Raw genomic sequence first — 72,089 nt, 5'->3', positions numbered from 1 at the left:
TCTGATGGTAGCCATCTCTGAGGGAGGGAGAAAGGGAAGGAAGGAAAAATGGAAAGAAGTTTACACAATAATTTTGTTACATATTTGAAAGGAATAGCAAGATGTCCAGAGTAGATTTACAGTTTCATGTGCAATCTTCTTTTTTATTGTGCTATGTTATAGAAATGCTTGTTTTATTCCATAAATTAAAAAGAAAATTTAAAAAAAAGAGAAATCAAAAGGAGCAAATATTTAATGTCATCAACCCTGTACAGTTTCTGACTGGACAGGTGGTGAAGGAATATTTCTAGAAGCTCAGTGACAGGGATAGGTACATGGTCCTGGAGTTGGGGGGGCAGCTCTAGATTCTCCTCCTGCCACAGACTCTTAGGGATATTCCTACTTCCTCAGGTCACACTCACCTCCTTCATGATCCCCAGGATCTGACACACCAAAGTGAGCTTTTGCCAACTTGATGTCAGGAATTTCAAGAGGGCCTAGAACCTTAGGAGGGGCATGGGTTCTGAGAACAAAAGAGAAATTGAGATTTGAGGACTAAGGAAGCTCCCAGCCTGGGATCTTAAAATAACTGAGCAGGTGATTCCAAAACACTTTCTTCTCGTCACTCAGAGACAGAAACATAGGCTATGTCTTTGAAGGACCAAGACTAAAGTGAACCAAAGGAATCAGAAACATGAAGTACTTTCTTCAGTCTTGTCTTCATGAAGTTGTTCCCCTTCCCTCGATGAGAGGAAGTTCACTAGCATCCTCAGAATCACAGAATCATGGGATTTCAGAGTAAGAAATTACCTCAGAAGTCAGCTGATCCAACTCATAGGCAACAGAAATTCTCTCCATAACATACCTAGTAAGTGGTCATCCAGTATTTTTCTTAAAGACATCCAGTGAGGGGAAACTGCTACCTCCTGAGGCAGTCCATTTTTCCTTTGGGATGACACTAATTTGAAGGTTTTTCCTTATTGCAAACATAAATTTTCTCCTTTGCACCACCCATACCCATCTCACCTCACCTTCCATGCTCATTTTCTTGCCTCCAGGCCAAATGGAGCAAGTGGTCTTTTCCCAGATGATAAATAGCCCTTAAAAAACCTGAATATGAAGCTTATATTTTAAAAATTCCAAATCATGGCCATTGCTTTATTCCTCTACACCACACATATCACAAGAAGATCTGATCCCATAAGGGAGAATGTCCCACACTTTGGAAAACCCTGAAATAGATACTGACTAAATTCCCTTCCAGATCTAAATTCTATGAAATTACAACCTGCCTCCTATATCACCTCTACTACCACCACTGCACAAAACATCCTATATACACAACCATGACAACAGCCTGGAAACAGAAAGTTTAAGACCCTCTGAGCTTGAAACCCTATGACTTATGACTTAAATGGTCTTCTCCCATGTAAACATTCCCCAGTTCCTTTTCTAATTTGAATCAGAGACTTCTCATTATCATGATGACCCTCCTCTGTCTACTCTCAAGCTTATCATTTGAAGGGCTTTGTGTGATAGTGTAAATATGACTGATAATAAGAGCCATTTACATGTGGACAGTTTTCATAACTTTCTTCCTCTATGATCCTTTTGTCTCCATGTGAGCAGACAGGGCATCTATGGGAGTAGGTAGGGCAGTTTATTTTAAAAGACACTTGATTTACTGTTGACTGCCACCTGTTATCTGGGTAACTGTGAGCAAGTCTGTTTCCCTCTTTTGTCCTTAGTTACTTCATCTGCAAAATCAATTACAAAGTTTGTTTGGTTTTTTTACCCACCAGCCAATGATGCTAACCACTAATCAAATCTTATTCAGTAGGAAAGAGCAGGCTCTGGGCCAGTCCCATTCTTGCTCCAGTAGTTTTGTTGATATTCTAGGCTCTTTTTGTTCTTCAGAGAGTAGACAACCTTCAAAACTCCAGCTTTGCTTCTGTGGCTCTAGCCACAATGACTCATTCATTTATCTAAGGGGTAAATGGAGTTAGTATGGATTTACTTATTCTGAATAAGTTAGGAGCCCCCCATGCTAGTGATAAAATTATCCTTCTTCCCTCAACTTGCTATATTTCTCAGAGCCTTTGTCATCTTTATTATAATGGATTTGCTTCTTCATGGAAAAAGACAGAACATGCTTAAAGTACATGAAGATAATACAGACAATAAAGTTACAAAACGTCTACCATATGCCTGCTTGCCCACAGACTCTCCCAGATTAAGGCAACTGCCTAGATATTATCTAGGCCCCTCTAGGTCATTCAATGAGCCAAAGACTCAGGACCTGTGAACTCCTCCTCTTCTAAAAGGGTATAAATTTGGGATCTGGTGCAAACTGAAATTTATATTATCTTGTGGTTTTCCTTTTTTTTTCCTGAAGCAACTGGGGCTAAGTGATTTGCCCAGGGCCATACAGCTAGTAAGTATCTAAGGTCACATTTGAACTCAGGTCTTCCTAATTCCAGGACTGGTGCTCGAGTCACCTTGTGGCTTTCCTACTGGTGTCCTATAGCTAAACTTCTCACCTCAACCAGCTCATTGTTTGTGAAGAGCCAATCAGGTGAGATGAGGAGAACTCGCTCTGCCATGTTCACCATATTGTTTGCTCTGGTTTCCTGTGTTTCTGAGCTAGATTTGGGAATTATAAAGTTTCTAGTAGTCAGAAAGGAAGTCACATCCCCTTTGACTCTTCTAATCAGCAGTCAAACTTGATTTCTCTCTCCTTCTCCAGTCCTTGTAGTTATGAAGCATGAGAAAGGGGGTAAACTAGAAAGCACACCTGATGTTACTTACTTTATTGGGTTGTAAGAATTGCATGAGATTATAAATGTATGTAAAGTACTTTCCAAACAAGAATAAGTTCAATTTGCTTTTTATGACTCTATATAGTACAGCACCCACTCTTGGCTGTTTCTCTAATTTGCATTCACATTCAAAGATTGGATCCCCAGAGTGTAACTCCTACTTTGAATTCTAAGGATAACATTAAGGATCTACACTTCCAACAAAATAGCTCATGAACCCCCACCAGTGTGCTTTCCATTAACAGTCATGACAGTGGACACAATTACCTCTTAGCAAAGATGTTTACACAGGTAGCATAGCAAGAATAGTTCCTGGAATACATTTTCCCCAAACAACCTTGGGTATACTCTCCAACAAGCACATACCACTTCCAAGGGAAAAGTGGATTCAAATATAGAGTACAATCATAGTGAGGTTAGTATGGGATATAAGACAAAGCCAATTATACTTAGGATGTAAGAGAAAGGCAACTTACAACTTCTGATATTGTAGGACTAAAACACCTTTTCTCTTCTCATAGAGTCCTAACACAGCTCCCCTTAAGGTCCATGTCTCTGCTAGACATGTTACTCAGTAGCTACTCATTTCCACAGATCAACTCTCCACTGCAACAGCTAACTACTTGAAATTGTTTTCTCCTATATTTGTGTCTTTGTGGAGGTTGTATCTCTTCTCCCCAATTAGATATAGCATCTCCTACTTGTCCATTAGGAGCTAGTGGCATATTTGGGAGACTGGAGAAGAAATTCCTTCTTTCCATGCCTTATGGTTTACCTCAACCAGAAGCTTCTTCTCTTTCAAACACACCCAAGGTTTAGCTATGTAAAGTCTCTAGAAGAATGACTAATTTATTCACCAGTCACTGTTGTTCCTTTCTTAATCAGAGGTATTTCTATAGTAAAGGGATCCAAGCAGAGTTGTATATCTTACAATTAGTTTAATACCTCATTAACACCTTGTTAACACCAATATTCTTGGTCTGTGAGCATATCAAGATCACAAAAGTTTTTATTCTCAACCACCCACTCAGGGAAATATTTGCAACTCCAGCAAATCAGTTGAGGTGACCTTTGTCAAGGATCAATTCATACAGTTCACACATAATATGGAAATTAATATTCTTCAACAAGGATAAACACCATACAATGGTGGGCCTGTCTTACAAAGTCATGGTTATACACTTTTAACAAACATTATTTTGTAAAGTTTTTATAGATTGCCACTTGTCTTGGTGCTTCCAAATGTGTGGGAGGGTGACCCCAAAATTCTCATCCAATGGGCAACCAAAGGACATTGAGGCACTCCAAGCGTTTTCAATTTATTAGGGAGTCTGAGGGGGGATCCCTAATTAATTAGGTCCAAGATCTTCCTGACGATTAGGGACCCTCTATCCTTGGGTGCTAGCTACTTTTATGCACTTGGGAGAGCACTAAAAAGAGAATTAGGTAAGTACAATTTTATGATCCGTTAACACAGGGAGGGGGTATTATTCTTGGTTGAGGGACATGTCCATAACCACTTTGTCAGCAGCCTTTTGAGTGATTAACTACAAATTATTCCCAGTAAAGTCACTCCATTTGCTACCTTAGTAGAGGTTTTTACAGGAAATCAAACACATGGTGCTTTGGTCAGGTGCTTTTGTCCTAAGAAACAAAGAAGTTGTGGATGAAAGGAATGGAGTAGTGGCAGTTCTTCCTAGGGGTGAAGGGCGTTGATGCTGCTCTAATAAGCCATTTTATCCTATAATCTACAATGCTATCACTAATATCAATATCACTAATACATAAGAGGTTTCTTGGTCCTAATAGATATAACTTTTATCCTAAAAGCATTAACATACATAACTAATTTAATTTGTATTGCATTCTGTTTAATCCACTAACACAACCACTGATACCCACCAAAACACAATAAACTGAGTAAATGCTGATTAATTTGAGTAGGTATCAAAATCTGGGGAAGGGTGGGAAGGCAGGGAATCAAACTTTCTTCCCCATAAGGAAAGCTCTAGGAAACTTGTTGGTCTGTTTTTTTAGATTGATAGCCTAATCCCTATAGCATTCTTAGAATATTGGGAAGGAAGGAAGGAAGGAAGGAAGGAAGGAAGGAAGGAAGGAAGGAAGGAAGGAAGGAAGGAAGGAAGGGAGGGAGGGAGGGAGGGAGGGAGGGAGGGAGGGAGGAAGGAAGGAAGGGAGGAAGGGAGGGAGGGAGGGAGGGAGGGAGGGAGGAAGGAAGGAAGGAAGGAAGGAAGGAAGGAAGGAAGGAAGGAAGGAAGGAAGGAAGGAAGGAGGGAGGGAGGGAGGAAGGAAGGAGGGAGGAAGGAAGGAAGACAATGAATTTCTTTATGAAAAAACCATATGATGATTTTATAAACTCACCAAATTAACAAATACAACAAAAACAGGGGAGTAGCCTAGTCTTCGAAGCATGTAGCTGTTCAGTGAGCCTTAGGCTTATAAGGTATTACATATGTAATATAGTTTTACTCTACTCAGAGTCATTTCCCCGAAATTTGCTAACAGAAATATTTGTTTAAAATCCAGGCAGATTATCCAGAACTCCTGAGGTTCTTGTGGTCTTCTCCACAGTCTTGCATGGAATTCAGAAAAGAAACCAAGAGTGGCCACAAGAATCAAGACAGATTGAACCGACAGAGGCGCAAATCAGGACGTCCCCAGCACTCCACTCTGTTTCATTCAAGGGTAGATAAGGGTGATGGAGGCAACTGGACGAAGAGCTGATGGAATATGGAACTCATCTGGGTAATAAAGTGAGAGTCATGAGGAACAAGACAGTGACTTGCAGGTCCTGGGTCCAGTAAGGAACATCAGTTCAGCTACATTTTTTTCCTCTTCTCTGACCATCTGGGAAGGAGATATTTTCACCACTTTCCTGTAAATTCCTTCATTTCTGCTTTCATCCCTGAAATTCCTTGCTTGCTGGACTGAGCTACCAGTCCTCCTATGACAGACAAGAGTTTCAGTTTCCCCCATTATTTACTTTCCTATCTATGCTGTTTAAACTATTATAATTTATACTGATAGCCATCGATCTTGAGGCTGCTTGATTATTAACAGAGAACAGACAAGGGATCCTATTTCTTAAATGGGTCAAATACTGTTTTCCTCCCAGCACCACAGAAGGAGAGGGACCCAGAGCCAAAAGCAAAAAGAAAGAATATTTGTTATTTTATTGTTGTGCTTTTCCAGAGTGCATATGCATACAAATTTGAACCCTAGACTTATTTCACATCCCTTTCTATGAAACTGAAAAGACAAAGGAAGAGCTAAGGAAAAGCCTGTATTGTGAATTTTTCACTGAGCTATCTAGGGTGAGGAGGGCATGAAAATGTATTCACATCCAGAAGATTTCTTTCATTCTGGTGCCAGCTTTAACAAAAACATAGATAGTAAGTTGTCAGTGCTTGGAGGTGGAAGGCTCCTGATCTTGCCCATACATTCCCCCTACTGCTTAGAGATATGTTTTTCTTTTCCTTAAATTTTCTTTCTCTACCCTTATCTCCAGATTTACCCATCCTTATCAAAAACAAACTGGTGTGTTTTTCTTTTTATTTTATGGCTTTCAAGCTCCCAGAAGTTTCACATTGCTAATTCAGAAAGGATTAAAAAATATCAGGAAGATGCTGTCTAGACTGATCAATAATGTGAAGTCAAGTCACCTAGGATATCTCTTCTGTTCCTCTCCCACTCTACTCTTTACTAGAGCTAGTGTGTGGTAATGTGTGTGTGTGTGTGTGTCTGTGTGTGTGTCTGTGTGTGTCTGTGTGTTTGTCCATGTATCTGGGTATACCCCAGTCCCTTTACTAGGTCATGCACCCGTGAGGTTAAGAAACATGTCTTATTTTTCTTTGTGTCTTCCTTAGCACTTCACATAGATGCTTGTTGTCCAATCTGTTGTACACTCTGAGCTCCAGAGTGAATTGGGTTTGAGGCTTGATCTTTGAGCAAGAAATGTAGCCAGTAAACCCTGAGGAAAAAAGGCAGCTTTTGTGGGTGGAACAGGGGAGGAGGAGAGCTACTACTCACTCACAGGCTGTGTTTGTCTTTTGTTCTAGAAGAGGCCCATGACATCAAGATGATGACATTACTTGCAGTTGACTTTGTGAGTCAATAAAGTGAGGGAGGGCTGTGCAAGGTCACTGATCTCACTTTCTTCTCATAAGCCATCTGGGTCCAGTGGCCTGATATTCATCAGGATGGCTGGAGATGGTCCAGGATGCAATATGAATAGTAATTGTTTCTCTTTTACCCAGGAACCCTGAGGGTCTTCTCCTCCCAGTTTGATTTTTTTTATTATTAAAGGGGCCATCCTTTGAGCAACTATTTAAAGAAGCCTATTCATTGAATGGCTTAATGGTGTATCTCACTCAAAGTGAAAATGTTATAATACCTTAGCCTGAAAGGGCTAGGGTCTGACATTGCATCCTGGGCCATCTCCAACCATCCTGATGAATATCAGGCCACTGGATCCAGATGGCTCAGGAGAAGAAAGTGAGGTTGGTGACCTTGCACAGTGCTCCCTCACTCAAATCAAAGTCAACTGCAAGTCATGTCATCATCTTGATGTCATGGTCCTCTTTGAGAACGAAGGACAAACACAACAAGATGCTTGATAAATGCTTGTTGAATTAATATTATAATTCTTATTTATTGTAATTATTAATTCATGTTATAATAATACATATTTATGTAGCATCTTAAGGATTACAAAAATACTTTCCCCACTCCAATCCTATGAGGTGGGCAATATGACTACTATTACTATAAGGCATTATAGTAATAGCATATTACTATAAGACATTACCTTCAACTCTTCACTACCCCTTATCTCACATATCTACTCAATTGTCAAATCTTCCTGTTTCGGCATCCACAGTTTCATTCATATCCAACCATTTCTCTCTTTACATAGTCACCACCTTTGTACAGGCCTTCATCACCTCTTGCCAAGATTATTTTTGTAACACCACCTAACTGGTCCCCCTACCTCAAGTCTTTCCTTGTTCTAATCTATCCTATGAACCTAGGACTTGGTTTTCCCTAAGTACAGAAATGACCATGTTAATACACTATTCAATCAACTTCAGTGGCTCCCTATTACCATTAAGATAAAATACAAATCCCTCTATTTAACTTTGCAACCTAATTCCAACCTAACTTTCTAACCTTATTATGTATTAGTCTCCTTCCTCCATTTTTTGATTGAATCAAACTGTCTTCTCTCTACTCTTTATACATGGTACTCCATCTCTGATATCAGTGCTTTTGCACTGGCTGTCCCACATGTCTAGCTTCCACTTCAAAGAATTCCTATATTTCTTCAAGGTACAGATCAAATATCATCTTCTACATGAAGTCTTTCCTTATCCCCCTACCTGTTAGTTCCCTCCCTCTAAAATACCTTGAATTTAACAACTTTAGATTTAATAATATTTATACTTTCATATTTATTCTGTATAAACATGTGGGTATTTGTTTTTCCCTATTCAAATGTATTTTTTTTTGTATATTTCTTTTGCTTCCTAAATTTTCATTTCAAAATGTCTACTCAGTTCTGTTCTGGTCTTTTCCTTAGGAATACTTAGGAATTTTCTATTTCATTAAAGATCCATTTTTCCTTCTGTAGGATTATACTTAAATTTACCGGTAATTCTTGGTTGTAAACCTTTATTTTTTGCCTTTTGGAATATTTTGTTCCATGCTCTCATCTCTTTGAAACTTGAAGTTGCCAAATCTTGTGTGTTTCTTCCTGTAACTCATTGGGATTTGAATTCTTACTTTTAAGTTACTTATAGAATTTTTTCTTTGAGTTGGATTCTTTAGATTTTGGTTATGACATTTCCAGGAGTTTACATTTTAGGATTTCTTTCTGTATGTAACTAACAGATTCCATTTTCAGTTTGCCCACTAGTTCTAATAATTATAGGCAGTCATCATTTATGATTTCTTGAAATATGGGATGGTGAGTGTAATTTGGTCATGATTTTCAAATAGTCTAATAATTCTTAGGTTATCTCTCTTTGACCTATTTTCCACATCATTTTAAAATAATATTTCTTACATTTTCCTCTGTTTTTATTAATTTTGTGGGGTTTCTTCATATTTCCTGTCTTAATATTTAATATTTCTTTTCTCACTGAGTCATTGTTTTTTGTTTGATTCATTTTAAGTTTGCATTCAGTTCTTGGGTGAGGCTTTCCTTCACCAATTCTAAGATGTCAGTTTTCCTTGCCATTCTTTCCTCCCTAGCTAATTTTTTTTTTTTTTTTGTACCTCTTGCAGGTACTCTTAGTACTTGTGGCCAGGATTTTTTTCCTGAAGATTTAATTAGACTTGTTGTGAGGTCTCTCTTTTACTCAAGCTTTATACTCTGAGCATGATGTTTTCAATTCTTAAGCCAGTTTTTAATTCCCGTTTTGTTTCATAGAAAACTATGATTAATCATAAGAGCTTCTGATTCATGTCTGACCATCTAGGTGGCATAGTGGAGACAGGGTTGGTCTTGCAGTTAGAAAGATTACATCTTAATCCTGCCTCTGACCCCTTCTGCCAGTGTGACTCTGGACACCAAATCTCTCTGACTCTAAGTTTCTTACTGTGTGAAATGAGGACAATAATAAAAATCCACCTCATAGGATTGTTGTGAGCAATAAATGAGATAATAGATGTTAAGTGTTTTGCAAACTTTAAAGCCCTCTAAAAATGCTAGCTACTATCATGTACTGAGGAGATTTCAATGGAGAAATTTACCAAACTAAACAGGATAGAGTTTGTTGTCTCAGTTCAAAATGCTGAGGTTTTTGTTTGTTTGTTTTTCCATTCCTTACCTAGAGGTTAAGTTGAATGGAAGAGAATTTTATGGTTCTGATTGGAAATTGAAGGGATGCCCATCAGCTGGGGAATGGCTAAACAAGTTGTGGTATATGAACATAATGGAATACCATTGTGTTAGAAGAAATGATGAACAGGAGGACTTCAGAAAAACGTGGAAAGACTTACATGAACTTATGCATAGTGAAATGAATATAATCAGGAGAACATTGTACACAGTAACAGCAATATTGTTCAGTGAAGAATTTAGCTATTCTCCGCAACATAATGATCGAAGACAACCCCAAAAGGGCTAATCATGAAGCATACTACCTGCTTGTAGAGAAAGAACTGATATTATTTGAATACAGACTGAGCATGACATTTTTCACTTTCTTTGTTTCATTTTTTCCTTTATTTAAGTCTTCTTATACAAAATGACTAATACAGAAATGTTTTACACAATTGTACATGTATAATCTATATGTGATCACTTACTCTCTCAGAGAGTGGGGAGGAGAGGGAGGTAGGAAAAGGTAGAATTTGGAACTCAAAACATCAAATAAAAATGTTAATACAAAAAAAAACTAGGAAAGAGAGTCAATAAAATGTTTTATTTTGGTTCAATACGTTGAAAAGAGCAGAAAGAAGGTCAGAAGGGGACAGAGACAAGCAGGGCAAAGTTGGTGCTATTGTGTTCAATTTAATTTTGTTTTTATTTAGTTATTTTTCATTCATGCTCAACTCTTCGTGATGTCATTTGGATTTTTGTGACTGAGATACTAGAATCATTTGCCATTTCCTTTTCCAGCTCATTTTGCAATGAGAAAGCCAAGGCAAACAGGGTTAAGTCACTTGGCCAGGGTCATAAAGGTGGTAAGCATCTGAGGTCAGGTTTGAACTCAGGAAGATGAGTCTTTCTTATTCTAGGTCCAGCCCTCTATCGACTACACCACCACTTTTAAAGAAAAAGCAGGTTATATGTGATTGAAATTCATACTTTCAAATATAATCCTCTTTTTTTATTCTTTGTATATTGAAACATTTGTATTTGTTAATGTTTGTTGAATTTATAATTAAAATTTAAGGTAGTATTTTTTAAAAAAGAACAACATGGGGTCAGAGGTAGGTATGTCTAGACATTTTATTCATAGCTAAATGGAAGAAATTAAATGGAATAGTGTACTGAGCATCCTATAACCCTGGGGCATGGCCAACTTCATGTACCTACATATAAAATCTTGATGGTTTTGAACTCATACCTAGTGGAGGTGGAGGTCTATATGTGTGTACAAGGATAGGTGGCACACTCTCCTATGTCTCTATGGTTCACTGCCTCCACCCAGAATTTTCACCTAGGAACATTAGCTGGCTTGTATTCCCCTCCTTTGCACACATCAGGGTCCCAAAGACATTTAGCATAGAACATGATGTCTCTGGCTTCACCTGCCAACCTCAGCTCATTCTGAGTTTTAATATCTCTAACATTATTTTTACAGGATCTGGTCAACACTCATATCCTTTTTCTGTTTCCTGACCTTCCTTTCAACTTTAAAAAAAAAAATTGTTAATTTAAGTTAGTTGGTGAATTTGCTGCTCATGCACATAGATCTCTTCAGACAAATCCCATTTTTCTTCCTGACTTGAATTCTCTTTGTAACTTCAGAATTTCATTTTTGAGCACCTGTTCTTGAAGCATTTTACTCCAGGGGATCATTATCTTTCTTCTGAATCCTTTGAAATCTGCTTTTTCAAAATACAACACTCATGCCTTCCACTCACACTCTCTTCCTCTATCTCAAACTCTAAGACTGAGTCATCACTTCTCCCCAAGATTACCATCATTTTCACCCCAGCAACAAGTTCCTCCCTGCTAATGAGAATCAGATCCAGAACAAAATGTCACCCTGTTGTTTCCTTCATCTTTTGAAGGATGAAGCTATTGAACTGCTTGAGGACACAGATTGTATTTTGCCTTTTTTCAAATTCTCAGCACTTAGCACAGTGCCTAGTATATCACAGGCACTTAAATGTTTATGGACAGATCACTGGGGCAAGGAGTTTGAATTAGCTCAGAGTCCAAGTATCTTTGATAGCCAATACATGGCCCTCTATATGAGCGTTTCCTGGCTGCCACAGGGCCCTGGAGCTAGACACCTTTAATCTACCAAATCATCCCTACCATTCACTGGAAGGGGCTCAAGATTTAAGGGGAAAGAAACATAGAATGCTATCTTCTATAACGGTAATGATCAGTTTTAACACAGAAATAACATTTCAACCTTTTTGTAGTCCTGGCCTAAGGGAAGAAATATTCATAAAATAAAATTTAATACCATTATATCTTAGCTTTAGCTTTTATCTCTTTGCAAATAATTCACTCTCCCAGGTGCAATCAGATTCCTATTGATTTAGACACATAGGACGTGATCATGGCAGTTTATCCTATAAAGAAGAAAATGAAACAGGAAATTGGCAAAATATTTTTCCACTCAAACAGAGATAGTCATCATGTCTATGTTTCACTATGGAGGCCATTCTCTGTCCTATATAAGAGGAGAGGGTTGTAGCATGAGTGGACATAGGAGAATTAACAAGGATTATAGTCAATGGGAGATAGAAGAAAACCATATGAAGTTGTTTCATCCCCAAACCAACGGGATACTATTTGATCCTCATGACTGCAAAACTTCAGTTAGAAGCCTCAGCTATTCAGTAGGAAAATTATAGTCTGCGTTTACCAATTGACTCATGAATTCTGAAATAACTCTATCCTGCCAGTATTCAAAGGAATCTGGGAAGTCAAGAAGAAATTCAATTGTAATTTCCCTGGAAGGGTAAGAAACTGTACCAAATGTATAAAGATACAGTATAAGAAGGAAATTAATAAGCTGGAGTTTGTCCAGAAAAGTACATTGATGGGACTGGGATCCATGACATATGAATATTGGTGAAAGGAACTGGGTGGTATTTAGCCAGTAGAAGACAAGACCCAGGAGGAGAGGAAAGTTATCTTTACATATCGGAAGGGCAGTGGCGTGCAAGAGGTATTAAGACTTGCTCTGTCTAGCCTGAAAGAGTGTGTGTTCATCCTTCATTGCTGAAGAAGACCACACCATCAGAGAAATGATGACATGACTTGCACTTGACTTTGTTTTGAGTGAGGGAGAGCTGTGCATGTCACCAGCCTCACTTCTCCTCCAGAGCCACCTGAATCCAGTGACCAGATATTCATCAGGATGACTGGAGATGATCCAGGATGAGCCAATTGGGGTTAAGTGACTTGCCCAAGGTCACACAACTAGTGAGTGCCAAGTATTTGAGGTGAGATTTAAATTCAGGTACTCCTGACTCCTGCAATGGTGCTCTATCCACTGCACCACCTAGCTGCCCCAGCCTGAGAGAGTAGATCCAGGAGCAATAGGCAGACATTTCAAAAATAAGTTTAGGAATTTGCAACAATTACAGCTATCTAGTAAAATGGACTATACCTCCAAAGAAATCAAAGAAAGAGGAAAAAGACCTACATGTACAAAAATATTTATAGCAACTCTTTTTGTAGTGGCAAAGAACTGGAAACTAATCACTATCAACTTAGAGGTGGAATGGACCTTAGATTCCATCTAATCCAGCCCTTTGAAGCTAAATAATTTGCTTGAGGTCATAAAGATTAATAAAAAGTCAGATTCAAACCTAGGTCCTCTGATGCCGCATTCATTGCTTTCCCCCATGTTTTTCTCCCTTGCTTCGTGCTATTTTCTCCCACCAGAATGTAAATTTTTTGAAGGTAGAAACTCTTTGGGATTTGTATTTGTGCCTCTGCACCTGGCACCTAAAATATACTTTATAAATATTTGGTTAGCTGAATGAATATCCTCAGGGCTGGGCTATTATACCCTCCCTTGTGTCATAGTCCATTCCACTTCTGGATACCTCAAATTGTTAGGAGCCTTTGACTTTCTGCCTGACTTTCCTGGGCTTGGCTCCAAAGGTAGAAATCACCAAGGAAGGAGTTAAGCTTCCACATCCTTTTCTGAAGTGCTTATATCCTTAACCAAAGTCATTTTCATTGAGAAGGGAGGCAGGGCCTCCTGAAACTCAGAAATCAGTCAATCAGTCAAAAACAGCTAGTAAGTGCCTACTATGTGCCAGGCATTATGCTAAGTGCTGGGTATACAAAAAAAAGCAAAAAACAGTGCCGGCTCTCAAGGAGTTTATAATCTAATGGAAGAGATTACAATCTAATGGAAACAGAGCAGCAGAGCTGAACTGGCAGGGAAACTGGCATCTGACCACTCAGTCAAGCAGTAGTTGCTACAGAGGCCCTGGAAAGGTGAAGAGAAGAGACTAGGGACCCCTGGTGCAAGAAACTTGGACCCATCTCTGACATATCAACCAAGAGCAAGAGAAAGGAGGCAAGAGGTGGCTGTGGTAAAACTGGGTGGAGCAAAGAACCATCTCCTTCACATCTAACTATGGACAATAATAACCACAAGACCATACCAGGACCTCAGGAAGAATATGTTGGGGGGAAGGAGAGATTGACATTAATTAACTCAAGGTTGGTGCTTTCAGTTCTTGTCTCTCAGTTTTTTTACATAATCTCTTAGCCCAGAAATTCTATTGCCCTACCTCTAAAGAGGGCTGTCTCCTATGCAATGAACAAAGGAAACCTAGACCCTACTGCCCTAATGTGTCTTCAGTTCAGAGTCTTACTTTTAAGCACCCGAGGACCATCTAGTCCAATGGAAGAAACAAGTGCCTTACCAAGAACTCCATGTGGCCATTAATGAATTCAGGAAGATATTTTATTTAATGTTCTTACAAATGGGTAACCTGACCAGCACCCCCTTGTGGTAAAAGGTAACCTGACAGGCATACTTGTTTTAGGCAAATACACAGCTTTTATCCCTATCCTGATTTACGTTTCCTTCCCCAATTCCCCCTCGGCTGCAACTTCTATGCCCCACCCCACGTGGGTCTGTACCCCTGATTATATTTCCCATTCCCACATTTCAGCCCTCCCACCCTCATTTTCTTTATACTTTATTTAGTAAAAGAATGACAACCCATAAATACTTTTAATCTCAGTTCAGGATGTCTTCATCACTCAGATGTTACGATCTCCTTTGCATGAGAAAGGAATTTTCTCCATTGATAAGAGTTGAACCCAAGATGTCTGTGTTTCCCCTACTATTAATATAAGAAAAGTCCCACTATTCAAGAGAGTGTCTTGGCTCAAGGCGCCTTAATCTTAATGGAGAGTTGTGGACACAGGAAAAGGTATTCACTAGCTTTACCCAGGCAACAAAGAAAGGAATGTGTGCTCTTTCACTGAGCTGCATCCGCCCCGCCCCCCCACTACATCTTTTTTATTTAACTAATAAGTGAGAGAATTTCTGACAAGTATGACTCCTTAGGCTTTGCAAATTATATATCATGTGATTTCTGTGGAAACAAAAGTTCAATCATCTCTTCCATCCAATCTCTACCTGAATCATGAGCTCTCATTACAACATCCCTGAGAAGCAATTCTCTAATTTCCATTTGAATTCTCCCGAGGTGTGGGAGCTTAAGGATAAGGGGACAGGGGAAAGAATTTGGGGGCGTATTTAGGTCAGTTGAGGGGAAAGGGTATCATAAAAGAGATAGAACTTCTTTCATAGTGTAATAGTTAAGAATGCTAAATTTTGAGTCAAAGGATGAAGGTTCAAAAAACATTTTTTTACCATTTAACACATGCTTAGACCTTAGACAAATCAATTATTGCCTCTAGGCCTCAGTTTCCTCATCTATAAAATAGGAGTAGCAGTTAGGTTGGATGGAATCTGAGGATCCCTCCAGATCCAAGTCTATGCTATGGTCAAGCTATAAGCATCTAGGCATCGTAGATGAGACAATGATAATGAACAAGAGAAAGAAAGAAGAATTGATCAACTTTAAATATATTTTCCTTTTCCTCTAATAATAGCCCTTACATAGTGCTTTAAGGTTTACAAAATGATTTATAAATATTATCCCATTTATCCTCGCAAAAACTCTGGAAAACCAGTGCTCTTATTAACTCCCTCTTATAGACTGAGGAAACTGAGTCAGGCAGAGGTTAAATGATTCATTCAGAGTCATATAGGTAGTAAATATCAGTCTGGATTTGAACTCGGGGCTTCTTAACTCTAGATCAAGTGTTCTATCCACTGAGCCACCCAGATGTCTCAACAAGAAGAATGGTGGAATGTTAAAACCACAAGCTAATGAACCTAACATTTGATAAATGTTAGCAAAATTCTGGAAGATATTATAAAACTATGGTTAGGGAACACATAGAAAAAGAAGTGGTTATCTCAAAGAGTCAATGTGGCTTTTGAGAAAAGGTTATGTCCAATTACACGCATTTCCTTTTTTCAAGTGGTTTGTAGACTAGTAAATGAAAGAAATACTAAAATGTAGCTTATCTAGATTTTAATGAAGCACTAGATAAAGACTTTTTATTTCTGTGGACAGGATAGAGAGATATGGACTAGACAACAGCAGAGTTAGTTGCATTCAGAAATGGTTGGCTGTCTGAATCCAAAAAAAACATCATTAGTGGTCTGATATCTATTTGGAAGGCAATCCCTAATGGAGCACACCAGGGATCTCTGCTTGACTTTATGGGATTTAAAAATTTTATCAATGACTCAAATAAAGGTGAGGAAGGGTGCTTATCAAAACTGAAGATAATATAGCATGACTTTTTCCTTCTGAAACCTCCAATTAAAAGAGGCAGAGCCAAGATGGCAGAGTAAAGGCAGGAACTTGCCTGAGTTCTCCCCTAAACCTCTCCAAATAACTTTTTTAAATGATTCTAAGAGCATTCTAAAGTGGAAGAACCCACAAAAAGACAGAGTGAAACAAATCTTCAGGCCAAGAGAACTTGGAAGGTTGGCAGGAAAGGTCTATTGCACCAGGGTGAGAGAGGAGCACAGTCTAGCACAGGCCATGCCAGCACAGACCAAACCCTACCACAGATCGGGCTCCAGCAAAGCTGGAGTAGGCTTGGGGCAACTGATTCACTGGCAGCAGTGGTGGTTTGCAGACCTCTCAGCCCACAGACACCAAAGTCAACTTAGAAGGTCAGCAGGAAAGGTTTGCTGCACCAGGGTGAGAGTGGAGTGCAGACCATCCCAGCACAGTCCCATTCCCTGAAAACCAGGAGCTCACCTTGAGAGTGACTGAATCAGCAGCAGCAGCTGTAGAGGCTGTTTCCAGAATTCTCAGCCCACAGATGGTAAGGGTGGCAAACAACTGGTCAGAAGGAGATTATAGGAGTCTTTTTGCTAGCACTGAAGCAGGACTCTGTTACTTTGCTCATACTCGGATCCAGGTCATGGGTGACTGTCCCAAGGTAAGGAGGAGCACTAGCATTGCAGAACTTGTAGCCACAGTGAAGCAGGGACCACCCTCACAGCTCCAGGGTAGAAAAGAGTGCTTATGGTCTCTCATAGACCAGAGTACAGGCCAGGAGACTAATAAACACCTCTCCTTAGATCATACCACCTTGTAAGAATTGAAAACTTGCAGGAGCCTAGAAGCATCTCTGAAAACAGTTGCACAAACCCCTTTAAATTTGGAACAGTGTGCCCTTCACCCTGAAAGCAGAGCCTCCTTTAAAAAAGACTTAAAAGTCAACTAATACTCTGGGGAAATAATTAAACAATGGAAAAAACCTCTGACTATTGAAAGTTAATATGGTAACTTGATCAAAACAAAAATCAAAACACAAACTCAGAAGACAACAAAGACAAAGTTCCTACATCCAAAACCTCCAAGAAAAATATGAATTGATCTCAGGCCATGGAAGAGCTCAAAAAGGATTTTGAAAATCAAGTAAGAGAGGCAGAGGAAAAATGGGAAAAGAAACCAGTGTGAGGCAAGAAAATCATGAAAAAAGAATCAACAGCTTGTTAAAGGAGACACAAAAAAATCCTGAAGAAGATAATACCTTAAAAAATAGACTAGGACAAATGGTAAAAGAGGTTCAAAAAGTCAATGAGGAGAAGAATGCCTTAAAAAGCAGAATTGGTGAAATGAAAAAAACAGGCACAAAAATTTGCTGAAGGAAAAAAAAAAAACCTTAAAAAGTAGAATTGGACAAATGGAAAAGGAGGTACAAAAAGCTCACTGAAGAAAATAATTCTTTGAAAATTAGAATGGAAGCTAATGACTCTATGAGAAATCAAGAAATGATCAAACAAAACCAAAGGAATGAAAAAATAGCAGACAAAGTGAAATATCTCATTGGGAAAACAACTGACCTGGAAAATAGATCCAGGAGAGACAATTTAAAAATTATTGAACTACCTGAAAGCTATGATCAAAAAAAGAGTTTAGACATCCTCTTTCAAGAAATTATCAAGGAAAACTGCCTTGATATTTTAGAATCTGAGAGTAAAATAGATATTGAAAGAATTCACTGATCACCTCCTGAAAGAGAACCCAAAAGAAAAACTCTTAGGGATATTGTACCAAATTCCAGAGCTCCTAGGTCAAGGAGAAAATATTACAAGAAACCAGAAAGAAACAATTCAAATACTGTGGAGCCACAGTCAGGATAACAAATTATTTAGCAGCTTCTACACTGAAGGACAGGAAGGCTTGGAATATTATATTCCAGAAGGCAAAAGAGCTAGAATTACAACCAAGAATCCCCTACCCAGCAAAACTGAGTACAATACTTCGGGGGAAAAATGGACATTCAATGAGATAGAGGATTTTCAAGCATTCTTGATAAAAAGATCAGAGTTTTATAGAAAATTTGACTTTCAAATACAAGACTCAAGAGAAGCATGAAAAGGGAAACAAGAAAGGGAAATCTTAAGGAACTTAATAAGTTTAAATTGCTTATATTCCTAAATGAGAGGATGATATTTGTAATTCATAAGACTTCTCTCGTTATTACAGTAGTTAGAAGGAACATATATAGACAGAGGGCACAGGTGTGAGTTGAATATGAAGGGATGATATCTAAAAAAATAAAATTAAGGGTTGAGAGAGGAATGTATTGGAAGAGAAAGGGAGAAACAAAATGGGGTAAATTTTCTCACATAAAAGCTTTTGCAATAGAGTGGAAGAGGGGGGAGGCAAGGGGGAGTAAATGAACCTTACTCTCATCAGAATTGACTCAGAGAGGGAATAACATACACACTCAATTGGGTATAGAACTCTTACTCTACAGTACAGTAGCAGGGGAAGTGGATAAGAAAAGAATGGGGGCAGTGATAGGAGGGCAGATTGGGGGAGGAGTAGTCAGAAGCAAAACACTTTTGAGGGGGGACAGGGTGGAAAGAGAGAGAGAATAGAATAAATGGGGGGATAGGATTAGCAATAGTAAAGGTCTCATTTCTCAAACATATAGAGAACTGAGTTAAATTTATAAAAATAAGAGCCATTCCCCAATTGAAAAATGATCAAAAGATATAATCAGTTTTCAGATGAAGTAATCAGAACTCTCTATAGTCATATGAAAAAATACTCTAACTCACTATTGCTTGGAGAAATCCAAATTAAAGCAATTCTAAGGCACTACCTATTAAATTGGCTAATAGGACAGAAAAAGTAAATGATAAATGTTGGAGGAAACATGAGAAAACCTCCAGTTAAAAGGGATGCCCAGGTCAGCCATGTCTTGTTCCTTTCCAGGCTATATTCAGGACTTTCTGTACCCTATCCTATACTGGGCACCTCCTCAATTTCCAGCTTCCACGTATGTCTTCTCTCATTAGACTGTAAGGTCCTTGAAAGCAAGAACAACTTTTCTATTTGTATTTATACTCCCAGTACTTAGAACAATTCATGCTAACACATGGCAAATTCTTAATAAATTCAACTGACTGATTAGGAGGAATAGGAAAGACTGAGGAACAGAGTCAGAATCCATAAATAACTTTCCACATTAGAATACTGGAGTGAATCTAATAAAAGTAAAAGTCTTACTCTTGAGTTCAAGAAATCAATTTAACAAATTCACAGTGGGAGAGACATGTCTAATCAGTAATATGAAAAAGATGTGAGAGTTTTAATAGCATCAGTGTGATACGACTGCCCAAGAGAATCTCAATGCAATCTGATAATCATTTAAGATCATTTGAACCTCAATAAAAGCCAGAGCCTGAACTAATCAACCAGAAGAAGGTCTCAGTCTAACCAATTTCCCTTCTTTGTTCTCTGAGGTTACCCAGAATGCCCCTTTCTGTGTCAACAACTACAAGAGCCAGATGAAGCTAAGAGCATTCCTCTATTTATGGCCATTATGGATGGGGCCCTGTGTTGCCAAGGCAATATTCACAGCGCTGGTGGTTCTCATTGCAAAGAATGACAAAGTCTCCATATAGAAGGCAGAAGAAAAACATTTATTCAGATACCAAAAAGCCAAATCCCCAAATCAGAAGACCAAGTCAGTCTTGGTAATCAAGAAGTCAATACACACTAGCATTGTAGGGGACAAAGGCATTTCCAAGCCTTCCCCCCACCTCCCCTTGCTGGGGCCTTCCCACAAACAAACACACAGGAGCCTAGCTGTCTGCTTGCCTGTGTCCCTCCCAGCTCTGACTAGCCTGACCAACTTCCTCTGCTGCTCTGCTGCATACTTTCTGTTCTACCAATTCAGCAAGCTCCTCCTACCACATGTGACTTAGGTTTCCACATGGTTTAAGCAGGTCGCATGGACCTATTAATGAATGGAAAGATCTTCCCATTTAAATTACCATTACAGGCTCCTAACCCAAGACACTATCTTGAATAATGGGATTTTTCTTATCTTAATATTTTATGGACATATATTATGTTACGTCATGTTAATGGTAAAGGAAATCCTGGGTTGTAATTTCAATTGATACTTTGTCAACTCCCTTATCTTATTGTATTTACAACCTATTCAATTAAGAAAATTCCTTTCTCATACTATGGTTAAACAAATATGCAGCTCATAAATTTTAGTGGCACAGACACTCTGAGTTGGGACTGTTCTAAAATGTATTTAAGGCTTCTCATTCTTTTTATCAGACAGTCAGAATTTAAGTTCTGGTTCTGTGCATGTATTCTGCTAGCTTTAAGGGAACAAACATTATGAATTTATATATCACCTAGCCTATTTGCCTCTTTTAACCAAACTTTCAGGTTGACAAATCTTATGTGGCATTAAGAAAGGTATAGTGTCTGAGACTAGGAAGGCAATAATTCTATTTAACTCTGCCACAGTCACACCCCACCTGGAGTGCCAAGGATAGTTGTGAGAGCCACATTTTAGAAAGTATACTGATAAACAGAAGGCAACCAAAATGGTGTCATCCTGAAATGAAATAAGACTACCAAAGTAGTAAGAACAAATGGCCTTTTCACTGAGGCAAGGTCATTGCAATCCCAGGCCCCCTGGAGTATGCAACCGAAGCAGGGTTAAAAATATTTCAACAGGGAGGGGCATGGCCTCAAGAAGTTTTTAAGCAAGTTGTTTTGTTAACAACTGAAAGTCCATAGAGAAGGCCTGGGAGGTTCAGGAGTGGTAACATCTAGTCTGAACTGGGCTCTTCTTTTTTTTCCTCTTTTCTTTTTATAACTGCTTTAGATAGTCCCCTTTTAATTGGTTTCGATTGGCCTCAGATAGTTCATAGCTCTGGGATAAGGCAAAATCACCTCATAGTCTGCAGCCTTCAACAATGGTAAAGTCTTCTAAGTAATGCCATATGCTAATTGGTCAAAGGAAGTAGGAATGTTTAGGAAGCTAGGTGGCACAGAGGATAGATAATCCTGATTAAAGTCAGGATGCATCTGAGTTCAAATACTTACTAGTTGTTTTCCTCTGGGCAATCCACTTAACCTTTGCTTGCCTCAGTTTCCTCTTCCATAAAATGAAAATAATAAGCCTTACTTTCAAAGGTTGTGTGAGGACTAAATGAAATAATATTTGTAATCCACTTAGCACAGTGCCTGGCACATTGTAAGCACTATATAAATGTTAGCTATTATTATTGAGCCTGGAGAAAAGTCTTAAGGGGGGCATGAGGGCTGTCTTCAAGTACTCAAATGACTATTATGTGAACAAGACTTCTCTGTCCTCCAGAAAATAGAAGAAGGAACAATGACTACAAGCTGTAAAGAGAAGGATTTAAACTTAGTGCAAGGAAAATCTTCTCAAAAGTCAGAGATATCCAAAAGAGGAAGGGGCTAACTCCTTCGTGAGAGGATTTCAGAGAATGGGTAAACATTTGTACAACACGCTTCAGTAGTGATTCTTGTTCAGATAGTTTGGACTAGAAGATGTCTGAGGTTCCTTTCAACTCGGAGATTCTGCAATTCTTTGAACTCTGGTGTCTCATGAGACAGCTGAAAAGCAGCTGCTGCAGAGAAGCTCACTAGAGGGGAGGTCGGTTGGGAACTCAGGGTGCTTTAGCCTTAGCCCCATTTCTGACGCATTAAGCAGAAGCAAGAAATGAGAGATGGTGGAGGTTGTGGTGGGGTGGGAGAGCAGGATTGTCCATCACCCTTGCCCTAGCCTCTGAACAAAAATGACCAAAAACCACAGCACTGACTATTAAGGTTTCAGGCAGCTTGGGTCTGGGGGATGGAAAATCAAGTTTCCTCAAGATTGAGACCTTTAGTTTTTGCCTCTCAAATTTTAAAATTTAGTGCTTACACTGGAAGAAAACATGAGTAGTCATATTGTCTCTTGCCCTGCTTCCAAAATAGGTTTATCCCCTTCCATTGCAGACCAATAGACTAAAGGAATCCCACCCCTGTGCACCTCCACTTTATGGTGTCTGAGAGTGAGAAGGGACTCCAGAAATCATCTTGCCCATTCCTTACCATTACTGTCAAGTCACGAAGTAAATCAAAACCATGAGTGGAGGAATAAAGTATCTATAATTGAGATAACAATAATTGAGATAGCAGACCTGCCACCCTGGAGGATATCTAATGTATTTTCCAACCAAAGAGACCCAAGGAAACATTTTTATAGTTTTAGGAGAAGAGGGAAAAGAGATAGTGAGATAGCAAAGCTTGGTCATCAGACTTCAGTGGCTCTTGGCAATCCCAACAAGAGAAGTGACTTTATCCTGGCTGTTTTACCCTTCCAGCTGTGAATCCTGATGGAAATGATGGAGACCCAGACCCCAAAAGCATAACCTTGTTCCTGAATCTTCCCACATATGCCCACCTCAATCCTCAATAATCCTTTCAACTGTCTTTTCCTTGTGGTCCCCCACCCAACCCTTCATTCTCTGCTACCTCTGACCCAGCCCAGCTCTTCTTTATCTGTTACCTCCAGACTACCCCAGGCCTTCCACCTTTATTTCCACCCTTAATCTTATCTAGACCCCTATTCTGTTACCTGCAGGTGACTCCAGGCTATTGACCACTCCTTGATCACATAAAGATCTTCCCACAGTCTTTCTCTACAGAAGTATCCATCTTGCCACTATTAAATTGCGCTGATTCTTAAAATCTGGTCCACTTGTTTTGGTGTCACAAGTGCACAGATTCTTAAAATCCCCCCCCACTTCTATTGGTCACATATTAAACTTTATCTCTGACTGAAAGAAGGTTTGAGTCAAATTCTTTTGAGGCACACCTGCACCTTTTGCCCTTGAGTTTCAGGGTCCCCTGCAACAGAAGGGGGACAACAACACTGTAAGATCCAACTTGAGCTGGGCTCTCCACAAGGAAATATCCCTGGGTGGGGGACCTAGGGTGCAGTTCAGCTCAACTTAATCGAGAGTAAATTTTTTAAGAGTAGAAATATAAAGACATTACTAAAATTCTGAGTTTACCAGGACAATTTAAGGAAGTGGCAAGTAATATTACATTTGATATTAATCATTTCTGTCCTTTTATTAACAATTATGTTAACAATTTTGTCAAACCCTGATTATAATATCTATAAGACATAGTTAACTAACCTCTGCCTAAAGACTTCAGTAGCTGAAAACTCACAGGTTCTCATAAAGTTCCTCCTTATAAAGATCCTAAATCCTTTCATTTTCACCATAAATCCTGGTTCTGCTCTCTAGCTCTACACAGAATGAACTTAATCCACCTTTTACATGAGAGTCCTTCAAATATTTGAAGACAACTATTGGGTTCCCTTCTAAGTTTTTTTTCTTCAATGTAAAAGTTGCCAATTCCTTCATCCAGTCTTCAAAGTAGCACATTCAACTTATTAACTTATTATTCTAGTCAATCAATTTATTGTCCTAGTCATCCTTCTCTGATGCAAAACAGTTTATTAAAATTCTTTCTAATGTAACCAGTGGCTCAAGTCCATTTTCATAAGACTGCCATTGTGGAAAATGATTATTCAATGATATGGTTCTTTAAAGAGGAAATGCTCTTTAAAAGAGCAAGTGCTTGGGACTAAACAGATCTTGCTTTTCTGGCTTCCACTAGATTTTCTTCAGGGAGAGGTCCCTCAATGGAGAAAGAATCTGGGAAGAAGTCATGTCATAAATAAGCCACTTAACCACTCTTTGACTCAGTTTCCTCATTTGTAAAATGGGGATAAATGAGATGAAGAGATTGTGAAGACTTTTTATAATTAAAAAAATGAGGAATATCATATTTTCTAAATAAAATTTCTTTTCCATAAGACCTCTGTCCTTAGATACTTGAGTTTCAGGTATCCAGGGCCTTTGGACAGTCAGATGCCCCCCACCTTCTTTCTTTGATAGTGCTGTGAACTGTAGCCAAAACTTGGAAGTTACTCAGATCTCCCCTTTGTTTGTTATACTGTTGCCACATCAACACTACCAGCTCCTCCTTCTCCCCCTTCCCTCCTTATAGAAAAGCCACATCAGCAGTTAAGTTAGGTAATAGAGGAGGAAGCGTGTTGGTATAGGTCAAAATTTCCTGGTGTTTGTCTAGTTTTTTACACTTAGATTGTAAGCCCGCCTCCCAGCCAATGGAGAGGTGGGATAGTGGGGAGGTGGGATTCTCAGCATTAGGGTATAAGATTGTGCTCCGATTTCTGTAAGTGACCTCCTTCCATCAGATTAGCCCTGTCCTGGTAGAGGGATGCCCCTTTCTCACGAGAATTGTAATAAATCATTTTCTGTTCTTATTGAGAAGCCTCTTCATTTATTTAAAATTTTGAGTAAGGGTCTTTTATCCCATACAGGGACAATAATCTCATCTACTTCCCAGGATTGTTGTAAAGATAAGAGTAGATAATACTTGTAAAATGTTTCGCAAACCTTAAAACATGATATAAATGCTAGATATTGTTGCTGATGCTACCATTACCTGGACTGAGTAAGGGTGCTAAGGCCAGTCTATTAGATTTTAGCAAAGTTTAATTTCCTTCTTAGTTTTATTATAAAAATAAACATAAGCGACATTCTAATATTTTCTTGCCACACCGCAGTGGATGGTTTTGCACACACCCTTAGTTTTGGCTACATCTAAGATCTCCTTGCTAGGATATAGTCACTAGAACAGCTCCCAATTAGGGAATGCTGACGGCTCTTTAGTTATAGTCATCCTATCCAGCAACCAGAAGTTAGGCAATGTCTTTAGGGTAAGATTTTTCTTTTTAATCCCTGTGGTTGGGCAAAAAGGCAAAGCCCCTCTTTTGTTAATAACTATCTACCCCTAGATTAGATAGTTGCCAGATACTCTTTGATTTAGTACGCAAATTAATTTGAATCAGAATCAAAAGTAGGCTATGAAAGCAAGGTCGTTGTTTTTCATCCACTTTAACCCTTATTATACATATCTGTCTATATCAAAACTAGCTTATTTTGGTGCTCTATTTTTGGTCAGCAAAAAAAAAATAGACCTGCTGTGTTCTCATGATTGCATCAAATGTAATTTTCTTAAATTACAGGGTAGAATAGAGTGTTTATACATGTAAGTGTTTATAAAAATCCATGTAAGACAGATAAACATAGCCCACAGGAAGGCTGCTAAGTACAGGTTCACTCTTGATCTGGCCTGACAGGAAAGATACTAAGGCTTCGAAGGGGTTAATAATCTTACTTTATTCTTGTCTAGTCTTCTCACAAGAGAATTGCTGATAATGGGAGCACAACTCCTACAGCATTCCCTTATCACCTTTCTTGCAGGAGCTGGAGAGAAGTGAGGACAACTACTCCTATGTCTAGATGGGCTCAATCAAGACAAGCACAGCTTGTGCATTCCCCTAAATCCTCTCAAGCCTCAAAGGGGGCTGGTTTAGGCAAACACAAATTCCCCCCAAGACTCGATGAGGGCCAGTTAAGGCACACACAGCATTCCAGCTTGTGCAATTCAACCCTAAGTGTTCCCCCCATTCACTGACCATGCCCACATGCTTTATAGGACATCAAAGAAGGCATATTGCCAGCAATAGCCTTACAAGTTTACATCACCTCATCCCTGTATCTTACCGTGCAGTTGCAGTGGATGTTTACAATTTAAGCACAAATGTTCATGTTATTTATCATTATGTAATGTTTCACAAGTGTGGTGATGTTTTGAACCATAATCATGAGAACTGGAAACAAGAGATTGCTATAGCTATGAATCCTGAGAAACTGAACTCTAAGAAATAATAATAAAAATCCACCTTACACACACTAAAATCCATCTTACTTAACAATCCTAAATGGTATTTCCTGAATATAAATACTCAGCTGTTATGGTCACTGGGCTTTTAAAATCTTCCATGACTCTGGGCTGATCTAACAATTGCCTTTGAGGACTTAATCAGTCATCTCAATACAAAGCACATAATACAGAAGCAAACTGGGTCCAGTTGAGCCCACAATGACACCAGGTCACAACCATATTCTAACCTCAAGCCAAGAGAAAGAGAAAAAATTCTTGGCCACTCTTACGCCCACCAGAAGAAGAAGAGGAAAAATTCTGCTCTGCTATATTTTGGGAAGAAGGAAATAACTACAATCTGTATTTGCAAGAGATAAAAGAAAAAAGAACCTTATATGTACAACAATACTTATAGGAACTCTTTTAGTGGTGGCAAAGAACTGGAAATTGAAGGGATGCCCATCAATTGAGGAATAATTGAATGTATTATGGTATATGATTGTGATGAAATATTATTGTTCTATAAGAAATGATGTGCAGGATGGCCTCAGAAAAACCTAGGAAAACTTATATGAACTGATGCAGAATGAAGTTAGTAAAACCAGAACATCATTGTACACAGTAACACAGCAATATTGTAATGATGATCAACTGTGAAAGACTTAGCTACTCTGATCAAAACAATGATGAACCAAGACAACTCCAAAAGACTCGTGATGAAAAATTCCATCTACCTCTAGAGAAAGAACTGATGAACTGAGTGCCAATTGAAGAATATGTTTTTTGCTTTCTTTTTCTTGCTTTTTTTGCAACATGTCTAAAATGAAAATGTTTTGCATAATTTCACATGAGTATTTGATATCAAATTGCTTGCCTTCTTTAGGAGTGAGGGAAGAGCTGGAAGGTGGGAAAGAATTTGGAGCTCAAAAAAACTTTTGAAGGTTAAAATAAATTACTTTTTTTTAACAAAAAAAAAAAGGAAATGCTTTCCTGACAACACGATGAGACTGGTAGTGCAATTACTAAAGAATCCATCAGTAGATAAAGAAATGGAGGTTTAGGTTAGTTAAGTGACAAAGTCAACTAGATGCCATGTGTTATAGTCAGATATGAATCCAGTCTTTTACCTTCAAGTGCAGTGATCTGTCCATTATACTGTGAGACTACCACAGGAAGCTTCCCTCCAGGATAACCATGAACCATGGGGGAGCTGGAGGTTATCAGCTTCAAGCAAAAAATTTATCATGTGCCTATCATTTCTCAAAGATGGAAAACTGATATCTAAACAGCTTACCATCTAATGGAATGGGGTGGCATCATACACACACATATGCACACGCACGCACACACACACATACATACACACACACACACACACACACACACACACACAGAGTATCCCTAAGGGGAACTGCTTGCAGTATTTTTTTTTATTTGATCTAGAAATTCTTTGGCAGAGTTCAGGACAAAACCAAATGGATAACAAAAGTCAACCTGAACTCATTCCTCAGTGATTAGCCAACTTCCCCCGAATCATACCCTCCCCATCCCAGTGATTCTGAACACACACACACACACACACACACACACACACACATACGTACATGCACATGCACACAATTATCACACAACTCAGAATTTTCAGAAAACAATTTTTAAAAATAATTTTCTCAGTTCATACTTTATTCAAATAAAATTAATAATTCATTATAATTCAATAATGATGCACAAGCAAATCAATCATATAATAACACAAATATGGGTGTTACTGGAATCATTTATTATCTTCATATGCATAACTTGTGTTAAAAATAACAAAGAGTAAGAATAGGAACTAGACCTATAATTTCATTGGTTCAAGAAACTCATGGATGAAGAAACTTCCTTTACTAATGCATTCTGACAACCACTATGCAATTTGGTCTTAGAGAGTTGGCTAGGGCATTGAGAGTTTAAATGATTTGACCAAGTTTACACAGCTGATATGGATTAGACACAGAATGTGAATGGAGGTCTCACTAACTCTTCTTGTTGTTTAGTTGTATCTAACTCTTTGTGACCCTATTTGGGGTTTTCTTGGCAGAGACACTATAGTGATTTGCCATTTTCTTCTGCAGCTCATTTTACAGATGAGAAAACTGAGGTCAACAGGGTTAAGTGACTTGCCCAGGGTCACACAGCTAGTATGTGTCTGAAGCCAGATTTGAACTCATGAAGATGAATTCTTCTGTCTCCAGACCCAGTACTCTATCCACTACGTCGCCTAGCTTTCTCTAGATGACTCAATATTCAAAATATTCCTGGATGAGCAGGCTTGTTTTTTTGTCACAAAGTTTCTCAAAACATAGCATTGTTGGTAATATTGCTATTTGTAATTATTTTTCAACCACTAATCAAGATTAATATTCTATCTCTGAATAGCTGCAGCAGAAAACCCTGTTTAATACAAATGCAATACTAATAACAGTAACATTTACACCAAACAGGAGACTTATTAAACATTTACTATGTTACAAGAATGGTTGTAAGCACTGAAAACATAAATACAAAGAAAGAAGAAAAACAGTTCTTCTATTCTCAAGGAATTTAGGTTCTAAGAAGGAAAGAACATATTAAAGAAAGCTGAGGTATACCCATTAGTTGGAGAATAACTGAATAAGTTGTGGCATATGAATGTAATGGAATACTGTTGTTCTAAAAGAAATGATGAGCAGACGGATTTCAGAAAGACCTTGAAAGACTTAGATGAACTGATGCTGAATGAAGTAAGCAGAACCAGGAGGATAACTACACAGTAACAGCAACATTTTGTGATGACCAACTTTGAGAGACTTAGCTCTTGTCAACAATACAATGATCCAAGACAATTCCAAAAGACTCATGATGGAAAATGCTTATCCACATCCAGAGAAAGAACTGATGGAATCTGAATGCAAATCAAAGCAGACTATTTTCATTTTTGTATTTTTTTTTCATGTTTTTCCCTTCTGTTCTGATTCTTCTTTCATAATATAACTGGTTTGGAAATAGTGATATGATTAATATTAATAATTAATAGAATAATAAGTATAATCTATATTGAGGAGGTGGGAAGGGAGGGAAAAAAATTTGGAACTCAAAAAGTGAATGTTGAAAACTATCTTTACATGTAATTGGAAAAAAATACTATTAAGTGTGAGAATAAAAGAGAGCTGAAAAGGAAATCCTGTGGGAGAGTGGATACATTGTAAATGTCGGGAGCCTCTAGAACCTTGTAAGAAGTAAAGGATTGTTCATGGTTGACTTGGGTACTTTCTCAAATGGAGGTTCCAAGAAGGAATTCACCAATTTAAAGAGGGGGCTGGTAAGTAGAGAGATCTTCCAGAGGGAGAAGACTACTTTTCATAGAAGAGAAGTCCAGAGAGTCGAAAACAGAGCCAGGAGAGTAGTAAAGGAGCGTAATCAATATGGCCAACTTAATTCACCTATAGCCAAGAAATAATGAGATTTTCAGGTTTAAATGTTCGTTCCAACATATTATCAATCCATCAATCAGTACTTGTTCCTTGAACAGCTATTTGCCAGGTACTGAGTACAAAATACATATACAAACAATTAAACAACCTTTGCTTCTAACGAGCTTACATTCTAATGGGGGAGATAACATACACATGTACAATCGTACACAATATAAATGCAAAGTTAACACAAATATAGACAAGGTAGTTAAATAGAATGTAGACTGAAAAACCTTCAGTTGAGAAGACACGTCCTAAGAGCAGAGCCAAGATGGTGGAGTAAAAGCAGGGACTTGCTTGAGTCCTCAAACCCTACCACAAATATCTGTAAAAAAATGTCTTTAAACAAATTCTGGAGCTCCAGAACCCACAGCCCAAAACAGCCTGGAAGGTCAACAGGAAGCATCTATCCCATCAGGCTAGGAGAACAGCTCAGTCCACTGTGGGTTACATCAGCACAGACAGAGCCTGAGAAAGCCTGGTGGGGTAGAGGGGAGAGAGAGACACTGAATCACTGGCAGCGGTGGCAGTTTCCATACTTTTCAACCCCAAAATGCCAAGGACAGTCCAGAAGGTCAGTGCAAAAAGGCTGTTGGACCTGTATGAGAAAGGAGAGCAGTCAGGCCCCAGCCCTAGGACAGCAGAGGGGATTGAGGAGCTCACAGCAGCAGCAACACCTGTTTCTGGAGTTCTAGGCCCACAGATTGAGGAGGGATCCAGCAACTGACATTATACTTACACACACACACACACACACACACACACACACACACACACACACACACACTAGAAACAGAGAACTACCTTGACAAGGAGCTCGAAAGTCAAGTAAATGACTGGGAAAATGAGCAAATGCGAGGGAAAAAATCAGACTATACTTTGATGACAAGGAAAATCAAAACATACAACGAAAAGAAGATAACAAAGTCAAAGCTCCTCCATCCAAAGCCTCCAAGAAAAACATGAATTGATCTCAGGACATAGAAGAGCTCAAAAAAGATTTTGAAAATTAAGTAAGAGAAGTAGAGGAAAAATTGGGAAGAGAAATGAGAGCAATGCAAGAAAATCATGAATAATGTTTGCTAAAGGGGACCCAAAAAATGCTGAAGAAAATTGCACCTTAAAAAATAGACTAACCCAAATGGCAAAAAAAAAGAAGTCCAAAATGCCAATGCGAAAAAGAATGCCTTAAAACAAAACAGAATGGACCAAATGGAAAAGGAGGTCCAAAAGTTCACTGAAGAAAATAAATTCTTAAAAATTAGAATGGAGCAGATGGAAGCTAATGACTTTATGAAAAATCAAGAAATTACAAAACAAAAGCAAAAGAATGAAAAAATAGAAGACAATGTAATTTTGCTGTCCCCAATTCTTAGCATAGTGCCTAGAACATATTAAGTGCTTAATAACTGTTTACTTAATTTGACTTGGCATTTAGTGTTTAGGAACATATAGGCCCCTCTACAGTCCTCCTTCCCACTTGCATACATGCATACATATGTATACATATTTTTATATACTTCTTTGCTCATATATGCAGCCTAGAAAGAGAAAAATGGCATATATGATCAATGATGGCATTTTGTCCAGTTGCTTTTCAGTTGTGTCTGACTCTTCATGACCCAATTTGAGGTTTTCTTGGCAAAGATATTGGAGTGGTTTGCCATTTCCTTTTCCAGCTCATTTTACAGATGAGGAAACAGAAAAACAGAGTTAAGTGACTTGCCCAGGGTGTCAAGCAGCTAGCAAGCATCTGAGACTATACTTGACCTCAGAAAGATGAGTCTTCTTGACCCAGGTCCAGCACTGTGCCACTTACCTACCCAAAGACAGCATAGGCAAGCATTGTCCCCAGTGGGGAAAATGATGGAACTTTTGGGTTAATGCATATGTAACCCTTGACTCAAATAGTCAATTGTATTAGACTGTCTCCTCGTTGGTGGAGAATGATTATTGAATGCCCCCTGACTGTGTGAGGGGCAGATGGAATTAGTGAGAGTGGAAGAGAAAAGAGATCTGGGTTCTTCTAGTTTCCATATGAGATAGAACATATGCAATTCCAACCTCTCTTCAGGTTGCTAAAGGGAGAGAAAGTTTTTTCTCTCGGAAGAAACTGACATGTAAAGAATCCAATGGTCATTGTCACATCCCTATTCCTCATATGCTACATTAGAGACTTTGGAAAATTTCTTCTTGGATGAGATCTGAGAGCCTCTCTTGGTTGAACTAAATTATCTTTCTCCCAATGGAAGAGTTCATTCTTTCCTATACTTCTTATGTCCTTTCTCTGATTTCTGTTTGGATAAATGGGTTTCTTTGCTATTTACTATGTGTGTTCCCTGTGGAACTGGCACGTGGTGGCAAGGGAGGCTGTCAAGCCTTATATAGAGAGCTTGGGATACTCTTTCCCCATTAAGGAATAGCAATCAGGAATTGATCTTGAACCTAAAAATTTCCTCTAGTCATATTTAAAGAAGCACATAGATATATTTCTAGCCCAGTAATCCTCTCTCTGAGGAGGGCAGAGTAGCTAACCTCTAACCTCAACCTCCTGCTTCCTTTCCTGGCAGGAATCATCCTTTAGAGAAGGGTGAGGGGAGGAGATAATAAAGATTCTATTCTTTCCTCCCTGCAAGCCAGCTCTAGACAGACCAAGGTGGACATATAAACCTAACATGGGGATCTCTGCTGGAGCTGGGGAGGGGGAATTAGGATACTACTTCTTAAATACACACGCACGCACACACACACACACATATCCTTTACGTGTGTAGATTGATTCATGCCTAAGAGGTACATTTATACAATAGAATCTGAACTAAAGTGATTCTGTATCCTGAAGGATTGTTACAAAGTGACTCATGCTATACCTCCAATTAGAGCACAAAACTCTTAACAATAGGCTGAGGGTTGCATTCCTAGCCCTATGCTAGAAAAGATTCTTCTCTCCTAATGACCCCTATTGCACACTCAAGCCACAATCAAAGGGGAACCCAAAAATATAAAGTTAGAGTCGACCATAAGTCTATATGAGAAATAATATTAAATCTGGTAAATGTATTCTTTAACAGAATAAATTTAAGAAAAACCTAAAAGGAAGTAAGACTGGAACAGGGAAAAAAATCAGACTATAGAAGTCTGATGTTTCTCTCTGTGATCCTACTATTGGGGCAAGCTTCCCCAATAAAGCACACATGCATCTTCTAGCTTAACTATTTAAATGAAGGTCACCTCTCATGGTCTTCAAGAAAGGAATTACAGACATGCCAGTGAGTGCGTAGCTACTGCCAAGTTCATTCACACCATTATGTGAGGCAATCTCTGTCTCTCCCTTTATCCCTCCTCATTCTCTTCAAGAGCACCCCCCAAAAACTCCCAGTGTAACTGTGCCTAAAAAAATCCATACCCTCCCCCATACAAGGGCTGATCTCAAGTTATTTTCCTCTCTTCCCAAATTAAGAAGAATTGCAAATACCAGATGTTCTGCGGCTGGCCCACCTCTCATCAGGGGTAGTTACATGTGAATGAGAAGATCTTAGGGAGACAGACAGGTAAGGGAAATGCTTTCAAATACATTGACATGTTGGGAGAGGGGCTAAAGACTTGCATGCTGGGACCCTGATCTCCCTTTTTATATCCTACATCAGCTTAAATGTCTAGAATCTCCCCAATTATATCCTCATTACCTGAATATTATCAGGGTACTTTCTGGATCTCACTGTAAATAGTAGCTGGAAGCTTCCTCCCTGGTGGCTGCTGCTCACAAACTTCTTGGCACTAGAAGATAAGTAAGATATTGGGACTTGGGTGGTAGTGGGGGAATAAAATTGGAGATTTAGGGAGGGACACAGAGCCAGGTCTCTAGCAGAGACTGGAGAAACACAAGGTGGTTTATATTTATTTTGTGTCCTTGCAGTACCTAGCATAGAGCCATCTATATCAGAGATCATAGGATGGTCACAGAATGTGATTGACTTTGGGGAAAATTTGGGCCCAAAGAGGAGCACAGTGACTTGCCCCAAAATCATACAACTAGAATTGAATCAAAGTCTCCTGGCTCCCAGGCCAATACTCTTTCCACTACAGCATCCTGACTTACCTTTTGAGTCAGTTAAGTGGAAGAGGACAGGAGGGACAGGAGGTGTGATACCTGTTCCAGTAAAGAACTAAAAGGCTTGAGGGAGCTGTTAGGTGTTCCCAACCCTCAGTCACCTGGTTCTGGACTTCAGGAGGTCCGTCTTGATTTATCACTGCATATTGGATGCTGATTTCACTATCTCTCCGATTCTTTGAAGAATCCATAGCTGAATCAATAAATAGAGAAGACAGAGGTCTGATTCTCCCCCACCCCATTCTTAAGAAGTAGCATCCTAATTCTCCCTCCCCAGCTCCAGCAGAGATCCAGGGCTCCCTGCCCCAATTTCCTCTAGCTGCATGACATGTCCCCTCCTTTAAGGGTAAATGCCACACCTATCACCCTTTAGGCATCACCCCTGTTCAAAACTAGCAGATGAGGGACCCTAATTAAGAAGGGAAAGGAGAGGATCCTTGCTTTCAACCAATACCTTCTTTCTTCTTTTGGTTTCTTCTGTAGATACACAGTCCAATCCCCAGGATCCCCAACAATATGAGTAGAAGGAGAAGTCCGCTCAGCCAGTGGTGCCTTGAGAGATCTGATGTGAGCCGGCCTTTAAAGAACAGGAGATACAAGAACAGGAAGGAAATGGGAGAGACACCAATTTAAGGAGAAAAGAGATAGAGAGAGAGACAACTGACAGAATGGTGATAAATGTCTGAGAGAGCAGAGGGCAGAGAAGTAAAGTTTTGACCTAATTTATTTCATTTCACCAAAAATTAAGTAGCTGACTGTGGTACCCTCAACAGAAATACATAATTGGAGGCTAGAGAAATGGAGAGGGTAAATGACCAGTCCTCTGCTCCTTTTCCCAAGGTCCCCCAACTTATCTAGCTATTCTCCTCCTCCTTTATTCCTTCCACACCATCAGCTCCACCCTACATCCTCCCCCCTCCCCTACCCAAGAAGGCCACACTCGAATTCTTACAGGCATCACGAAGGTTTAACGTGGAGCTTTTCTGCTCCGCAGGGTTCTTGGCTCTGCAGGTGAGAGAGGAATCCTGGACACTCCGTGGCAGGGACAGATTTAGTATACTAGAGTTAGATAACAGCCCTAGATTCTCCTCTTGTGGTAGCAGGTTAGGGATATCTCCACTTTTCCAGGATACTATCACGTCCTTAGTGTCTCCCATGACCTCGCATGCTAAGGTGAAGTGGCACCAGTCTGACGTCAGGAAACTTGAAAGTATCTTGATCTTGGGGAAGATGGGCTCTGAGAACAAAACAGACACTAAGATTCAAATATAATAAGGGACTGGCCAAACCCAGCCCTCATAACCATGAGCAGCTCCTTTGGCCTATATAATCCCCATGGCAAAGAGATAGATTTTTAATTTGCTGTGGAGCCAGAACTGGGTGTGCATTGAAAAGTCAAAAGTGTCCAGCTTTTTTTCCCTGGCTGACTGAGGAAGACATACTGTGAGTTCTGTGTGGGAAGGGGATAAATAGCCTCCTCAGCAGATGTGTCATGTGGTCTGTGAATATGGGCCTCCATTCTTTTTCTCATTGCATTTCTTCTTTTCCTGATTTTAGGTGAAGAAGTATTGGAGATAGCTATGACTTTGTGAGCTTCTGAAGGTTGGGGAAGTGAGCCGTCCCAAGTCCAGTGACAGCAGTCTAGACCAGAGTTTGCTGACTGGTAGCAAGTAAAACTCCAAGGAATGAGAGCCAAATCTAGGGATCCCTAAGACACTAACTGCTCCATTGCTTATGATGAATGTAGAAATGAATTTGGAGCAGTGAATGTTCATAGAAGCTATGAACTCAGACTTCTTAGTCTGAGTCCACTCTCCCCCAAAACTTAAGAAATCTAAGAAACAGTATACCCCCTGGTTATGGGGGTGGGTGTTTGTACATCTTTTCTTTTCATAAAATAATCCCTTGTAAAGGCTAACTGGTGAAAATTGGCTAAATGACACTGGGGAAACTATTTATTGGCAGTTATCCTTCAGGAAAACACTGGAGTGGGAGCTTGAGTCAATAGTATTAGAAAACACCCCACCCCAGTGTCTCTGGATTCCTCTAGAGCCCTGAGGACATGTAGCACCTTCCACTGGCTCTTAACTCACCAGGGTGAGGAGAGTTGGAATGAGAAACCCCAGAGCTTTATAAAAGCTACACATGGATCAAAGAAGCTCCCAAAGCACTTTCTCCTCATTTTTTAAAGATGGAAACAGAAGCCATGGAAAGGACTAAGGCCCCAGGGAATCAGAGGCAGACTGTCCTCTCTTCCCTTGCCAGCTTGGTGGTGTTCCTCAAGGGCAGTTTGGCCACTCTTTCAGAGGCACAAGGGAAAGGGGAATAAGCATTTACTCAGTGCCTACTATCTGCTAAGTAGGCACTGTGCTAAGCATTTTACAACTAGTATATTATTTATCCTCACAACAGCCCTGTAATTGAGGTGCTACTATTATCCCCATTTTACAGTTAAGAAAACTGAGTCAGATAACACTTAAGTGACTTGGCTAGAGTTAACCAGCTGCTAAATGTCTGGGGCCAGATTTGAACTTCAGGCTTGGGCTTCTATCCATAACACTACCTACCTCTGAGGAAAGAATGTCAGAGATCAACTAGTGCCACCAGTTTCTCTTCAAAAATCTCCTCTACACAGTGCTTCTTAACCAATGGGTCATGACCCCATATGGAGTCACAAAAAATTTGGCAACAGTAGAAGTTTTCTGAACACACAAGGACCAAAAATTAATTCAAAATCAAACATATAATGAATCTAGGTGTTTCTGGCAGCTCATGCCCATGTGGCATCACAAAACTTCATAGCAGCCTTGGTTCTGAACACAAGGCATGCACACTTTGCACTGTGCATGCCCTCATGCCACACAGAGCCAAGCAATACTGCCAAAACATGTAAAGGGGTCTTGAGTGGAGAAAGTTTAAGTCCTGCTCTACAACATACCTGATAAGAGGTCATCCTCTTGAAGCTTTTTCTTGAGGAACTCTAATGAGGGGGAAAGAAATGCCTCTTAAAGGCAATCTATTCCTACTTTTGGATGATTCTAATTATTTCAAAGTTTATTTCTTGCTGCAAGTTTTGTTATCGTTCACTCATTTTCCAGTTATGTCCAATTTTTCATGACCGCATTTCAGGTGTTCTTGGCAAAGATACTGGAGTGGTTTGCCATTTCCTTCTCCATCTCATTTTACAAATAAGAAAACTGAGGCAAAAAGGGTTAAGTGACTTGCCCAGGGTCACACAGCTACTAAATGTCTGAGACTGGATTTGAACTCACAAAGATGAGTCTTCCTAACTCTAGGCCTGGTGTTCTATCCACCAGACCACTTAGCTGTCCCACATCCTACAAGTTTACATTTGTCCATTTGAAGAACAAAAGGTCAAGAATGTCAAGGGAATTAATGAAAACATGTAAAGGAAGGCGGTCTATTTGTACCAGATTTAAAACTATATTGTAAAATGGCAATCAGCAAAACTACTTTGTACTGGCTAAGAAATAGTGATGGATCAGTGGAATAGGTTAGATACATAAGACAGTAGTAAATTTACAGTAGTAAATGACAATAGTAATCTATTGTTTGATAAACCCAAAGGCTCAAGCTTCTGGGATAAAAATTCACTATTTGACAAAAACTGCTGGGACAACTGGAAAAGAGTATGGCAGAAACCGGGCATAGAAACATCTCACATAAGGTCAAAATGGGTACGTTATTTAGACATAAATGGTGATACCATAAGCAAATTTAGAGGGCAAGGAAGAGTTTACTTGTCAGATCTATGGAGAAGGGAAGAATTTACGACCAAATAAGAGAGAATATTATGAAATGTAAAATGGATAATTTTGATTACATTTTTGCACAAATAAAACCAATGCAACCAAGATTAGAAGGAAAGCAAAAAACTGGGAAACAATTTTTACAGCCAGTGTTCCTGATAAAGGACTCACTTCTCAAATATATAGAGAACTGAATCAAATTTATAGGAACATAAGTCATTTACCAGTTGATAAATGATCAAAGGATATCAACAGGCAGTTTTCAGATGAAGAAATCAAAGCTATCTATAGTCATATAAAAATTCTCTAAATCATCACTTATTAGAGAAATGCAAATTAAATCAACCCTGAGGAAGTACCTCATACCTATCAGATTAGTGAATATGACAAAAACGGAAAATGATAAATGTTGGAGAAGATGTGGGAAAATTTGAACACTAATGCATTGTTGGTGGAGTTGTGAACTGATCCAACCATTCTAGAGAGCAGTTTGGAACTATATCCAAAGGACTATAAAATGCATCTCTCTGATCCAGCAACACCTCTTCTAGGTCTGTATCCCAAAGAGATCATGAAAAAAGGGAAAGGACCCACATGTACAAACATATTTATAGCAGCTTTTTATGGTGGCCAGAATTGGATATTGAGGGAATGCCCATCAATTGGGGAATGGATGAACAAGTTGATGGAATATGAATGTAATAGAATGCTATTGTTCCATAAGAAACGATGAGTAGGTGAACTTCAGAAAATCCTGGAAAGACTTCAGTGAACTGATGCTGAGTGAAGTAAGCAGAACCAGGAGAACATCACACACAGTGACTGCAACATTGCAAGATGATCAACTATGATACACTTAGCTCTTCTCAGCAGTACAAAGATCCAAGACAAATCCAAAAGACTTATGTTGGAAAATGCTAACCACATCCAGAGAAAGAACTATGGATTCTGAATGCAGATTGAAGCATACTATTTTCACTTTTTTTGTTTCTTTATTTTTTCTTTCTCATGGTTTTTCCATTTTGTTCTGATTCTTCTTTTACAGTATAACTATTGTGGAAATATGTTTAATGTAAATGTACATATATAACATCAGATTGCTTATTGTCTGGGGAATAGGGAGGGAGGAGAAGGAGGGAGAAAAATTTGGAACTCAAAATCTTGCAAAAATGAATGTTGAAAACTATCTTTACATTCAATTGGAAAAAATAAAATACCATTAAGTGCAAAAAAAAAATAAATTTGTCCATTTGCAACTTCTATCCATTGCTCCTTTTCTGCTCATGGTGTCAAACAAGTATTTTTCCTCTTCGAAATTATTTCCTACTCAATATAATTTCCTATTCAATGATAGCTCTTCAAAAACTTGAAGACTAGGAAAGTTGTGCTTGAAAATATATAATTTTGGCCATTGCTTCATTCTCTGATCCTACTCCCCTTTCCAAGGTCTCACATGCCCCAGAGGAGCATGCCCCATAATTTGGAAAACTCTGAACTATATAAACTCTAAGGGCCTTTTCAGCTCTAAATCCTATGAAACTATGACACAATTATCCAACCCTACCACACACACACACACACACACACACACACACACATACCATATACAGCCATGATGACATTCTAGTAGAAAAGAACTAGAAATCCTATGATTTAGAAGGCTAGGCTACAATGAGGATTGAGAAAAAGTCATTAGATTTGATCGTTGTAAGAGATGACTGAATTTTGTTTCCACAGAAGTCATGTGATACGTGATTCATGAAACCTAAGAAGTCATACTTGCAGAAAGTTTAAACAAACTGCTTGAAAACGCGAGGGATGTAGCTCAGAGGTTGCAAGCAGACATCCCCTTCTTTTGCTCTCTGAGAATTGTCTCTCCTGTGTCAACAACCTCAAGGGCCTGATAAGGCTTCGTTGGGGATGGGGTACCTTCGGCTACAACACTATCTTGAATAGTGGGACTTTTCCTATGTTAATGGCAGGGAAAACACAGATAAACTGCGTTCAACTCTCTTATCAATTAAGAAAATTGCCTTCTCATGCTATGAAGATCACAAAATCTGAGTAATGCAGGTATCCTGAGTTAGGATTAAAAGTATTTATGACTTGCCATTCTTTTACTAAATAAAGGATCTAGAAAATGAAGATGAGGGGGTGGGTACTGAAACATAAAAATGGGAACAGGGGCAGAGACCCACATGGGGCCAAGTATAGGTAGGTGTACATGGGGAAGGGGGGAGGGGGAGTGTGAAGGGTCAGGAATTCAAATCTGGATAGGGATAAAAGCTGTATATTTGCCCAAACAAGTGTGCCTGTCAGATTACCCATTCACAAGAATATTAAGTAAAAAATCTGTTTTCCTGAATTCATTAACGACCATGTGAAGTTCTTGGTAAGATGATTAAGAAATCATTGACAACTTTGGAAAGAGTAGTCTCAGTTGAATGATGAGGTTAGAAATCAAATTGTAAGGGGTTAAGTAGAAAAACTGTAAGGGGTTAAGTGTAGAAACGAGGGGAAGAAGAGATTTAGGATGATAGTTAGCTAGAATAGAAGGATCAAGTGAAGGGTTTTTTTGGACTGGAGGAGACATGGACATGATTGTAGGCAGCAGGGAAGCAGCAAGTGGACAGGGAGAGATTGAAAGTGACAGTGGAAATAACAGAGGGGACAATTTGCTGAAGGAGATGGGATGGAATGGGATCATGAGTCCCACACTCACCCTGATAATTTTACGTTTCACCTCATAGGGTGAAAGGACTCATGATAGTTGTAAGATCTCTGCCCCTGTTCCCATCTTACAACTATCCCATGAGAGCTGTGCTCAGAGTAAATAACTTCTACCTCCCCTTAGCTCTGCCTCTGTCTCTGTGTGTTCACTCTGACTCATTGGTCTAAGAGTATAGATGATGTGAATATTGTCCATTAGAATAGTCTCTAAGCCCTATTCTACAGGCAAAAGCCTACTACTTTTCTGAACTTGTTATTCTTCACAGATCCCTAGTGACAGGACTGTGGTATAATGGATTTTTCTGATTATCATCACCTTACATTAGGAGAAGAAATCTTTGATTACACCAGAGGAATGTGCTGCTACTTTGACATTCTCAGCGCTCCTCTGATTCAGAATCGCACTTTGCATTAGGAGACCCACTGTTGAACCTCAAAGATGTGGCATCACTTGAGTGCAACGAGAAGAACCAGAACAATTGTACAGTCATAGTTATATCGTTTGATGAGCAACTATGACTGACAATATGTAAGGATGTAAGTACAGCAACACAATGATTTAAGAAAATTCCAAAAACCTCATGATGGAAAATGCTATCCACATCCAGAGAAAGAACTGGGGAGTCTGAATGCAGATGGAAACAGACTATTTTCACTTTTTCTGTGGGTTTTTGATTCCTTTTGTTTCGTTTCTTCTTTCACAACATGACTAATATGGAAATGTTTTATATGATTGGATATGTATAACCTGTATCAGATTGCTTGCCATCTTGGGGAGAAAAAGGGGAGGGAAGAAGAGAAAAATTTGGAACTCAAAATCCTCCAGAAATGAATGTTAAAAAAGTATCTTTACACGTAACTGGAAAAAATAAAATACTATTAATTTAAAAATAAAATAAATAAAAAGATGTGGCATCGCCTATCACACAGACCAGACTGTGAGCCTTTGAGACTTAGTCTTTCTGAAAAAAAGGAAGAAAGGTTTAGAATTTCTGACTTTTGCGTTCCTCCACATTTTTTTGTTTTGTTTTTGTCTTGCTTATTTTTTTTCCCCTTAATACTGCTCATGTTAAGGGGATTCTCCAGCCAAAGACTTGAGGCTTGGTCTTTCTGAAAAGGGGGAGGAAAGGTCTAGAATTTCTAGGGTTTGTTCTCCATGTTTTGTTTTTGCCTTTGCTTTCTTCTTTTCCCCTATTCACCCTGCCTTAGTACTACCTCTGACAAGAGAACTACACCATCATGTAAATGGTTGAAGTTCCTCCAGAAGATTCTAAAGACTTTGCCACCAAGAGGTGTGTAATAGGACCCATGTTTTCCAGATGCAGCTTCCTGGACTGGGGACATAAAAGAGGTCCCTACCACATGAGTCAGGGCTAATGAGACTTAGTGGGTGCCTGAGACCACACAAGTCACCATATTATGATGACCTACTGACCAGATGAATTTCCACATGGAGATAAGGGGGGGCCACATTCAGAGAAACTAAGTGCTACTATATCCTTGTTGCATATTTTTTCATGTGCAAGGGCAAAGTAAATCTCCTCCTTTATTAAATGTTTAGTGACTTGCCAGTACCTCATATCATCCCAACATCATCACGCATTTCCCATCAACTACTCCATTTGGTTTTAACTCCATGAACACCAAGCCTCCCCCAAGATGAGCTCAATCACCTGAAATCTTCACAGAGACTGATTCACCTTTGATACTCAGCATCCTCAGTTGTCTCTCCCCCTCTCATTAGAGGATAGAATGATAAACTCCTCCCCAAACTTCACTTTACAAAGGGTTCAGAATTTCCAGCTAATTTAATTTTCCATCAATTGCTCAGCTTAGTCTGGACTCCACAGACACGTGCCCTCAGGCAGGTATCCCCCTGGAAGACCTCCATCACCCCTCCCCTTTCATCTTCCTTTTCTGTATTATCTTCTCTCACTCTATTATAAGCTCTTTGAGGGCTGAGATTGTCTTTTTTTTCTTATTTGTATCCCCAGTACTTACTTAGCACAGTACCTGGCACATAGTAGGTGCTTAATAATGTTTACTGACTATTGACATCAAACCCAGAACTAAGAGAACACTAGTGTTACAGTTGCACCTCCAGCATCCAGGTCACAGCCACAGCTACAGAAAAGAACCAACATCACGTAGGGTATTTGCAACAGAAAAAGAGTTTGAGCAGATGATCAGATGTTATAACATCACATGGACTACAAACATTATTTCAGGTTCCCTGAATGTGATCATTCAAAAAACATCTCTGATTTGGAGGGCTTAGGTTGAATTATTTCAGGCTGCCTCTGCTCTTGACATCCTCTACAGTCTATCCTTTTCTGGAATCTTCCATATTTGAGAATTTCAAACAGCCAGATTCACTAGTCAATCTCCAGAGTCTCCCTTCCTCTGACATCAGAGATGGAAATCAGTCAGTCATCTAGCTGCCTCTTAGGGATAGTTACACAAATGCTTGAAAATCAGTTGAACTGCATCTGGTATTTCTATTTTCATTCAAATTCATGCTTGCCTTCTTTGGATTCTAGAGACAGGGAGCACAAATTTTGGGGGGGCGGGATTTGACACATATGTATATTCCCTTCAAATAATGGGGAAGGAAATCCTTCTTCCTATTCCTGTCAAAGAAACTTGGAAGGGTGGGATTGAGGCAGCAACGGGAGAGGACAGTTGGTAGGAGTGTGACCATTAGGGAGCTCAAGTTAGAGCTGGTCTGTGGTGAGGAGCCATGACTACCTCTCAGAAACACCAGGACTTTGTCGCTGAGCCCTTGGGGGAGAAGCCCATGGGGAGCCTGGTGGGCATCAGAGAAGTTCTGGGCAAGAAGCAGGAGGACAAGGGCTTCAACAAGGCCTATGCAGTTCTGGGCCAGTTCCTGGTGCTGAAAGAAAACCTCTTCTGGAAGTGGCTCAAAGACACCTGTGGGGCTAATGCCAAGCTGTCTTGGGATTGCTTTGGCTACCTTCAAGAATGGTGTGAGATCTTCTTGTGAGCCCCATGCCTGGAGGCCAGCACTCCTTTCCTCCTCTGATGGGTCTTCACAGTTAGCACCCCTCAAGTGGGAAATCTTGTCCCTCCCTCCCTTCTCACCTCGCAAGAGGTCCACCTTTCCCTCTCCACCATCATTTTGACTCAAGCCTCCCTCAGGCACGCCTCCTGTGCTGTAAATTCCAGGGACAATAGTTATTAGCTTTCCTGGGTGGTTCTCTGGAGGGGCTTCCCTAAGCCCCCAATTTCGGTGTCTTTTATGCCATTTGAATAACTTTGGCAGAAGGGCATTCACCGCCATAGTAAAGAGTTTTTTTTAAACCAATAAAATCAGAAGCCTTAAAAAAAAAATTTAAAAAAAGAACAAAAGAAACCGGAAGAAGAGGAAAGACTGAGTTTGAAGCTCCTGGGGAAAAAGGCTATGTGTTAAGAAGGGGCATAAACTCTCTCAAGGTGACGCATGAACTGTCTCAGGGGCTGGTCTCGGGGTTCTCCATATATTATCCTCACTTACCATTAACAGAGAGAAAGAAGCTTTGATCATGGAGTTTTCCTTTAGAATATCGAATTCGAGCTCTATAGCACCCATGATCTGCAAAGGTGAGATTCTCAATACTCAGGGATGTCATGTTACACATCATACGGACTTTCAGCTCATCTCTGTTCTCGAATTTCTCCCACACTAGAGATTCATTCTTAGTAATGAAGTCGAACAGAATATGATGATTTTCTTTAAATTCAAAACTCCATGTGATCTTTTCGATCTTTTCTCCTGAACTCATATTCAAGCGAAACAGGATGGAACCTCCTTTGACCCCATACAAAGAAGTCTGAATTCCAGAACTCTGAGCTCCAGAGGTCCAGGCACCTGGGATGATGGGGAAACAGAGAACAGGAATCAGTACTATTTACTTAGCTAGAGTAGATCACAGCATCTCAGACTCTCTCAGTCCAAAGAAACCTGGTCATCTAGTTCATCCCTCTATATCAAGACAAGCCTTGTCCTAAACAAGCCCGACTTTAGGAAAGGAGTGCAGAAATAGAAGATCTCTTCCCCAAGAGGCAGCACAGGCCAACACTAGAACTGGACATAGAATTCACTTACAGCCAGCAACTGTCATAAAGCATGAGCTCCCACCATGTGTTACAGAGGAAAGAGACTGGACCAGGATTCAGAAGACCTAAATTTGAGGACCAGCTTCACCACTTACATGTTGTTGTGTTCATCCTTCATTTTCTAAGAGGACCATGACATCAGAGAAATGATGACATGACTTTGTTTTGAGTGAGGGAGGACTATGCAAGGTCACCAACCTCAGTTTCTCCTCCTGAGCCATCTGGATCCAGTGACCAGATATTCATCAGGATGAGAACTTGACCAAATCACTGAACCTCAATAATCCTTCCACAAGTAACTTGGCCAGGTTATTTTAAGGATCAAATGAGATCATGTATGTAAAGTGTTTTACTAATATACACACATGTATTATTATTATCAGGAAGGTGTTTGCATGGTAGTTCTTGCCGTATTCTTCCTCGTACAACATAAGCATACTCTGTCTTTAGTAGAGATAGGTAAGAGTTCATCACTCCCTTTTAAACCCTTCAGGGATTTAAGAAATATTATTCAATATCCACCTACCCCGTCCCCAGCCTTCTAACATTCATTCATTCATTTGTCCTGCATTTACTGAGTACAGATGACCTGAGAGGTAATCTCATCCAACCCCCTCCTTTTACAAGTGAGAAAACTGAAGCTCAAAATGGGTAAGAGATTGTCAGAAGGTCACATAGGATATACATGGCAGAGTTGAGATCAGAATTTCATTTCCCTGCTTCCAAATCTGGCACTCTTTTCATTGCACCGGGTTGCATCTCATATATCCATTTCCTCACATTATTTTGTCTTCTTCATATACAATGTTGTTGTATAGCCTTTTTATCTATTCTGTCCTAGGCACTGTACCTAATAACGGAAAGTTCATATAAGTACATAAAAATAACGGTCATTCTTGAATATATAAATGGCCAAAGGATATGAACAAGCAGTTCTCAAAATGAAAAACGAAAGCCATCAACAGCCATGTGAAAAAAATGTTCCAGATCACTAAGAGAAATGCAGATTAAAACAACTTTTGTGGCTCTGCTTCACACCCATCTGTAGGATTAATGGAATATAAGATCTTCCCTGTCCTTTAACACGTCTACATGACTACATATATCCCCTTTTCTTTTGGAATAAAAGCCGTGCTACCAGGTCTAAAGATACACAGGTATTTCAATCATGGATGTCTTGCTGTTTTGAACTTTGGCTCAGTTCACAGCTGTGAAATATTCTAAGTTACACCAAGCCCTGGCAGGTGCTGAGCCAATTAGGCACTAAGCACAGTGGGCTTTCAAGCTTTTCAACCAATCAGGGCCCCAACTCTTTGTTACATATTCTGGAAGGTTGGTATTTTGCTTTGGGGCTCACTCATGGGAAGAATGTTCTTTTCAGTTTCCAGACCACACTCTGGGTAGCTATTGTTAAGGAGGTCCCAGCTTTGAGAAGTCAGATGTTGGTGCTCCCTGGTCCAGTGATATAAATCATTTACTTTGGTTAGACAGTTGGAGCCCTGTCTATTGGATTCTTTCTTGGATACTCACTTTTATATCTTTATCTTTCTACATTATTTAATTAAAGTAAGATTATTAACCTCTTTGAAGCTGTCTTTCCTTCAGAAAAGCAGATCAAGAACCTGTGTTAGCAGCCTTCCTTTGTGCTGGTGTTATTGGTCTTGCACCTCCACAACAGCTGCTAGTAGCATTACCAATACACCACCAAATTGGCAGAGATGACAAAAGAGCAAATGACAATTATTGGAGGAGACATGGGAGGACAGACACATAAATGCACTATTGGTGAAGCTGTGAATTGTTCCAACAATACCCCAAAAAACTAAACCCATTAAAACTATGCAAACTATTTGACCCATTAATAACACTAATGTACCTACATCCCAAGGAGGCAAAGGACCCAAAGGCTCAAAAATATTTCTGGTCACACATTTAATTATAGCAAAGGATTAGAAACAAAGTGTCCATCAATTGGAGAATAATTCAACATATTAAAGTATATTAATATAATGCTCTGCAAAAAAAAATGATGAAAAGGATATAATGAGATAAACCTGGAAAAACTTGTATAAACTCATGGAGAACAAAATGGGCAGACCAAGATTACAGTACTGTAAAAGAAAAAACTTTGAAATACTTAAGAATTCTGAACGTTGCAATAACTAATGGCCACTCCCAAAGACTAATAATGAATCCCATATGCTTTCCAAATCTTGACAGGGAGATAATAGATTAAAGGCAAAGAATGAGACATTATCAGACAGTCAACACGTATATTTGTCCTGTTTCATTTGACTATATTTGTTATAAGGGAGGGTTTCTATTTTTTGCGTGCGAGGGAAAATTATGGAAAGAAAAGCAATCCATAGAAATAACAATGTCAAAAAAGAAAAGAGCAATAATAAAATCTTTAAAAATACACAAAAGAAAGCAGAAGGAAGTTCAGAAAGGGATATAAACAAGCAGTGGTAAGTTTATAAAGAGCAGTGGTAAGTTTAATATATTCTCAAAAATAAGCTCTATGTAATAAAAACTTAGAGTTTCATACACAATTTTTTTTCTGTATTCTTTGTATATGAAAGCGTTCATGTCTGTTGATGTTTGTCCAGACCATGGTTTCTTTTTTTAAAGAAACTAAAAAAAAAAAAATGACATCAGTGGCCCCGCAGCATTGGAGGCATGAGTTGCTCCTTCATACGTTTGCCTCTCAGTGCCTTCCCTATGTGTCTATCCTCCCCAAAGATGGTGTGTGCACTTAGGGGAGAGCATACCCCTGGGCTTATGGGTAGAAATGTCTTATTGCTACTCTTCTTTCTCTACTGTTTCATTTTCTTTGTTCTGAAATAATTGTATCCTCCCTGGTCATCTGATGCTATGGCACCTAACTCTACTCTCTGCCTCTTATCTTGAACCCAGATCAAACACTCCAGCCTCCTCTCCAGACTCCAGTTTTCTTATAGGTAAGAGGTTTCCATATCAAGATCATCCCAGACCCAGCACATTGCTGACTTACAGTCTTCATGCTATGCCCCTCATGTGCCACCCTCTACCTCTACATGGAATCTAGAATGCCAGCTCTCACCCAGGGTTTCTGATTAATATCAGAGCATATTGAGCCCTATCCAGATGCAGTAAACTGGTCTCTCTTCTTTTCCTCCCCCCTCATCTCTTCCTCCTTTATCTCAACACCATCAATTGATATCAACGCCATGACTCAACTGCCCCATGGCTCCACTACCATCTCAGTGATTTCCTGGACCATCACTGCCCTATATATGGGGCAGCTAGGTGGTTCAGTGGATAGAGCACCAGTGCTGGAGTCAGGAGGACCTGAGTTCAAATCTCACCTCAGACACTTGACACTCACTAGCTATGTAACCTTGAGCAAGTCACTTAACCCCAATTGTCTCATCCTGGGTCATCTCCAGTCATCCTGAGGAACATCTGGTCACTGGATTCAGATAGCCCTGGAGGAAAAGTGAGGCTGGTGACCTGCATAGCTCTGCCTCACTCAAAACAAAGTCAAATGCAAGTCATGTCATTATTTCTATGATGGCATGGTCTTCTTCGGCAACAAAGGACAAACACACTGCCCTATATATGTTGCTTCTACTATTAGAATGTGAATGCCTTGCAGGCAGAAACCATCTCTCTTTCTGCATTTGTATCCCTAGATTTAGTAGAGTGTCTAGTGCATAATATGTACTTGATAAGTACTTTCCATTCATTCTTTTCTTCTGGATGACTAGGAAAAAAAACGCATTGGTAAGGGTTCATGAGTTATGGTTCTGAGTAAATGCAGTAATTACCTTCACCTGGTAATTTAATAAGCCTGGTATATGCCTAATCTAGACCCTGTATCTTGATTTCATGAAGGGAAGAAACTGCATACTCTTGCTGTATCCAATTCTTTGTCAAGCACTTTTGTTCCTTTTTTTCCCCACTTCAATGATCATTCTCATTAGAATAGAAAACCAAAGCAAAATAATAGGATCTTCTTTCTGTTGCCTAGTATCAGTGTTCCATCCCTAAACATAACTAGGATGGGACTTTATCCTAGAGCAAGCAAATGACCATGAATGGGGAAACCTGCCTCAAAGAAGGAGAACTAAAAGGACACTGACAAGTGATTGTCTTTATCTAAGGATGAAGACAGAGCAGGGTCTGGTGTTAGAGCAGGGATGGAGCTATGACCTGCTAGGGCTGGTGACAGAATGGTGACAGTGGAGGTGAGTGAAGGTTTCCCCCTGGAAAGCAGTTGATCAGGTCCTTGAGAAGAAGACAAGGCTAGCAGGACCCAAACTTACCCCAGATAGGAGGGGAAAGGGACAGCTAGGTGGCACAGTGGATAGAGCACTGGAGTCAGGAAGACCTAAGTTCAAACCCACCCTCAGATTCTTATGAGCTGTGTGACCTTGGTGAGTCATTTAATCCAGTTTGCCTCAGTTTCCTCATCAGTAAAATGAGCTAGAGAGGGAAATAGCAAACAACTCCAGTATCTTTGCCAAGAAAACTCCAAATGAAAAGTTGGACATGACTGAAAACAGAAAACAAAGGAGTGGAAAGAAGGGCTAGCTTATGGAGTCATCAATTCATCCCCTCTAAGTCAGCCAAGATGGTGGACATCAGCCACCTCAAAGCATATATCAAGACTTAGACTACATAAAGCCTAATGTCTGGTCCAACTCTAACGTAATATTTTGAAGGATCAAAGGGTGAGGCATGAGAATTGGCTTCAAGATATCTTTCAATCCCTTTTCTAAAAGCATTGTCTGGAAAGGTTACCACTCTATCCCCATCCCCCAAAAATCAGGCTTTTTGGATGCCAAGCGTGAAGAAACAAGCGACTTTAGCTATCAAGAATAATTACCTTAAACGGTAAGCTGCTACATGGGACAATGGGAGGTGAGGGAAGGTAGGGGGTGGGGGGACTGGAAATTCTTTGTAGCAGCATCCTCATAGTATCTTGTCTTCCCCCAAGGAATGCTGAACACTCTTCCCTAACCAATCCCCCCCCGCCAAACTCAAGATGCCTTTCCAAGTGTGGTAGGCCCAGGTATTTAGTTCCATATTTCCTGGTTCAAACCCCCCAAGCAGCAGAATTTTCTTACTTTGAACTTCTCCTACCATAAGGGGAAAAACAAACAACAGTGCTTTACATTGTGTTCAGTTTATCATGTTTAGACATTCCTAATTTTATTCTTATAGGGCCATGGTATTGTTCTTTTCAGACAGCCCCCCTTTCCTTCCTTATTGAAAATGTTTCCATTTTTATGTTCTAAGAATCTTTTTGCAAATCTTGAACGGGATGCCTTATAAGGAGCCTAAGTAACTAAAGACCCAATGAGTCTTATTTCTTCCCAACTTGGAAAGAAGAAATAATCTCAAGAGCCAGACTGAAACGGGGAATTTTCTGCTAAGAAGTTAGGGGTTTGTTGAGGTTGGGGGTAGGGGGAAAGGGACGTGTTGTTGAAGAGAGAAGGAAGAAATCAAACTATCTGAATTTTTAGCAACTTATATTCCTTCATAAAGGTATCCAGTACATGTCTTGTCAGAAGGACTGTTAAAACATACAGAATTTTATTGCTGAGAGTTTCCCATCTTTCTCGGACTGAATGCTCCTGGAGAATTTAAGGGCCTAGGATCCTACTTCTCCTTCTTCTGAATTCTTTGAAATCCTTTCACCCTTAATCTAGGATATATGTGAAAATATGTCTGACCTTATCTTTACCAGGAATTCTACGACAGAATGGTGTTCTTTCCCCCAAAAGTTTCCATTATTTAGACTCCAGCAATCAGCTCCTCTTTGGTTAGAATCAGGACTGAAATGATCACTAAGGAAAAGTGGGAATTTTTGAGTCTCGCTGACTTTGAGAAGACTCCAGGAAGTATCTACAGAACTAAAGTCACCAGTTAGATTGACTCAGGTTGGCTTCCTGGAGAAGGGGACAATATAAACTGCTTCATCTCCAAACTACATCATCTCATTCTTTTACATTTCCATCACAGGTCATATTTTCCAAACCTTCTGTTCTCTCTGAGTTACAGAAGTACCCCTAACATCCAATAGGAAATTTCTTTTCAGCTTTTCTGAGTCCTTAGCATCTTCATCACTTCTTGTGAAAACAACTGAATTCTTCTAATAGCCTCCTAATTGCTCACCCTGCCTCAAGTGTCTCCCCAATCAAATCCATTTTCCACATAGCTGGCAAGGTAATTTTCCTAAAACATCTCCTCTCTCCCATCTCAGTAAACTTGAATGGTTTTCTATTACTTCTAGTACCAAATATTAACTACAAGAGAGTCCCAAGCTTGGATCACCATTTCATGAGGACATCCAACCATGCTCACTTCACTTCCAGATCAACTCTTTCTGCGGATTTCTTTACCTCCTCAATAGTAGCCTAATTCCCCCTTGGTTTTTAGCTCCTCTTTGCGTTGGCTTTCTTCCCCCATGCCAATCGCATGGCACCAACCGCTCCTTGAGGGTAGGGACTTTCTGGTTAGCTTGTATTTGTAGTCCCCACTCTTAGCACAGTGCTTGGCATACAGTAAGCCCTTAATAAATGCCCAATCTTTCTATATACCCCTAACCCTAGGCCTCCTTTTCCCTTAAACTATGAAGGGCAGGAGGTATTCATTCTGAAAAGCACTCCCTAGGCTTCACCAGACTCACAAAAGGGTCCACAATGGGGAATGAAAGGGTTAAGAACCACTGCTCTTATACAGGGGAACAGCTGCTCAGAAGTATTTGGCAGATGTATCTGTAAATACAGAAGGCCCTACATGGAGCCATAGCAGCTACAGTAAACAAAGTCATTTCCTGGTAATCGTGGTTCCTTGAGTACAGATAACATATGCTGCTAGGCAATGTGACTCCAAATGTCTCTTCCCTTGACTGCTCAGGCCCCTTGGCTCTTTCTCCCCAGCCCACAGCTGGCTATTTCCAAGCTCTCCCTTCTATGACCTTCCCTTGCCCTCAACATTTAGCCCCTCTATTCCAAACGGCTTTCAATCTGCCACAGGGGCTTTTTGACATTATTCACCCATACAGAATATTGACCTCAGATGAAAGCCGTATCCACATGTACTAATCCCAGAGCTGACCCTGAGGTGGCCACCACCTGTACTTGGCCTGTGATTATATCCCCCAGTGACCATATTTTAGCCCTTGCTCCTCCAGAAAATATTCTCAGATTTCTGAAGAGGAGATTATTCAATCGAAGTCCTGACATCTCTAAGTAAGCCACTCCAGTATATTCCGCATATCTCCAAATATTTATTCTTGCTCTGAGTACAATAGATTAAAAAAAAAACACTTTTTCAATCTATTCACAAGCAATACATTTTCCCAACATCTTCATTTTGTTCCCTTCTCTTCTCCCTTAATTTTTTTTTATTCTGGATTTAAACTCTCCCCCCAAAAAAGAGCATTTCTATGCATATAGCAGAACACAAAAAGAGGATTCTATATGAAATCATGAATCTCAATTTTACACACCTTGCTTTTTTTTCACACCTTGCTTTTTAATGAAAAGTATATAGTAAATTCTATATGCTGCATTCAAAATTGTCCTCCTTATCTGCTCTTCTTTCTGAATTTCCTTCTGTTCTCTCCTCTCTTTTTTTAGCATCACTGTTGCAACAATAGCACCTCACCACCTCACCTCCAGTCAACTGACTGAGCAAAAAGAAGGAAGAAAAACTCTTGTAGCCAATAATCAGTGTTAAGCAAAACAAATCCACCTAGTGGACATGTCCAGAAATGTATATCTGCAATAATATTCCATTGCATTTATGTACAACAATTTGTTTAACTGTTCCCCAATGCGGGCTGGGAGGTAGAAGGGTTAAAGACAAGCAGGACAACTTTAAAAGTAACAAAAGTGGGAAGAACGAAAGAGAAAGAGCCTGCTACATGAGGATGAACTGAGACAAATAGATTTCCCTTCCTGATAATATTTGACACAATATACTTTTAAAGTGGATGAGGGTTCAATGAGCTGGATCAGGCTGGGCTGCTGGGGAAGAAGTCAGTCTAGGAATGAACATTTGCCCCAGATGATCACCATCTCTTTGGTCCCTTCCACTTTTTGAGAAGAAGGCATGTTCAGGTACCAGTCCGAAGACATGGAGAAGGAAATGATATACTTTTTAAACTGACAGGAAAGAAGGGGAAATTCAAATATACAGAGGGACAGAAGAAGCAAAATGACAAATGGTGCAGAGTGGGGTCATACTCTATGCATGTCTGGTCTGTGCTAGCCTATGTCCCACATTCCATTAAAGTTGAACAAGCCAAAAAACGAAATTTGCTTAGACTATGCCTATTTGTTACAGGGGTCTTGTTTTTGTTTTTTTGGATTTTCTATTTGACCCTAGAAGCGATAGGGAGTCCCTGAAGCTTATTACATTGGGGAAAGAGGAGGTCAATGACATGGTTAGACCTAGACTTTAGGAAAATTACTTTGACAGCTGAGTGAGAATGGACTGAAATGGGGAGAAACTTGGGGAGGCTGACCAACAAGCAGATTGTGGCAATAGCCGAGGCAGTAGGTGATGCGGGACTAGACCATTTGCTGTGGTGACATCCAAAAAGAAAAGAGGGCATATACAACAGATGCTATGGAGGGAAAAATCAACAACCCATAGCAACAGATTGGATATGGGGAGTCAAGGATGTTTGCAAGCCTGGATGACTTGGGAGGATGGTGGTACCTTCAACAGCAATAAGGAAGTTGGGAAGGCAAGAGGATTTGGGAGGAAAAATCATGAGTTCAGTTTTGAACATGTTGAATGTAAGACATGTCTATGGCCTTTGCGGCCAGAGTTATCTTTATCATAGCTTAAACACAGACAGGTATTGGACAGGTACACAGCTTTGAGACCAAATTCAGCTTTGTTACACAAGTATAAACAATGGTTCTTACAGTTATCCCATGAAGCAAGTCAAAACTCCGTTCATTTGAACCTACCTCTGTATATGGCAGATCAGAGCACCTGGACTCTAGGGCCCAGTTCCTCTTGCAGAGCTACTTAAAGGGAGGATCCATGTCTTTTCTGCCCTTTTGCCTTCCTGCCATGCTTCATACCAAACTCTATACAGTAGGGACTCCCAGGAGGAAACTGTTAACCTCCTTAGAGGTGGCTAACCTGATTGTAGCTCACGTGATGGAAAAAATCACATTTATGTTTTATTTTATATTTTACAAAGAGTTTTCCTTACAAGACCTCAGGGTGGTAAGTAGTACAAGCATTATTATCTTCACTTTACAGCTGCCCAACATCTGGTAATTTGTAGAGCCATAAACTTGTATCCAGGTTTCCTGAATTCCAGTCTGCTGCACCAAAGATACCTGGAATATTTTTTTGTGTGTGTGCACCAGAAAATAGCAGCCCAGAATGAGATGTACCAAGTGAGATTCTGGGAGAAAATAGAATATCCAGGAAATGCAGATGTGTCTATTTTTGGATTCAAAAAATAAACTTCACAAGCATAAGATGGAAGAGACATGGTTAGATAGTAATTTGTCTGAAAAAAATCTGTAGGATTTAGGTGTCTACAAGATCCACGGGAGTAAACAGAATCTCATTGGCAGGCAAAGAGAAAAATAACATTCACGATATGAAAGGGGATAGTCCTGCTGTACTCTGCCTTGGTTAGAACCCATGTGGGGCAGTGTGTTCAGCTATGGGTGCCACATTTTAGGAAGGATATTGACAAGTGGGAGTGAACACATGTTGAGGAGGTTTTTTAGGTCAACTGGAAATATTAAGAAATAAATTTCTCCATCTGTAAAGTTCTTTCCAAACCTATCTGAAGGAAGAAAAGTTAATTAGAGCTTAATCAGCTTCAGAAGAAATAATGCCCTGAACTAAAGACCTTTTTTAACTTTTTCTTAGCCTTAACATCTTTCTCTTAAGAGAGTGTATGAAAAAGTCAAGAATGAAAGCTAAGATTCCAGGAAATAGTCAAGGGTATAAGATTACTTAAAAGAAGAATGATCTCATGTCTAATTAAGATTATTGCTTTCCCCCATTCACCAAAGGGATTGTGGGGGTGGGGAACGGACAGCCTCATGGCCACATGTGGCCCTCTAGGTCCTCAAGTGTGGCCCTTTGACTAAATCCAAATTTCTCGAAACAAATCCCCTTAATAAAAGGATATGTTCTATAAAACTAGGACTCAGTCAAAAGGCTGCACCCAAGGACCCAGAAGGTCACAAGTATCCTCAAGGTTGCAGGTTCCTCTATTCTGGATCAGAGTATTGACCCACCCAAGAATAGCACCGTTTCCCCATTTTTTGAAGGCATTAGTGTATTGAAAAGAGGAAAAAGTGCCCTTTGGTTACTTCAGATCAACTTTTTTATCACCATGTGGGAAGAAAGGGATTCTTTGAGGGAGGAGTCAAATAGAGATAAGTGGGTTTAGGGAGATGATTCAAAAAAAAAATTATTCATTGTATTGAATTATTAGATAAAGTGGAATGTTAACTGTTAACTGTGTAATATTTTTATTGCATTGTGAAATTTGCTTTAGGATGCCTATGTTAAAAAAAAATTTTTTAAAGATGCCTATGTTACTTCAAAATGACTTACATTAGAGACGTGACCAAGGACATGAGGAGGCTAAACTGCCTGTTTGGGCATTTCCCTCCAAAGCAAGAATGTGCTTGAATATAGAGCAAAGATTCTTAACCTTTACGAGTGATAGGTCAAAGCAGTCTGGCAAAGCCTCTGAAACCTTTCTCAGAAAATGTTTTTAAATATATGAAGTAAAATAGAAAAGCTTACAAAAGAAAGCAATTATATGGAAATAAAAATGTATTTTTCACCTATTCAAATTCAAGGACTCCTGACATCTATTCAAACACTTCCTGCAGGGTCTATGGACCTCAGGTTAAAAATCCCTGATTTAAAGTAATGTTAAATTAATAAAAAAATATTTCTGGGAGATTTGTTCCTAGAACACAGTGTACAGTATTAAATTTTATTTTTTTAAACACTGGTGAGCATCTAGAGGACAGAAACCAGGATGACAAAGTCCTGAAACTATATAACATGAGAAGGAGTTGAAGGAACTTGGTCATATTTATCCCTAGAAAACACAATAGCTATTTAAAGGGTGATCAAATGAAGAGGGCATTAGAAGAACCAAAAAGTGAAGGTGGAAGAAAGGACAATTGAGGTTTAATGTAAAGACACAGCAAGGAGGGGGTGGATGTGAAAGACTTTTGTAACTAAATCCCAGAGTAACACCACTCACACAATATACACAGATACATATGCTACATGAATGTAGTTTTGTCACCAAATTCAACTTTGCTCTACAAATTTAAGGGCCTTGAGGAATAAGATTATTTTAATCTTTAAAATCTTTATAGTATTTTCCATATTGTAGACACAATAAATATTGGTAGAATTGAATTTAAAAAAAAATTCTCATTTCCTCTTTTTTTGTTGTTCAGTCATTTCAGTAGATGAAGAAACTGAGGCAAAGAGGGTTAAGTGACTTGCCCAAGGTCTCACAACTAGTAAGTGTCTGAGGCCAAATCTGAATGTAGGCCTGGCACTCCATCCATTGTACCACCTAGATGCCTTCATTTCCTCTTACTAGGCTCCCAAATAAAATTAGAGGCAGCTAGGTGATACATCAGATAGAATGCAAGGCCTGGAGTCTGGAGGACCTGAGTACAAATGCAGTCTCATTCACTTACTGGCTGTATGACCCTGAATAAATCATTTAACCTCTGTTTGCCTCAATTTCCTCAACTATAAAATGGGGGACATAATAGCATTTACCTGGCGAGGTAGTCATAAGGATCAAATGAGATAATATTTGTAAAGTGCCCCTACCTTGTGTGTGTTCGTTCTTCGCTGCCAAAGAAGACCATACCATCAGAGAAATGATGATATGATTTGCACTGGACTTTGTTTTGAGTGAGGGATGGCCTCACTTCTCCTCCAAAGCCATCTGAATCCAGGGACCAGATATTCATCAGGATGATTGGAGATGACCCAGGATGAGGCAATTGTGGTTAAGTGACTTGCCCAAGGTCACACAGCTAGTGAGTGTCAAGTGTCTAAGGTAAGATTTCAGCTCAGGTCCTCCTGACTCCTGCATTGGTGCTCTATCCACTGCACCACCTACCTGCCCCTCTGACACCTTGTAGATGCAGTATAAATCATTATTCCCTTCCCTTTAAATACATCCACCAAGCAATCACTGTTACATATTCTGTATTTCCTCTTCATTACTGTGCAATATCCCATTCACTGTAAACAGCATTTATCTCCATTCTTTAATCTTCTTGCCTTGCCCTCTCAACCCCACCCCACAAAATCATTTTGTTTGTCACAGAATCATAGAATGCTGGAATCTGAAGGGACCTCATTAGCCATCTAGTCCAAGCCAGACTCAAAGGAAGCGTCCATTGCAATATACCCAACAAAGGGGTACCTGCCCTCTACTTAAAGACCTACAAGGTAGGAAAATCCAAACACCTTCCAAGGCAGCCCATTTCACTTTTTAAAAGCTCTAATTTTTAAGAAGTTTTTCCTGACATCAAGCCTAAATTTACTTCCACTCATTGCTGCTGATTCCGGCCCCTTGGGCCAAACAGAATAAATCTAATTGCTCCTCCAGATGAAAACCTATCATATAATTTAAAGAGAGTTGTTGTATTCCCACCCCACCCCCACCTTCTCTACCTAGTTCCCTCAATCAAGCTTTATTCGATGTGGTCTAAGGGCTCATCACCATCCTGGCTACCCTCCAACTCATCAACATCCTTCCTGAGATGTAGAACTCAGAACAAAGCACAGTATTCCAGATGGGAAACCCTCACTTCCTTAATCTTAAACACTATAAATCTCTTAATGCAGCCTGAGATCACATTTTTTTAAGCTACCATATCACACTGAAAATTCAGTCCACTAAAATCCCTAAGTATTTTTAGATGCTGTCTAGGTAGGACTCTGCCATCCTGTACTTGTTATGGCCTCAGAGACAAGAAGGCATGGGTTCAAGTCCCACCTTTGTCTTATACTGGCTGTTTCACCTTCTTCGTGTCTGTGAGAGACTCCCAAAGAAACACAGAGAAGGGAAAGCACCAATCTACATTAATGTAAGTAGCTCCTCATTGGGAGCTCTCTGGAGCAAAGAAATCACAAGTCTGGTTAAAAAAAAATTGACCCAATAGTCTAACCTGCCAAGATCTTTTTGGATCCCAATCCTATTATCCAACCTATTAACTATCCTTACCACTATGTATCTGCACTGCAGATTGATCAAGCATGCCTTCTATATCTTTCTGAAGTCATTGATTAAAATGTCAAATAGAAGAGGCCCAAGCATAGATACACTATATAGATATACCTAATACATTCCCCTGAATACCTCCTTTCTAGTTGACATTGAATCATTAATTAAGAATTAAGATTCTTTGGAGTCTGGTACCTACTGAATAGCCCACAAAAGGAATTCTATCTTGTTGAAAAGAACACAACTTTTATCAAATGCTTTGTGAAAATCGAAGTAAACTCTGGTGCTAGCATTATCCTGATCTATCAGTCTAATAACCCCGTCCAAGATGAAAATGAGATGAACCTGGCATGATCTGCTCTTGAAGGAGCTGTACTAGCCCTTGATAATCATCACTTTCTTTTCCAGATATTCACTAACCAAGAATAGCAATTCAATTCACTGATCTAATTTGTATAATACCCTCTCTTCACTTTTGAACTTTGGTATAGTGACTACCCTTCTCCAGATCTGGCAAGAGAAGCATTATGGAGAACTGGGAAAAGCTTCTTTCAGAAAGTGGCAAGTAAATAGAGATCAAAGGAAGCCAGAGAAGTTGGAGGTGAAGATGAGAAGGGATATGCTGTGACATAACCAATGAAAATGCCTGGAGTCAGGAGATGGAGTGTCTTGTTCATAGAGGCCAATGTTACTGTATCACACAGTATGGGGGTTAGGGGAGGCAGTGAGTAACATGTAAAAAGACTGGAAAGGAAAGAGAGGGGGTATCTTAGGAAGAGTATTAAAAACCGAAATGGGGTTTTACATTTGAACCTTTTCACAGACAGGAGAGCTGAGACCCAGAACATGAGAAGTATAAGGGTAGGAACAAGTCTGATACAGATGGGGGCAGTTCAGAAAAACACTCGTAGAAAAATTATTAGTGATATATTGGGGATGGGGTCGAGCATTATCATCTTCTAAAATAATACATAGCAAGCAAAGTCAGCTGCTGTAAATTTCAGCTCTAAAAGTAGAATATGGAGACCTTTTGAGAGGAGACAGAAACTTTAGGAAAGATAATAGCTATCTCAATAAATTTTGGTGGGTCTGAGATGTGCTTTGTGACCCAGAGATAGAGGATGCATCTTAAAAGAGAAACTATTGTCTTTCAGGCTTAGGGGCTTCATCCCAGGCATAAAAAAACTACTCTGAATCAATATTCAGACCAGCCTCCTCAAGTGGGGTGGTGGGGAGAGAATGAGGTCCCTGGAAGTCATCTACATAAAAATGCCCCTTTCTCCTTACTTCTATACAGAAAGGGTCAATCCTAGTAGCACTGACCCCACCCCCACCTCTCAGCCTCAGTTCTATGAGCTTCCATTCGGTCACTTTTGTTTTTCCCCCTTAATAAATTTCAACTTTCCCCTCCAACCAAATCAGTCTGGGGAGCCAAGAATTAAAAAGAGTTCCCTTCACCATTGCCCACCAAAGGCTGGCCAAGCATCTCTCAGAGCCCAGAGCTTAGGCTGGAGAGTTTGATGAGATCCCATTCTACCCAAATCATGGGCTCAAGCGAACACAAGTAAAGACAGCAAGACTTACCCAGGAGACAGACAAGGGCACCCAGGACTCTGGGGAGCTGGAGGCATACAAGCGTATTGGCAAATAGCACTTTCATTGAAGATCTGCCCATCTGTACACTGGGCTGAGAAAATTAGTTCTTCTTCACAAATGAGAAACAGATGGCCCCTCCTCTCCCTCCCACTCTGCAACTCTGAGGTGTGGCACTCAAGCCAGTATAAGCAGAGAGAAGTCTAGGACTAAGAAGTTAGACATCATTTTTATCGTCCCTATAATGAGGAAGCCCAGACTGCACTTTTGAGGTCCCTCCCCTCCACAGACCTATCTATCCCACTTCTCCCATTAGTGGAGAAGGCACCAAGATTCCTAGATTATAAACAGAAATTCCTAGATTGCAAATGGAGAGAAGAGACAGCTGTTGCCTTACAGATAGTAGCCAGGGAGTGGGGAGTAGGTCTGTAAACGTAGAAGTTTAACAACAGGGAAGGGGGGGGGGCGGGGGACGGGGAGGGAAGAAGGACTGCAGAGAGGAGGAAGAGGGAAGTAATATGTATAGCACATTTTTAAATTTAATCTGTATTAGCAAATTTTCTCCATCCTTCTCAAGTATAAGTAATCAACAAAACAATAAATCAAGCTCTAATTTGCAGAGTTTACAGATATCCAAAGCGTTAATGATCACAATGAAAACTTAACTATCCACCATCTCAATTTAAGATAGTTCCAGCATCGTTCCTTGCTGCAGTTTTCTCTCAAGCCTCCCTTCTTTGATCTGAACCAGAAAGAGAAGCTGAGCAAAGGCACGGCTTTTTCTTATTTACCTCAGTCAATCAGTCAATAAGTATATATTAAGCACCTACTGTATGCCAAGCACAGTGGCCTGGGGCTACAAAAAGAAGCAAAAAGCAGTTCTTGCCCTCAAGGAATTTATAATCTAATGGAGGAGACAATCGCAAAACAAATAGCTACAAACAAGGTAAATATAGGATAAATAGGAAGTAAAGAAGAGAGGGAAAGTGCTAGAGTTAGGAGAGGTTGGGAAAGACTTTCTAGAAGATGAATTTTTAGTTGGCACTTAGAGGAATCCAGGGAGGCCAACAGAGAGCAGGAGAGAGAGAGAGAGCATTCCAGGCACGGGAGATAGTCACAGAAAATGTCCAGAGCTAAGAGATGGAGTGTCTTGTTCACATGAACCAGGAGGCGAGGGTCACAGGCAATGGGGAATAAAGTGTAAGAAGACTGGAAAGGAATAAGGAGGCTGTTGTGAATGCCAGACAGAGTGTTTTGTAATTGCTCCTGAAGGTTAAGGGAGCCACTGGAGTTTATCAGTAGAGGGCTGACATGGTCAGACCTGTACTTTAGGAAAATCACTTTAGTAACTAAATGGGGGATGGATTAGAGGTGAAACATGAGGCAGGCCAACCCAGCAACAGGCTATTACAATAGTCCAGGTGTGAGTTTATGAGGGCCTGCACCAGAGTGGTGGCAGCGACAAATGAAAAAAGGGAAAGGGGGAAGCTTATTCAAGAGAGATTGCAAAGGTGAAATTAATAGTCCTCGGCAACAAATTGGATATGGGAGACGAGAGATAGTGAGGAGTTCAGGTTGATTCCTAGATTGTGAATCCTCAGGTTCTGAGGACTCAGACTGAGAGGATGTGTTGTCTTCTACAGTAATCAGGAACATAAGGGAAGAGAAGATTTTAGGGACAACAGTTAGTGAATTCAGCTTTAGACAGACATATTGCATTTAAGATATCTACTGGGCATCTAGTTTGTGGTGTCTGAAAGGCAGTTGGACGTGAAAAGGGGAGGTTAGCAGAAAGTTTGGGGCAAGGATGGGTAGATTTGAGAATTATCCACTTAGAGACAGTAATTAAATCCATGGGAACTGATGAGATTATCAAGTGAAGTAGTATAGAGGAAGAAGAGTCCAGGACAGAAGTCTGAGTGACACTGTAATGTTAATTAGAGTTAAAGATCTTCCCCACCCTTTAATAGACCTCCTAGGAGCTCTTTTAGGGAAGTTGATTAGGAGAGGCTTGTTCTGTAAAAAGGCCCACACCTTTTGTTAATTGTTAATCAGGCGCTGAGTCAAGAGGGTAGTGATGTCCTCTGGCTCTGAAAAGTGTATATGTGTGTGTGTGTGTGTGTGTGTGTGTGTGTGTGTGTGTGTGTGTGTGTGTGTACATATATGTGTGTATATATATACACTCTGAGGTGAGGTTTTGTTGGGGGCTTCTTTGGAAGAAGGTTCATGTGCCAGATGAGAATCTGGGAAACCATCCTCCCCACCCCCAATCACCACTTTGAAAACCCAGATGTTGGTGCTTCTCTCTCTGGTGACTATGAATGTATGTAATGGTCAGACAGTTGGAAGCCCTGTCTGTTGGTCTTTATTTCTCTGCTTGTATTTTCTCTGTTGGTGAACGTAATTAAAGAAGTTTGTTGATTCCTCAAAAGTTGCTTTCCTTTAGAAAAGCAGATCTAAGAACCTGTACAACAGGCCTTCCTGTGTATGCTGGAGTGCTTGCTGCTACAGATACCCACAATTAGAGAATGTAATCTGGAAAAGAAGCCTGAAAAGGAGTGGTCATATAGACAGGAAGAGAGCCAGGAGACAGTGGTGGCCTGAAAACTTAGAAAGAAGAGAATATCAAGGAGAAGAGGGTGATCAACAGTGTCAAAGGCTGCAGAGGACTGAGAGAAGACCATTGGATCTGGTAATTTAAGAGATTATTGGTAACTTGGGAAAGAACAGTTTCCCTGGAATGAGAAAAGGGAAGTCAGATTGTAAAGGGTTTAAGAAGAGAGTGAGAGTAGAGAAAGTGGAGACACCTCACATAGATGGCCTTTTCAAAGAGTTTAACCACAAAGGGCAGAAGAGCTACAGGGCTATAGTTAGCTGCAATTGAAGGGTCAAGTGAGAGTTTTTTGAGGATGAGGAGAAATGGAGGCTGTTGTTGATTTACTTTTGTGAAGGGATCTCCAAGCTCTAAGGTCACCATGAAAGTCCACCCTGGAGTCTAACAGAGAACAAGTGAGAAGCCCAAACTAAACATCTGGAAAGCGTTCACTTCCAGCTCCTACACATCCTTTTAGCATCTGAAAATGCAAATATCTTTATCACATAATAAACAATGAGAACAGCCGGTTAATAAAAGCATTGACCAGGAAAAGAGGAGAGTTAGACTAATATAAACACAAAATACAAGGTAATGTATTAACGAAGAGGTACAGCTATCCTTCAGAAGCACAAATTGCCTATGAGGTTTTTTTTTGTAGAATCACAATATTAGGAGGGACCTCTAAGATCATCCGTTGCAAATGTTATCCCAGTCGGAATCCCCAGACATTACTTACAGCTGTCCCTTCAAAGAGAATTTGCTACCTCCTGAACCAAACAAATTCACTTTTAGACAGCTATAGTGACTAGGGAGTCACTACTATTCAACAAGTCTTTATTGGGCCACCTACCAAGTTCTCTGTAAAGCACTGAAGAATGAAAGATCAAAGCAAACAAGTCCCTGTTCTTAAATGGGCAAGGAGAGTTAAACATAGAAAAAGAAAGAGATAAATGTAAAGTCTTACATTTGGATTTTAAAAAATTAACTTCACAATTATAAAATGGGGGCAGAATGGATAGAGAGCAGTAGTTCTGTAAAAAATGTGAAGATTTTAATGGACACCAAGCTCAGCATGAGTCAGCACTTGATGTACCACCAAAATAATCTAAAGCCATCTTGGGCTTCATTAAGAAGGTTTTAGCTTCCAGGAATCAGGAGATTTTATTATTCCCTAGGGGCAGCTGCTGTCACAAAGGATAGAGAACACTGGACCTGGAGTCAGGAAGACCTAAGTGCAAATCTGGCCCCGTGACCCTGGGAAAGTCAATGAAATATCTGTTTGCGTCAGTTTCCCCAACTATAAAATGGGGATAATAATAATACCTATCTTGCAGGGTTGTTGTGAGGATCAAATGATATAATATTTATAAAAGGCACTTAGATTGCCTGGCAGACATTGGGCACTCTATAAATGGTCGCTCCCTCGCTCCCCTTCCTTGTGAGACTTCATCTCGAGTATTATGTTACATTTGGGGCATGGTAATTTAGGAAGGACATTGACAAATTGGAGAATGTACAGAAGAGAGCAACTGGGATCATAAAAGGCCTTGAATCCATGTCACAGGAGGATAGGAGAATCAGTTGAAAGAACTGGGAGGGTTTGGCCCTAGAAAACAAAACCAGGAAGAACCAGTAGAAGTTACAAAAAGGAAAATTTAGTCTTGATTCCAGGAAAAACTTGGTAACAATTAGAGCTTTCCCAAAGACAGAATGGGCAGCCTCAAGATCCTTGAAGATCTTCAAGCACAGGTTAGATGACCATTTGTTGGGTATGTTGTAGTAGGGATCTTTTCATGGATGAGTTATACTAGATGGCTGCTGAGGTCCCTTCTGACTCCTCAATTCTGTGATAGTTTTACAGATGAGGAAACTGAAATAAAAAGTTAAGGAGGTCAGAGAAAAGATTTGAACCTGTACCTTCGGATTCTAAAACAAGCACATACTACACTAATTTTACTGTGTACTACAGAGCAGTTCAGGTACTACATGTACTACACTGCCTCATTTTACTGAAGAGAATACTGAGGGTCAGAGGGTGGAGCCAAGATGGCAGTGAAAGCAAATACTCACCTAAGCTATATGACAAACTCCTTCAGACACCTCTAAAAAGAGAATCAGAACAAATTTTAGAATGGCATAATCCACTCGGAGACAAAGTATGGCAGATTTCCAGCCCAGGACAGCCTGGAAGGTTGACAGGAAGGATCTGTTGCACAGGACTGGAGGAGCACAGAGCACACAGGCTGTACCAGTGCAGACCCCACCATAGTAAAGTCAAGCAGGAAGTGCTAGACAGTCTGAAGCAGAGGCAACAATGTGGATTCTGAGGCGTATCAGCCCAGAGCAGGAATCCAGTGGAACTGAATGAGAGAGAAGCATAGAACCCCAGGTAACAGCAGCAACCTCTCCTGAGACTATCACCTAGTTGAACATCTGGGAGGTGGAGTGATCTGTAAATGCTCTCCCTATCCCCTATTGACCTTGAAAAACCCAGAGAATATTTCCCCAGGAAAAATCCTGGAATAGTGGGATCAGCCAAAGGGGTAAACAGTCTCTTAGCTTGAGAGACTAGGAAAATCACAAAAGGAGGTCCCTCTTGCTGTGGCTGAAGGGGACCAGTGCAGGACTGGAGTTGTCCCAGACAGCCCCACCTCAGCAAACCAGGAGGAGATCCTGAGACCCAGGGAGGTAGAGCCATCATGTGCCAGCACCAGGGACCTCAGGCGTGTCCTAACACAACCAGGGGAATTGGGAAGACACTAACTCAGACAGGGTTCACCAACCACTGAGCCTGTCTGTGCTCTAGCTCAGGAGAGGAGACCTCCTGTGACCAGACCACCCGTCCCCTACACCTCACACAGCAAGCTCCAGGGTAACTCCAGGGAAATTCAGAAAGACTTCACCTGACCTCTGCTTTGGCACACCAGCCAGCTCAGCACCAGGTAAGCTTCAACACTCTAGCTTCTAGATGAAAGAATCAGAGGCCATAATACACAAAGCTTCAAGTTCTAAGCACAAGAACCATGGGACAGAGCCCCCTGTGCCCCAGAAGCAGAGATCCACTTGAAAAGCCAGGGGAAAAGGCAATCATCATGAGCAGGAAGCAAACCAAAAAAGAAAAGATCATAGAATCTTACTATGGGGAAAAGGACCAAAACACAAATACCAAAGAGGTCAACACTGAGACTGTACTCCCATCTGAAACCTCAGAAGGGAGTTGAACTGGTCTCAAGTCCAAAAAGCATTCTTGGAAGAGCTCAAGAAGGATTTTAAAAGTCAAATTAGAGAAATGGAAGAAAAATTGGCCAATGATTTTAAAAATACAAAAAAAGAAATCACGGAAGAATTTAAAAGAAAAATTGGGCAAATAGAAAAGGAAGTACAAAACCTAAATGGAGAAAATAACTCCTTAAAAAGAACAATTGGCGAATGGAAAAGGAGATGCAAAAATTAACTAAAGAAAACAATCTATTAAAAATTAGAATTGGTCAAGTAGAAACTAATGACTCTATGAAACATCAAGAATCAGTCAAACAGAATCTAAAGAATGAAAAAATAGAAGAAAATATAAAATATCTCATTGGAAAAACAACTAACCTGTCAAATAGATCCGGGAGAGAAAAATCTAAGAATTATTGGTCTACCGGAAAACCATGATGAAATAAACAACCTGGACAATATCTTCCAAGAAATCATCAAGGGGAACTGCCCTGAGGTCCTAGATCCAGAAGGCAAAATAGTCATTGAAAGAATCCACTGATCACCTCCTGAAACACATCCCAAATTGAAAACATCAAGGAATATTACTATCAAGTAAAGGAGAAATTACTACAAGCAGCCAGAAAGAAAGAATTCAAATATCAAGGAACTGCAGTCAGGATCACACAGGACCTTGCAGCTTCTACATTAAGAGAATAATGGTGCTTCAAGAGGTGGGGTGACTTATCCTAGGTCACACAGGTAGTAGGAACCAAAGGCAGAATTCAAACCCAGAGCCAATGACTGCATATCCTGTGCACTTTCTTCTATACCTTCAATAGAAAGATTAGAATTTAAGGAGTCCTTGAAGGACCAAGCTGTGTCAATTGACACAGTATGCTCTTTCATCCATGAGGCAAAGGAAATAGGGATAGGATGCAAATTTTTATTTCAAAGTAAAATTATAATAAAATTTTTCAGTCAGTTTGTACACCTGGTCTTTCTAGTATTAAAACTCTAAAAGACAGCTAACTGCCCTACCCCACCAAGTCTTCTTCAGGCCAAACATCCCAAGTTCCTTTAAATGATCTTTATATAACATAGTATTCAATGCTTTTATCATACAACTGGGTGCCCTCCTGCTTATTCTTATAGGCCTACAGTGAAGGGGAAGATCCCCAAGAAAAGATGTCAGTGTGCCTAATGGACCTAAAGGTAAAGAACTGGGTTTCTCTAGGAAGCTAATGATCCAATGAAAGAACATTGGACCTGGAGTCAGGAAGACCTGAAGTCAAATCCAACCTCAGATACTTTCTAGCTGTGTTATCCTGGATAAATCACCTAACCTTTGCCTGCCTCAGTTTCTTCTATTGTAAAATGAAGATAATAATGATACCTGTGAGGATCAATCTATGAGATATCTATGAAATAACATCTATAAAAAGTACTTAGCACAGTGCCTGGCATATAGTTGTTGTTGTATGTCCTTCATTCCTGAAGAGGACCAATGACATCAGAAGGGTGATGTCTTGACTTGCAAGTGAATTGGATTTAAGAGAGGCAGAACTGAGCAAAATTATCAGCAAACACTATGATCAGAGATTCTTACCCCTGTTGGGTTGCAGACACTCATTCTGGTTTTCAGTAGGAGTGTACTAGTAGAGGTCTAATAAATGACTCTACAGAAAAAGAAAAAAAAAGAAATTCAGCTTATTCTATACTGTTAATCTTATCACCATTGCTTTTGTAAATTAAGACAATGGATAAAACAATTCTACCTACTATGTGCCAGGCACTGCTCCATCTTTATCAAATCTCTCTACCCAACTGTAGACAATTTATTTGCCTACTTGGTCTCTCAAAAATGCAAAAAGTTAAAGAAAATACAAAAAGTAGGTACATTGAAGATCTGAGCCTGAACCAGGAGCTTTCCTCTGTGAACATGTGATCACAGTGCTACTATAATCAATCTTTTTTCCTCCATTTAAAATTATCCATAGTGCTTTATTGAGTAGAATAAACTGGCCACTTTCACCACGGTTTCTCACTAGTGGGAAACAGTTACACAAAGCTGAGGCCAACAGACCACCTGCTCTTCTTTATGGGCTCATAACAGACTGTCTAAAATGTGAAGCTTCGGGAATGCCTTGTTCTGATTATTTAAATGATACCCACAAACCTTGTTTTCAGTGCAATGCATCTAAAACTGTTGACCCTTGGAGGGCAGGGACTCTCTCTTTCTTATTTGTATCCCCAATGTTTAGCACAGTGCCTGGCACATAGTAGGTAGAATTGTTTTATCATTTTTTTCTGTAGAGTCATTTATTAAACAGTTACTAGTATACACTCTTACTGAAAACCAGAATGAGTGTCTGCAACCCAACAGGGGTAAGAATCTCTGATCATAGTGTTTGCTGATAATTTTGCACAGGTCTGCCTGTCTTAAATCCAGTTCACTTGCAAGTCAAGACATCAACCTCCTAATGTCATTGGTACTCTTCAGGAATGAAGGACATACAACAACTACATGCCAGGCACTGTGCTAAGTACTTTTTATAAGTATTATCTCATTTGATCCTCACAATAATAGAATCATGGGGTTTGGAATCAAAGGAGTTTTACAGATTCAGGGTCTCCAAACTTTGGGCTGAGGCCAATACCTGTTTTTGTACAACCAAAGAGCTACATTTTTTAAATACAATACAACTTCAGTTAAAAATGTAAACTCTATTCTTAGCTCTTCCATCTTCTCTCAAGCTGCCTTACTTCCATCTTACAGCAGATTATGGTCCCTCAACTAGCCATGAAGCGTCTGCCTAGGGACCTGTGTTATGCCAGATACCCTGGCCTGGACCCACAGATGATGACCAAAGGAATCAGCCAGCGAAAGAAGCTTATAGTTGGCCACCCAAACTAGCACATCCCCATCTACCTTATCAAACCCAACCCCAGCTCTTCCTTCATCACTATTCTCCTCTGCCCAATATAGTAGAAAGAATACTGGACATAACAGAGAACTTGGATTCAAATCCTGATTCTGTCATATACTACCTGTGTGACCTTGGACAAATAATTTTGCATCTCTTGACCTCAGCTTCTTTTCTTTTTTAATTTTTAAATTTTGAATTCTGAATTCTTACCTTCTCTTCCTTCCCTCCTCTCTCCTTGAGAAGGCAAATAATATAATACCCATTATACATGTGAAATTGTGTAAGCAAAATATATTTCCATAGTAACTATGTCACAAAAAAGCAAGAAAAATAAAGTAAGAAAATTACATTTCAATTCACACTCAAAAGTTCATCAGTTCTTCCCCTTCAGGTAGATAGCAATTTTCATCATGAGTCCTTCAGAATTTTTTTGGATCATTGTTTTGATCAGCATAACTAAGTCTTTCACAATTGATCATTATTACATTATTGCTGTTAGTGTGTACAATGATGTCCTGGTTCTGCTCACCTCACTTTGCATCAGTTCATATAAGTCTTCCCAGGTTTTTCTGAGAGCATCCTGCTCATCATTTCTTATAGCACAATAGTACTCCATCACAATCATATACCACAATTAGTTTAGCCACTCCCCAACTGATGAGCATCCCCTCAGTTTCTAATTCTTTGCCACCACAAAGAGAACTGCTATAAATATTTTTGTACATATAGATCCTTTTTCTTTCTCTTTGATCACTTTGGGATACTGTCCCGGCCTAATTGCCGTGGGCTGCCTGGGTCATCTTACCTATCTCCAGGTCTTCGGTGGCCAGCCAGATAAATGTATCGAGAGAAGAGACTTCCAGAGTCAAACAGAAGTTGTAGGCTTTATTCAGGATCTTAGTTACATGTCAGCATGCAGGGCAAGTTCTTCCTGAGGAGAAAGGAACCTCCCCTCCCCAGGCTTTCCTGTCCCCATTTAAGCTCTCCCCACTGCATAGTTCACTCGTGGACATGGTGCATGCTCTCAGCCCCTTAGCCAATTAACAACAGGTGTGCTCAGACCACGGACCAATCTCAAGGGTGGGATGCTCTCCCCAGCAAGTTTCCACTGAGAAGAGGTGGAAAAACAAGAAAGCTCATGTCTCACTCCTCAATTCCCATCTGTTCCCTGGGGGGCCTCATGAGAGCTCACAATCAAGAAGCCCTCACCTTTACCTGCCCAAGACCATTCACGTGAGAACTGAGCTTACACCCCAACAGGACACAGACCTAGTAGTGATATTGCTGAGGCAAAGGGTAGGCAGTTTTATAGCCTTTTGGACATCATTCTAAATTGTTCTCCAGAATAGCTGGAACAGTTTACAACTCTACCAACAGTGTATTAGTATGCCTATTTTGCCACATCCCCTCCAGCATTCATCATTTCTGATAGGTGTAAGATGGTACCTCAGAGTTGTTTTAATTTGCATTTCTCTAATCAATAGTAATTTAGACATGTATAATCTCTATCAAATTATTTACCATCTCAGGAAAGAGGGAGAAAAGAGAGAGAGAATTTAGAACTCAAACTTTTTTTTAAAAAAGGCTAAGATTTGTTTTTATATGCAAATAAGCAAAAAAATGATAGTTTTTGAAAATAGTGATTTAGAGTATTTTTTAACATAACTATAGATGGCTTTGATTTCTTCCTCTGAAAACTACCTGTTCATATTCTTTAACTATTTATCAACTGGTGAACAGCTTTTATATTGATAAAAAATTGACTCAGTTCCCTACATATTTGAGGAATAATGGGCCTCAATTTCTCCATCTATAAAGTGAGGGAATTGGACTGCATGGCCTCTGAAACCCTTTCTAGCTCTAGAGCTATGGTCCTTTGCCTCCTTTCTTGATATCCTATGAAAGTCTTCCTCAGTTGTGGTATCACAGAAGGATGGAAGGATTTTTTAAACTTAAAATTTATTGATAGGTTTTGCATTTATATTATAGTATAATTTATATTGAGCAGCTAGGTGACACAATGAATAGGGAGCTGAACCTGGAATCAGAAAGACCTTAGTTCAAATCTGGATTCAGATATGACTGTGTGGCCTTGGACACGTCATTTAACCTCTGTTTGCCTCAATTTCCTCAACTGTAAAATAGAGATCATAATAGCACTTTACCCCCAGGGCTGTTATAAGTATCAAATGGAATAATATTTGCAAAGTGCTTAACACAGTGCCTGGCACACAGTGGGTACCATATAAATCTTAGCTATTATACTGGGGGAGGTAGGCAGGAGCAAACTTGATGACTGTAATTACCTAGTTCAATTTAATTTTTTTGTTTCTTCCTTTTACCTTGGTATAGTCCTTAGCACATATTGTTTTCTTAGTTCTGCTTACCTCCCTCTGGTTCAGCTCATATAAGTCTTAAGCTTCTCTGAATTTTTCACATTTGTTTCTTACAGCACAGTAATATTCCATTACCTCTATGTGCCACAATTTGTTTAGCTATTCATCTAGTAGATTGGCACCCACTTTTTTTTTCAGTGAGGATCATTGGATTTAGAGCCAGAAGAGTAACTCAGTTCAAATACTGGCCCTGCCCAGCCATTTACTAATCTAGGTGATCCTGGGCAAGTTCCTCTAACTCTTTAAGTGTCCACTTCCTCATCTTCACAATGAGAGTATTATACTAAATTGAAATCCAAGATCCCTTTTTGTACTTTTCTTCTTTCAAAAATTGTTTCTGAATTTCTGATCCTAGTAAGGCTTTCTGATTTCCTACAGGATAAAAGTAAAAACTCTTTGACCTGGCCTTTGAAGCAGGCTCTCTACGTATGGCTCCAGTCATGCTTTCCAGAGTGATCACAGAATCCCTGAAGCACAGACTCTCAGAATGTTATAGAGAGCAACTAGTTGGGAGAACCCTCATTTAACATCTCAGACAAGAAGTCAGGTAGTCATTTCTTGAGGACTTGCCGAAGGGAGCCAGCTGCAGAAAAGGCACAGAGCTTCCAGAGGAAGCCAATGTCCTTTGGGGTCACCTTAACAACTAGGAAATTTTCCTTTTATCAAATCCAAATCAAACCCTCTGCACCTTCCAATAGCTTCTATTTCAGCTGCCTGGGGTCAATATTTGAAGATAGTTATCATAGTCTTACCCCCAAGTGTGCTTCAGGTTAAATACCCCCAACTCCTTTCTCTTATTGTCCTATGGTATGGGTAGTCACCCTGCCTGGGTTTGCCTTTGGAGAGAGATCTGGAGCCTGCCTAATTATTCCAAGCTGAGAGACTTGTAACTCAGCTGGGAAACAAGCAGTAGGAAGTTTGCACCAAAAATGATTTTTTTTTTATGTCTGCACAGTATTTTCTAACTCCCCCAAAGTGAACTGTCTTCAGGAGATGGAAATGTATCCCAATTCTTCTTCCAGAGAGTATTACCAGCCTGACTGAAACCTTTGCTCTATATTCCCAGCTCTGTTCATTCTAGTACTGATGTTTAGAGCAGGTAGGGAATTTTCAGTCCTGTATCAAATATGATTTTTTACTCTCCTCTGACTAGTATTTCTCTAGGCTACTACGTTGGAGCTGAGAGGCAAGGACAAGAAAGAAGCTACTAAAGATCTCTGGGTAATGATTAACTCTGACTTTAAAATTAGAGATAACACAAACCCAAAGTGCAAATGAATAGCAACCAGGAATTAAAACAGTGGATTACTTCATCTGCGTTCACTTTTGCACCTACTGAGATGGGCTCCATTTCTCTCTGTCTCTGAGTCACTGTTTCTGTGTGTGTGTCTCTCTTTGTCTCTTTCGGTCTGTATGTCTGTCTCTCTCCCTTCCTTCCTCTCCCTCTTTCCTCCTCTCTACTTTCATCAGTATACTTGTTTTTTTCTCACAAGTATTTTTTAATTAATCTATTCCTCCCACAACCTCCCATTCTCATCAAGTAAATTTTTTGAAAAATTAAAAAGAAATCCCTCAATATAGGGGTTTTTTTGTTTGTTTTTCTTTGGGAAGTCATTTGCTCAATTTCTTTTTTTAATACTGTATTAAATAATCTATCCTTTTTGTTAAGCTGAGTATTTTGTACTTTTAGTATTCATCTATTTCC

The 72,089-nt window shown here is 39.8% G+C and overlaps 1 protein-coding gene and 1 pseudogene across 1 annotated transcript; one reads left to right on the top strand and one right to left on the bottom strand.

The window, feature by feature from the left end:
- Positions 1-27,845: 27,845 nt before the first annotated feature.
- On the bottom strand, positions 27,846-59,664 carry LOC140528954 (SLAM family member 9-like). The gene is made up of 7 exons (XM_072647318.1): positions 59,256-59,664; positions 43,806-44,159; positions 34,744-35,028; positions 34,246-34,368; positions 33,893-33,984; positions 33,367-33,457; positions 27,846-30,278 (listed from the first exon to the last, which is right to left on the bottom strand). Exons 1-6 carry the CDS (start codon positions 59,344-59,346, stop codon positions 33,377-33,379), a joined length of 1,026 nt encoding a protein of 341 aa, XP_072503419.1. The 5' UTR covers positions 59,347-59,664; the 3' UTR covers positions 27,846-30,278; positions 33,367-33,376.
- LOC140528955 (barrier-to-autointegration factor pseudogene) lies at positions 42,949-43,295 on the top strand (annotated as a pseudogene).
- Positions 59,665-72,089: the final 12,425 nt, after the last annotated feature.

The sequence above is a fragment of the Notamacropus eugenii genome, chromosome 2, assembly GCF_028372415.1.
Source record: "Notamacropus eugenii isolate mMacEug1 chromosome 2, mMacEug1.pri_v2, whole genome shotgun sequence".
In the NCBI taxonomy this organism is placed as follows: Eukaryota; Metazoa; Chordata; class Mammalia; order Diprotodontia; family Macropodidae; genus Notamacropus; species Notamacropus eugenii.
Note: the sequence above shows the minus strand (reverse complement) of the source record. Positions and strands in the feature narration are given on the sequence as shown.

Excerpts from the sequence above, each read along its gene's own strand:
- LOC140528954 (XM_072647318.1), bottom strand. The coding sequence starts at position 59,346 with ATGGGCAGATCTTCAATGAAAGTGCTATTTGCCAATACGCTTGTATGC. Across the intron at positions 35,029-43,805 it reads CTTCTTTCTCTCTGTTAATG|AGCCCATCTTCCCCAAGATC; the intron begins GTAAGTGAGGAT and ends TTTTGTTCTCAG. Across the intron at positions 33,985-34,245 it reads AAACCAAAAGAAGAAAGAAG|CTATGGATTCTTCAAAGAAT; the intron begins GTATTGGTTGAA and ends TTATTGATTCAG.